The 72089-nt window shown below is 41.3% G+C and overlaps 2 protein-coding genes across 5 annotated transcripts; one reads left to right on the forward strand and one right to left on the reverse strand.

The window, feature by feature from the left end:
• Window positions 1-12001: 12001 nt before the first annotated feature.
• alg2 (ALG2 alpha-1,3/1,6-mannosyltransferase) lies at window positions 12002-16682 on the reverse strand. Of its 4 annotated transcripts, none has more exons than XM_040029628.1 (6): window positions 16537-16613; window positions 16083-16279; window positions 15675-15846; window positions 15450-15587; window positions 14674-14841; window positions 12002-13729 (listed from the first exon to the last, which is right to left on the reverse strand). In XM_040029628.1, the coding sequence occupies exons 2-6, from the start codon at window positions 16091-16093 to the stop codon at window positions 12989-12991; spliced, it is 1230 nt and encodes a 409-aa protein (XP_039885562.1). In that variant the 5' UTR covers window positions 16094-16279; window positions 16537-16613; the 3' UTR covers window positions 12002-12988. The 4 variants fall into 4 exon arrangements, with proteins under 4 accessions (XP_039885562.1, XP_039885563.1, XP_039885565.1 ...); XM_040029629.1 differs by lacking the exon at window positions 16537-16613 and adding an exon at window positions 16362-16530; XM_040029631.1 differs by lacking the exons at window positions 16083-16279; window positions 16537-16613 and adding an exon at window positions 16642-16682.
• Window positions 16683-16932: 250 nt separating this feature from the next.
• On the forward strand, window positions 16933-19927 carry sec61b (SEC61 translocon subunit beta). Its single transcript, XM_040029633.1, has 4 exons — window positions 16933-17069; window positions 17535-17632; window positions 18503-18607; window positions 19398-19927. The coding sequence occupies exons 1-4, from the start codon at window positions 17067-17069 to the stop codon at window positions 19483-19485; spliced, it is 294 nt and encodes a 97-aa protein (XP_039885567.1). The 5' UTR covers window positions 16933-17066; the 3' UTR covers window positions 19486-19927.
• Window positions 19928-72089: the final 52162 nt, after the last annotated feature.

Raw genomic sequence — 72089 nt, forward strand, 5'->3', positions numbered from 1 at the left:
CAAGAGGAGGAGTTCAGTTGACCTAAGATGTCCTCCAGGTCTTTGCTGTTAATCGGGTGAAACTGTTTGATGGTGTTTAAACAGTTTTTCGGTGGACACAGTACATATCCTGGATCTGCTGTTGATGTACCAACTGCTTGTCTAATCTTTTGGATTTTGTCTGTGAAGAATTTGGCAAAGTCATTGCAGGCCATGGTTGAATGAAGTTCAGCTGCTACTGGCACAGGAGGGTTTGTTAGCCTGTCAACTGTAGAAAATAAGACCCGAGCATTATGGCTGTTTTTAGTGATGATGTCAGAGAAGTAGGACCTCCTTGCACTCCTCAGTTGTAAATTATAATTGTGAAGTTTCTCTTTATAGATGTCATAATGAACCTGGAGGTTTGTTTTTCTCCATCTGCGCTCAGCTTTCCTACACTCTCTTTTTTCATTTTTCACTAGTGTGGAGTTTCTCCATGGAGACTTGAAATGAACCCTGTGGGACACCAGTAGTTATCTCAAGAAAATCAGATTTATGGCACTCTGCATATACAGACTGATTTTGATTTATAAGATTTCAGAATTTCTTCATAGCCTTAGGACCAAAACCAGCATTATTAAGTTTTTTAATCAACACTTCATTATCCACAAATAAGGCAACACAATGTACTGTCCAGGACACCTATGAGATCATTTGTCACAGCTCTAGCAGCAGTAATGGTATGTGCCCTATCCTGAAACCAAAAATCAATTATGATAATACCAGACTACTACCACATACTCGTACTGTAAACTGTAAAGCTGCTATGTTGGTCATCTAAACCACTTCAAAGCCACTTTAAATCATGATTGTAAATTGTACATTTTAGAATGTTATTGACCCCTTTACCTCAAAGTGTATATACTCCCCTTACCCCAGTCTTTATATTTATTCTTATTCTTACTCTTACTATATTTATTGTTGTTCTTTTACACTGAAGGGAACTGGAGCTTCGTTGTCTCATCTCTCTATCTACTGTACTGTATATAGCAGAGATGACAGTAAAGTTTACTTTGACTTTGACTTTGAGATAAAAACTGTTTTAACTGCAAAATTACCTCAGATTCAAGGATTTTTGTTAATATTGAAAGCTTGGAGATGGGATGGAAGTTGCTCAATATTGCTGAATCCCCACCTGTGATGTGAAGTCCTAAATGAGGAAATGATTTAAAAAAAAATTGTGTGAGAGAGAAAATAAAGTAACCAGGTACCCTTTCATTGAAGTCTGCCTCATATTTGCCTTTTAACTATATCTCACCTCTGCGGCTATTAGCTTTATAGGAAAAGTAAAATAATAGTGTCATCCTTTTATTCCCACATGCAGCAGCAGTAAACCTGCAACCTGAGTTGTTGTTTTTTTACCTATTTTGGGGTCTGAATTGAATATCATTCTCTCATTCTCCACCCAGCAGGAGCTAGATCACTTATCGACTCGAGTCTGTTTATAACACCAAGCTATTACTTCTGTCTCTACCTTTCCCTCTCACACACACAAACAGTCATAAAGCGGGGCTGTGATCTAGCTGCAGGGATTAATTTAGGAGTTGTCAGAAATCACTTTACTCACAGAGGACAGTAAGCACTATTGGCATGCCTGTTCTGCAGGCTGACTGCACTCCAACCTCCTTCACACCTTCAAAGATGCTAAAAAGATATAAATTGTTACCAGTGGTGTGTTTATTGCACTTACTGGGTAATTGTCTGTAACAGAGTGTAAGAACAAAAGCTTGACTGTCTGGCTTATTTGCATACGTTGTTTGGTTTGTGCTGTTTGTCTGTTGGGTTCTCTGTGTGTACCAGAGGCTGAACAGTTCCATTGTCCTGATGAAATGTTTGCATTAGCGCTAAGGAGGCGCAGATGAGACATCGATCAGTGCTCATTAAACACCTCCAACTGTGGTGACACACACAAACCCGGTGGTGCATATTTATATTCACATACTGAGCCTCTTGCATAGATACAGCTAACAAACAGAAAAAAGTATTTGAGCTCATTCAAGCCTCATACATTGGTCCCTTCTCCTGCGATTGACTCTCAAAGCTTCTATTGACCGTTGACTTAAAATGCTTGTTGTCCGTAGACTTATCCATTAAGCTGTAACACTGCTCTCTCTCCATATAGACATGACGACTGGCTGGGGCCTTAAGCAGTGATTATGGTGTTGGCAGTGGGAGCTGGGGGCTGTACTGTCATTAGTCTGGTTAATCAGAGCCTTGCTCCAGGTTAAGCTCCGCAGCCTCAAGAGACAGGCTGATGAGCTGAGAGCCGTGCCCAGCCTACAGTTCTTGGTTCTGGGCTCCAGCGGCTCCCCTGGCCCCTGCCTGCTCCAGCCAGTAATCTATAACTCTCCCCTGGAGCAATGGATGGAAGCTCAGCCTTCTGGACAACACTGACACACCATGCATGGTAATGAGACACACAGGATGACACACTGTCACACACACACACCTGTTCGCACACACCCACACTTACCACTGATGCAGTGTTAAGGATCATCACTGAGTTTCTATGAGTTTGTTCTGCTTGGCCTCTAAGAGCAAGATTACAGACTCAATAACACTCGGGGAAAAAAACAAGCGGGTCCTCGTGACCTTGACTCAACGATTTGATATGACTTCTAAATGCTTTACTACCGATGTCTATGGGGACCAGTAGTAACCAGCTCAGCAGAATGAGTGTATAATGACCACAGGGACTGCTGATTTTCAAACAGCAACTACCCAGATGCACACACACAAATACTCAAATAAATTCCCATGAGGTGAAATGGGTTTCAGCTAAGCTGAGACCCTCCAGGGAGTGATGTATCTGAACCAGGCTTGCCATTGGCCCGCCTCCTCTATCCCAGCATCCCCTGTGAGCTCATTAGCCCCAATCATAACCACTTCCCTGTGTTACTTTGCACACTCCATCCATCGCCCTCTTGCCACACACAAATTGCGCTTTCCATCAGAAATGGACGGAGAGTGTGAGTTTGTAACAGCAGGAGTACACGTGTGTGTGTGTGTGTGTGTGTGTGTGTGTGTGTGTATGCATGTGTGCGCTAAAAGGACAAGGAAGGTCGGAGAGCCCCAAGAGCCTTCAACATCTCCCAGTGGAGTTTGCACACCCTATGCAGAGCAGAGAGAAGTAGGCGGGAAAAGAGACAACCAGGTAGAAGGAGGTTAAGAAGTGTGTTTTCAGGTGATAAAGTGGATGACCAGGTTTCACATCAGGGACCCCTTTCTGCTCTTTTTTGCTGTGTGACCCAGATGGGTGGTGAGGGAGACAAAGAGGAAGGAAGGGGAGGCAGGGAGAGATAAAGAAAGAGGATATTCATTTAAAAAATGAGCATGCAATACAGACACAGGAGGGACCCAAGAGAACCACAGAATGGGATGAGACAACAAAGAGGCCCATCATCAGTTTAGTGAATAGATGTGTCTGTATATCTATCCCTTTTATGTCTCTCTGCTTTCTTTTTCTTTTTTTTTTACCATCTCATCTGCTCTTAATCAGCTTCTCATTGTGCTATTAGCCGAACCTGTAGTCTTAATCAGAGGCTTGGCACAGACACCATCACTATCCGCTGCCCTTCTCACACGCGCACAAGCACTAAATAAACAGATTTTAATGTGACACCAATCATGTCATCTACTCAATGAGCCCTCCTCCCTTTCCCTTTTGTGGCCCACACCCCAAACATAACACATGGGAAGCTCAGGTGCCCGATCCATCAGTCAGCCAACACACTCCCACTATAAAAATGTGTGTGTGTGTGTGTGTGTGTGTGTGTGTGTGTGTGTGTGTGTGTGTGTGTGTGTGTGTGTGTGTGTGTGTGTGTCTTTTGATGCTGCAGTATCCCAAAGAGAGGGAGGATGATTTTAACTGGGTAACCCGAATCACCTCCTATCCCAAATCCCTTGTGCATGAATACTGTACACAGACACACACACACACGTCTGCATACTTTGTCTCTTATGCATGTCAGTGAGTGTGTATTGATAATGTCCATTAGCATATTTATGATCATTGCCAGCCTCTTATTGTTTGCTCGCTCCATTAATCTTCATCTGCTGCCTGCCGACTGACAGCTCAATCTCACAGGCCATCGCTGGGCAGACATACACACACACTAATGCAGACACACATGCTCAAAATCCACAGTTGTACATAAGGCATACTTGCATCAACAACTGAGTGGTTTGTCTCACACATACATACACACATTATGGCAGCCAGCATGATTGACATTCACCCCTGCGAGTGTAATCACCGGAGGTTATCCTCCCCAGCTGCGCGGGGGTCTGCTCAGTTTCTCGCGCGCAGTGCCGAGGCATCATACCTGCACGCTGACAGTTCCTTTTGGGGCATATGTGAGTGATGGCGCCCTTTGATGAGAAGTCCACCAACCCCACCTCTATCAATACACCCCCCACACACTTTAAAAAAATACCCTTTGTCCTTTCCAGCTCTCCATCACTCGTGATCATCAAAGACCTGCGCGAAACTGAGACTATAAAGAAAAAAAAACACACTCTCCGAGTGAAATTCACAAAAACGCATGCGGGTTAAGAGTTAGTAAACTGTGCTCCGGTAGTGCGTGTATGCGTCTTTAATGCAGTGACAGTCTGTGCTTGCGTGCATGCAAGCAGCCATCGCTGTATTGCGCACTCAAATGTTAATGTGTTTGTTTAGAGCCGGTATGACTGACTGACTCACAGCTGATTACTGGGTGAATGAGTGCTGGAAGTGAGCCAAGTTCAATGGGAGGTCTGTTCTCCTGTTGCCTCTTCCTTTTTCTTCTCTCCGCTCTCCCCCACTCCCCCTTTCTCCTCCTCCTGCATCACCCTGCTGCTCCAGGAAGACCAACCTGGGAGCCAGGATGTGTGTGTGTGTGTATTTGTGTGTGTTAAGGCATATACTTACCTTGGGTATAAATTTAACATCAAAGATGTTAAAGCAGGAAGTTCATGATATAAGTAAAGCTGTTTGTGCAAGAGCTTCTTGATCGATCGCTGCTCAGGGAGCATTTAGCAGGTTAAAGGAATAGTTCAACAATTATTTTTGAGAGTTTGATGAAACACTTGATCTAAATTTCATATTTTTGCATTGACTATGAATCTGGACTCAAAAGACAACTGGATTTAGTGTAATGCTGTGTTAAGGTAGGGATGCTGTTTTGTTTTGTTTTGTTTTGTTTTGTATCCGTCCTGCCAAAGTCATTTTGAGTCTGCGAGGAAGCTCCTACAACCTTTCTGCCAAAGATGCACACAACAGCCAGTTGCTAAATGAAATCTCCACTAAATCCTGATGAGAACTGGTAAACCTCTTGTTTTTCTAATACTTTAGTAAAAGTCAATGGAAACAGAATTCAGTGGACAGACACCGACTTTCCTTTTAAAATTAGGCTTAGACTTTCCTTTTTGATAAAGCTTAGAGAAAGAACTGGATCAGGTGACTTTGAAGCCATCCTGTAGGTCCAGGCTGCTGGGGGAGCGCCCAAAACACCTTCACCTATTTTACCCCACTCCTGGTGGGCTACAAAGACTGTAAACTGGTGATATCAGGTATCCTGGCTCTGTCTGAAGTGAAAAGATATCTGGTTTTATCAAAGTGGATTCTTTATTTAGTCCCTACACAAACACAAATAAGAGCAATAATGACTGTGATGGTTCATAGTATGTGGGCAATCTGTGCCTTTTAAGCGATGAGATGTGGGGCAGTGTCACTTCCAGCAAAACTTTAATATACAGACAGCACACGACCAGTCTTGAAATCTCAGATTACTATTAAATATTATCATTAACTTACACTGTGTGGTTTTCTTCCTTACTGTGTTATTAGCTTTTTTTTTTCTAACTAAACTTTTACTCATAACTTTACATCTGAAACAAGACTCCCAAGATTTTAGTGATAACCCACCCCTGAACTGGGAAATCGTTCATGTTGGACTCGTTTGTCTTTAAGCAATAAGATGTTTCAAACCACAATATACAGGATAGAACAAGTTATAGCGCTTTTTCCCCCCCCTGTAGCCATAAAGCTATTTTTATAGAGCCTATCTATAATATTTCACTAGCAGAGATTATATAAGTTTTATTGTGAGCTCCGACAGAAAGAAGAGTTTTATGGAGCGTCAATAAATCATTTCCTTCATTTGTGATATCAGCTTCTAAGACTGTTTGCCAGTGTGTGAGTGTACGAGTTGCACAGTGTTAACATTTACGGTGTGTAAGCTAATATATTTGAGTACTTTATGGAAGTAGTAAAGTATGAAATACATAATTTGTTAACATGTACCATGTAAAACAGCTCTTAAAGATGAGCTGTGAATACAAATGCTGCTTTTCTTTTGTTAAGGCACATTCTATCATTTATGATCTAGGAAGCTTTTTTTTTCTGCTTGCAGTAAAACTCCTGCGCCTGGAGCAAAATGCAAAAATATTTAGAGTTACAAGAAAGGCTGAGCTATATTAAATGTTTGTGTCTACGTGCATCAGAGAAAGCTGAATGAAATATCCTGTTGTGCTTTTGCTTTGATTATGGATTCTCTTTCTGCAGATGCTTGATTTAAAAAAAAAAAAAAGCCAGACTGAACCCAATAAACCTTTTTTTCATCACGCCACCTCTTTTTTTCCTTTTTTAAAAACTAATATTACATTTTCTAACAAATCTATTGAATGTGTAGCAGTACTCTACAAACATCAATTACAAATTCTTATTACATATTTCAGTGTGGTATTTGTAGTGTTTTCACTGAATGCAGTTTTTCAGTTTTTTCCTGTCTTCACATGCGATTCTGTGACCCTCACATTCTGTGTGAGCTCACCTCTTTCAGCTGCCTTTCTTAACTATTTCTGTTCTATTAATCGGGGCCGCTCAAAACTTTTCCGAGGACACAGTTGTAACACATAAAAGCATCTTCTTATCATTTGTGGTCTGTTATGCTGATGGTGGTATAGTATGTATTCTAAATGTTTTTAAAGTCTCAGAGGTATGCTCATCAGCAACTTTATTAGGTGCACCTGTTCAACTGTTCAAAAATGAAAATATGTAATCACTCGAACACATGGCAGCGACTTGATGCGCTTAAGACGTGCTCGAGAGAGTTCAAACCGAGCATCAGAATAGGGAAGAAAGGTGAAGTTAGTAAGTAATGTGACATGGCTATTGGTGTTAGACCGGCTGGTCTTTGCCATCTCCAGGATAGGATCCCAAGTTGTTGCTGTTTTTTGTTGTTGTTGTTGTTGTTTGGAGAATGCTCTCATAAAAAAAGATGAGTGGCAGTTCTTTGGGCAAAAAAGTCTTGCTGTTGGCAGAGATCAGAGGAGAAGCAGATAGGAAGACAAACAGCATCCCAAATAATCACTTGTTATAATCAAAGTATGCAGAAGAGCATCTCTGAATGCACAACATGCTGAACCTTGAAGCAGATGGGCTACAGCAGCATAAGACTACAGGCAGGCTCACCAGAAAATTGGAAAAACTGATGAGTTTACATTTCTGCTGTGATTTTGTATGGGTCAGAATTTGGCATAAGTAACATGAAAGCATGGATCCATCCTGGCTTATATCAGCGGTTCAGGCTGCTGGTGGTTTGGCAGATATTTTCACTTAGTACCAACTAAGCCTCATTTAAACAACACAAACTAGCTGAGTATTGCGGCTGACCATGTCCATGCCTTTACGACCACATTTCGTACCAGTCATCTTCTGATGGCTGCTACCAGCAGGATGACACACCATGTCACAAAACTCAAATAATCTCAAACTGGTTCTTGAACGATGAGTTCATTGTGCTCAAATGTCCTCCGTAGTCACCAGGTCTCAATCCCATAGAACATCTTTGGGATGTGGTGGAACGGAAGATTCACATCACAGATGTGCAGCTGATGAATCTGCAGCAACTGTGTGATGCAATCATGTCAAGATGGACCAAAATCTCTATGTTTTCAACACCTTTTTGAATCCGTGCCATGAACAAATAATGCAGTTCTGAATAAAAAAGGGGTATTATTGGCAGGGTGTATCTAATAAAATTTTTACTGATGTAAAGTTAACGTTGGGGTTAAAAGAAACCAAACATCCCAGTTTTCAGTCTGGGATTTTGATGGACTTCTCTTTTTTGTAATAAATACCATCACATCTCACTTGGACATAAGTCTCACTCACAGAGGTTTTAATTATAATTCATTTTACCTCACTATTAGCAGAATACAGCAACTTTTCATACATCTAAGAAAGAAAAAAAACCACCCAAGAGTCCCCACAAAAGAAACTCCCACTGAAATGTTAAATAACATTAAAATGTTTGATTGTAATGTCATGGACGTTTTACCATCATTTATACTTTTCTGGCTAAACTTTAAGCACATGGTAAATTAAAATGTTTTGGCAAAACTGTTTTTATTTAATGGTCTTAATATAGAGTTTATTTTGAAAGTCTTTTTCATATCCTTGCTCTCTGATTTCTTTGGAATTTGGTTTGATATTACTTAATTGGATCCTTAACCTACACCACACACATCTGAGCACCATCCAGTAATTGCATTATGTTTATATCTCATGCCCATGACCTGGTTATTGTGCAGGAGGAAGAGTTCAGATTGATGTATTACTGTAACGCTAACTGTGTTTCTTTCATCATCAGCTTCATTTGGCCTGTGATTAACTCCCAATCAAGAGGCTTGATTAAAAGTGGGAGTAAAAATATTCCATACATATTTTAATACCCCACTAACAAGGAAGCCAGCTCCCAAACTGCCAACAAAATAGATATACACCCATAACACGCACGCACTCGCACATACATCTCCCCTTTTCTCGCCTGAAAACACACACCTAAACATTTCACGGCTATCTCCCCCACACCCCCGATGCCGGCTATGTGGAATTAGAAAACCAACCCCGCGGTCTCATTAATTAATTAAACACCGTGTGCCACTGGCACCTGGGTACCGGTTATCACTGCCACTCAGACACACCATGATCTCAATAACCACCCCACCACAGGGCAGAGAGAGAGACGGGGAAGTGAAGGGACTGCTGATTCTTCTTTCCCAACTTTGAGGTAAAGACCTTTAAGGAGCGAGGAAACCAGACAGCAGCAGAGGGGAGACCGCGGACTCCGTGTTTCTGTGTAGGCGAGAACGTGGAACTCTTAATGGAGCCCGATCAGTGTTTACTGCTGCATGCTTTTGTTTGTGTGTCTTTTCGCTCGCTTACGGACTCCGCGGGACCGTTTTATCATCCACCCTAGCAGGGCCCCTAAATCACTGCAGCAACACGCTCCTCATCATTTGCTCTTAATGCTTCTGGATGTGGAAACAAAGCATGAACACACACATAAATACACACACGCTTTTTTGATTCCTAGCCAATGAATGGTTTGCATTCTTCTTCTTCTTTATTTTTTCTTTATAGAAAAACATATTTTGCAAATAAAAACCACAATTGTAATTTAATTGTAAGCAAAGAAATTTTTAGATGTTGTTCATGTTGATCTTAAAACAACAAAATTCTTTAATTTCATAAAGGAAACCTTACAGTGGACACCTTTGAGTAAAATCACGCTACAAACACTCATAAAATGTCTCACAGAAACCCTTTTTTACTGTTACCTAATATCTGTTAGAAGTTCAGAAAGCAAAAGACTGATTACTTCCTGAAAAATGACTCATTAAATAAGTTTTTTTTTTTTTATATTGTCCATCTATCCAACTGATTATCAACTTCCAATCAAGCACCAGCAGATCAAACAGTGGACAACAGATCAAATGTCAGGTGTGTAAAGCAGGGATTTCTCAGGCTAAACCATTCCTGAATATTAAACCGGAGTATGTATTTTACCCTATTTGCAAAAGTCAAACGTATCAGGTTCACATACATAAATTGACGCGAGGAGCATCGCTGCAATATTCCACACCTTGCTATCTATTTTAAATTAAATCATGGCCACCAGCACTAATTGGACCTATAGGGACAAATAATTTGAAGTTCTGAAAAATAAGTGGTATCGCTGTTGGTTTTGTTGCCTTTCAGCTTTTGAAATTGACTCAAAATGTCTGAATCAATATGAGATGAGGGATTTGAAAACTCAGTGCAGGCGAACCGCGCGACTTAATCAAACTAAGAGAAACATTTCTGAATATGGAATATGACTGAGATCCCCGGTGTCCTGCACAAAAGTGGAAAAATATAGAAGATACTAAATTAATATGGAACATGTAAGGCTCCCTATTATCATGAACTACTTAGAGTCAAGTCTATCTGGAAAAAATTAAGAGGTTTGACATATTGCACAACCCGTTTACAGAGCCTTATATATGGAAGGTGCCCTTTTGTCCATCAGTTGGCTTCAACTCACAGCAGCAATGGACGTCATGGGAATGTGCAACTATAATTCTTCCAAACTGACATGGAGACAGGTGAGCATTTATAATATATGCAGAAAATTTACAACAGTTTAGGTTTGTTGTTCATGCTTTCCAGTGCGACTGGATGTATAAAACCTAGTTATTAGCTAAGTTTTTGTTTGTTTTTCAGCCAAATTTCATGGTTTTATTGAATTTCTGTGCACCAGCTCTGCTCTTTGTTTCTGCAGATCGATCAGAGTGTGTCCACAACAGAGGTGGGACACTTGATTGAGTTTGCAAACCCATGGTTGGGTTGTCTCTTTGGAGTGTTTATATGGGAGAAGGCCAAGTTTTTCATTTTGGGTGTGGAGGTAAGAAATGTTTTCCCTGCTACACGCTGCAGTTGAGCTGGCTGTTGTGTCAGCTCAAAATGCAGTATGTTTATTTAAACTCCTCTTCTTTTTTTTCTCCCCTTCAAGATGAAAATGTGACACAGAAAGCATGCCGCAGCTTCCTCCAGATGATGATTCCAAAGTCGAGCAACGACAGCATTGTGAAGAAGACCAGAATTCGCACGTGGCCCATTACTGAGATCAAAGTGCCTCAAGAAACCCAAATCAGGGTCGTCAACAACAACAAACACCGAGACAATAAGCTGTCACTGTCAGAGTTTCCTGCACCAGGAGTTGAAATATGACCTGGTGAATTTCAACAGTGAGCATTTCGCCACTTTTGTTCAATACAGCTACGCTGTGTTCAACTAGGTGGGTGAGAGAGATACAGTAGAGTGGCATTAAATCAGTTGGTTTGGGTTGTTGATAAGCAGCGATTAGTTGACTTATTTTATACTCAAAGATGAAGTAATGAAGTGGCTCCATGATGTAGTGGTTTACACAATCATCTAACAAGTGAGAGATCGCCCATTACTGACCTGTTGCACCCATCGGCATGTGTGGCAACATAGTGCAGTTTTCATTCGTGCAAAAAGATTTGGGGTAAAATAATGCACTGTTTATTTGCAGTTTATGCACCAGAATCTGTGCGATAAACTACATTTTTCTGACATATTTTGGAGAGATTTTTGCAGTGAAGTTCAGATGACAAGTATCAGAAATATTGAAAAGTCTTCATAGCGTCATTGTTTAGCTGTTTTTTGCTGAGTTGGGATTCTCGGTGTCTGGCTGATTTTTCACCATGTTCTTGGTTTCTGAATCACTATCTGGTTTTAAAACACCAAGATGGTGAAAAGTCTCAGCTTGAGGTTTCAGAACAGATGTTCATTAATCAAAGGGTGATGTCACAGTAGCTATATCCATTTCTAAAGTTCAGAAGTATTTTCTAGAAAATTGATATTTTGCCAGTTTTGGATAAGAGAATACATTTCATATGTGGTAATTTTACCTTGTGTTCTAAATTATAGTGGACTGCATTTTATTTTCGAGGAATATTACTGGTCAAATGATCTGGAAAATAACCTTTAGTTGTACACCTGATTTACTGATCAAATGGGCTAGTCTTTTCAGATCTCATTTAAGAAGAAGAATCAAGCCCACCAGGATACAACTCAGATTCTGGAAATGATAATGCAGCAACGGGTGCATTATCATTTCTTTTCCTAATGAGCAAAATGAAACTCCTCTGCTGCTACTTTGTCTGAGAATGCTTTATTTAATAACTTGAGGCACAATCAGATTTATCCATGGCTTTAAGAATGCTTCTGTGCCTCCATGCTCACCCACAAAATCCTTAGTGAACTCTGTTAAAGGCCAAAAACTTACCAACAAAGCAAGCTCCATAAGACTCAGCAAACTATGTGTCCTCTTGTTTATTAAGACTTCAGGAATGTCAATAAGAGCATTTCTATACAGTAGGAAGGCTGTAGAGGGCAGCGCACAGACACAATGACCTCCCGCTATTCTCCTCGTTGATAATGACCCAGACACAGGCACAGGCACACTGCCCATCAGCCAGACCTCTAATAAAGCCAAACACTCTCTATCATCTACTAATAACCTCCATGCAGCAGTAAGAGTCATGGACAGGCCGGCGTCTTCTGAATACACGCCGGGGAACAAAGCTCCGAGCGGAAGTAGTGGAACGCATCCTGCTTATCGATCGGCGACTGTGCGCTGCCTGATGGCACACGGTGATAACGACATTCTTGTTCTTCATCCCCAAAACACACAAAGACAAAGAGTGCTGTAGAAAAGAAAACAACAGACAGACACACACTCAGACACAGTGCAAAACATTTCACTCTAACAATCAATCCTTTGGGTAGACTCATTTGGAGGCTCTTGGTTGCCACGCTGCTTCACATCCTCAACTTCACACACAAGAACACACTTGCAAGGTTGGTATTTTTGTAAAGATAGGATTGGAAAACTCGTTAGTCTTTTCTTAATTGGTATAGAAATTCCGTCCTTTTTTCCCCCTCGCAGCAACCTCTCCAGGGGAATGCTGATTAATAGTCCTCCAAGTCCTCATGATACTTCCCTCACCTCCTTGCACATATACACATACATCCTCGCTCCTACTCTCTGTAGTGCCGAGCCATCCATACTCAGCTTCACTGTTCAGCAGACGATCATTTCTTCACAAGTTTTCTCCTGTCTCTCCTCCAGCTTTCACATCACTGGCTCAGCCTGACAATGTATCCATACAGCTGGTCTGAGAAGGCTTGAAGAGAAAACTTATCTTCTACCCTCCTCCTCCCAGCTTGTCCCATGTCCCTGCGGAGGTGTGGCTCCCTGACGAGCCTCTCCATGGCCTTAGAGAAGGCCTCGGCCGTGGGCTCGCACAGGAAGCCCGTCTCCCCGTCTGCCACGCTCTCCAGGGGGCCCCCAGAGTTCACAGCGATAACGGGGCAGCAACAGTACATGGCCTCCACAGGAACTATCCCAAAATGCTCTCTGCTAGGGGTGTAGAGGACGGCGGTGCTGCCCTGCAGCAGCGCCACCTTCAGCGAATCTGAGGGGGAGCGGAGGAAAGTAACACAGTCCTCCAAGTGGAGCTGCGCTGCTAGCTCTTTCAGTTCAGTGTAGTGCTGAACATTCTCAGTGACGCGATCATCGTAGCCTCCTGCCACCACCAGGTGAATGCCTGGTCTCTGGCCAGGAGGAAGGCTGCTCCTCAGGGTTGCCAAAGCCGCCAGAGCCAGGCCTAAATTCTTCTTCCTTTCGTATCGGTTCAGAGAGAGAAACAGACAGGTAGTTCCCTCGGGGAGCAGTCCTTCCAGGCTCTGTGCTTCAGTGGTTGCCTCGTCAAAGGTACGCGTGTTGAGGGAGGGATAGAGGACATCTGTCTGGACTCCGCTCAGACTGCGGAAAGTCTCCCTGAAGATGCCTGCGGTGAACTGGCTGTTTACCAGAATCTAAAAGAAAGCATAAAGAGATTTGGTCACAAAGATCTGACATAAATCAGAGGTATTTTAATTCCCTATAACATGAACAGCAGCATAAGGCCTCTGATCACCAAAAAGTCTAAAGTACAATCAAAATGTCATCATATTTCTCTCAGGGCCCTGAGCTCTGACACCAGCTTACATGTGGAGATCAAATCCTTTCGCACCGGTGAATAGCTAAAGAGCTAAAGCAGTTGCGAGGAGAGAGAATTTACTTCTCTCAAACTTCTTTAGGCTGAAAAGCTAGGTGAGCTCTCACACTAGGTAATCTGTTCTGTACCCGAGCAAATTGTATCTGCAAAGTCCAGTTTCCTGGCCCATGAAAAGATAAGCTCATTGTAGTTGGGCTACACAATAAGTATTTAGTATAATTGCTAATTACACACAGGCACAGAGCGTCTTCAGGAACAGCTGATTGTGAACGTCGGCGGAGTTAGTTATTGAAAAAAAAACAACAATAAGGCAAGTGAGAGGATAGTGTTTCTGGACTTCCAAAAATCACCCCAAACAATCCACGAAAGCCATAAAATCATTCACTTAGTGCTCTGCAGGAATGCTTTTCAAGGTTGTACATCTACATGACAAAGTGTGAGAGAGAGAATCAAATTCAAAATGAGAGATTAATTTTCCACAGTGATTTAGCAAAACTCTTTTGACATAAAATGGTCAATCCCTTTATTCCATTAGTCTACAAATTAATTTTATTATTTTAATCATTTGTAATCAGATGTGCACCGGATCAGCCTTTGGTAGGCCCACAGACTCTGATTGAAAAGTGTGCTGGGGTTTTTTGAACTTGTTTAATTGGTTCACTGATTGGTTAACATTCCTTACTATTTTTATTATACAAATGAAATAAAACAGTCAGTCCTGTCCTGTAATCTGACCATGTTGCTGTGTGTGATGTTACGCACCATATCAGCCATGCCTGTGGTTCGTTCCTCCAGCCAGTCGATGGGAGTACGGTAAAGCTTCTTCAGGGCCGACTTCCTCTGAGTCAGCAGCTGGTCTGGGAAGTGACAGTAGAACAGAACCTTCTTCCTGCGGCGACCCAGTCGTAACACTGGGATACACACCGACACCTGGGGTCAAAGGGAACAACGATAAGATCAAAATACAGAAAATGTGACATGTGCCCATTTAACAGAAGTGCAAGTCATAAAACGGCTGATTGTTTTTAAAATGGTATTGTAGTGTTTAAAACACTGCACAAGGATCAATCAATATAAAATTCACCAAATCTGGAAAACAAATCCCACTGGACCCACTTGGAACCAGCAGGTTTTTAATTCCAACTGTAGCTTATTTAATGAAGCCATGTGTTTTATCAAGACAGAGCTTAAATATATTCTGCCAGCCCTGAAACTTTCCACCCCATTTTAACAGTAAAATGTGCGGATTCATAAATATGCTAAAGCTAATGTACCAAATGTTTAAAAATAAATAAATAAATCTGCTCCTTCTTCTTGAGATGCTCAACTGGGAAGCGCCCACTCACTGTTTTTCATTGAAAAAACAGCTAAGTCACAGAGAAGTTACAGTAAGTTATGAGACACAGTTTTCTCAGAAGAACTGAAAAAATATATGACAGTCATTCATGCTGCCTTTGCCTCCAAACGGGGTTTTAAAAAGCCTTTTTATATCCTCTCTCTTAAAATGTCTCTGGCACTTATTGTTCAATACAATTCACCTGATCACAGAAGATGACATCATATTCCACACCGCTAAGGAAGACCAGGTAGAGGGCCACATAGATCATCCTCAGGTAGGCACACAGGGCATGCAGGTAGCCAAACACACTGGTGGGTAGCCAGTCACCCACACACACCTATTAGAACAATAATAACAGGAGCAGTGACAAATGTGTTTACCAGTGACATAATTTTCTTTAGTAGCATAGTGCACTCTAACACACCACAGGAAGTTCCTCATCGAGGGTCTCAGAGAAGCAATGTGTTGGGTCATAATGGGCCGTCCAGATCTGAACGCTACATCCCTGAGACTTCAGAGCAACGGCAGCATCGACCACCAGCCGCTCCGCTCCCCCAATACCAAGGTCAGGATGGAGGAAAACTACCCGTGCCATCCTATAGACAAGAAGGAATACAGTTAAAACTGAGATGAATAAGGGCAAATAGCTAATTTTCCCAAATCAGAAGTACAAAGTTTAGATTAGCAGCTTTAAGGTTAAAAAGAAGTCAGTGTTAACCTCGAGCACAGATTAAAGACAGGTTAAAGAAAAAATACATTTTCTGTGGCATTCAAACAATCCAAAACTTGATGCTGATGAAAACAACAAACAGTTTTCTCCAGCAAAAGGTACCCAGGATTCATGCATCTAATCTTTGAAAGATTTCAGGGCTGCATTGTTGCCAACTTGAAGAATCTGTCCTTGTGGTTTTGTACCATCACTTAATTTATAACTTTTATCCCTGAAGGTACTTCAGAACTGTTGACAGCAAGGAAATACACCCACAGCTTCTGGCAACCACCCTGTCTGACTGTCACAGCCTCCGTCACCTATTTGAGGACAAACAGCTAGTTCACAATATAGTAGAGAGAAAAAGTCGAGCTAATAACAGGTTATTCCTGATTCAGATACCTTTTTTGCTTTAGATGACAGTTAGTACGATTATAAGCCCGTTTTAGACGTTTGTTCAGTTATTATTATAATGTGTTATCCGTCAACCGCGGAATTTGTAACGAAACACAACCACATCTTTAGGTAAAGTAATTTAGGCTCGGTTCTCTGCACTAACCTGTCCAAATGTACCAACCTGTGATTATGCCTGTTCAGCTGTCTGTAATACCGATCAACCGTCCGACAAAGTTACCGTTTAGACGCCATCTTGGCTCAAATCAAACGTTACGACTAGACTCACCCCGCTTCATGCTTGAGCCACAATGGCTAGCGTTTCCTCCGACGTGACAGACACGTCTCTTTCAGAACCGAGGGTAATCAATTATTTGCCTTTGATTTAATGTACATATTTATAAACAAATTCAAAACATTAGAAATAAATATTTTTATAATTATTATTTAATAACTCAAAAATGCATAAACACTTGAAATGATTTTCTGTTGAGTGTGTTTTTTTGTACTAAATGCGGTCAGTTACTCAGGCTTCTATTTGGTCGCCTACTTTGGTCTTGTGTTTTGCAGTCGTGTCCTTTTTAGACGAGCGTCAGCTTTGTGGGCTCTCTTCTCAAGTTTTTCACACACTGACTGTGTGCCGCTCCTCCGACGTGGACATCAGCTTGAAGAGCTCCAAAGCGTTTTAGCTCGCATCTGGACAAATAAAACAAAATGGTAAGCTCCTCAGATCTGACTGGAACGGCTACTACTGGTCACGCTAGCCTTGTCCACCGCATTCATTCAGCACTCAGCTGTTAGCTAGTATGCTAACGTTAGCTCATCAATTGTAGACGTGGCTCTTTTAACTACGAATTAAAGGGTCTCAAGACAAAGTTTCAGGCTATTGTAGTACTTAATTAAATAAATGTTAAATATATGTGACTGCTTTAGAAGGAGATTTGGTACTTGATGCTTGATAGTAACTGTATAAGTACCCAGCCAGAGTCTTTGTAATCTGTTATAGACGTAATATACACTTTAAAGCCAAATATAACTTATTTATACACGAAGCATTTATTGAATCTCATGACAGAGTGCTGTAGGTTAGTTTTAGGTGTGAAAATGTAACAGATATGAGGGTTTGTGGTTGAATGCGCTGTAACATTGTCGTATATTTTAAACGTGCTGTTTATTTTCTAGCCTGGACCAGCAGCAAGTGCCACCAATGTTGGAGCCTCTAGCAGATCCCCCAGCAAGACAGTGGCTCCCCGTGCAGCAGGCTCCACAGTCAGACAGAGGTATGCATACACACACTTTATGCCATCAGCATTTTAAGCTAATGACAAAAGGGCACAGAGGGTGTCCTGAGGAATTGATAGATAATGCAGCCTTCATTGTCTCTACACCCAGTTTAACACCAGATTTTCTTCCACCATCCAGGGAGAGAATATCTTTTGTAAGAAAGATAACTGTGCTGCACAAACACCTTACAAAGCTTGCAATTACCCCCCTCTCTCTCATACACACAAACTCACTCACTCAGTAGTGACCCATCTATTAATGTCGTCATCCTGTGAATAGGTGTTGATAATTTGTGTGTGTGTGTGTGTGTGTGTCCACGTGTGTGTCCACGTGTGTGTGCACGTGCGTGCTCCTTCCCATAGATTAGAGCAGATAGATGTTATGCTGTTGGCTTAATCAGTGTGTAATCAGAGACTCACTGCTTCCTCTCAGTCTCATTATTACCCATTACTACCACCATCTTCATTACCTCATTAACCTCTGTTTAATCTCATCCAAAGAATGAAGCAGCAATGACTCAGAGTGCTCTTTCATCAACAGCTGCTGTAGCTGAAATTAAATTCATAATAAGCCGTAGTGTATAATAGATCGCACTGTTGTTGTTGATTTTTTTCCCCTCTTCTGGTGATTTATATATGGCAGCCTAAAAGAAGGTTTTGATTTGGTTTATACAGTTGAATAAAGTTAAAGTCTGATAAACTTTGCCAACAGTATGATTGACAGAAATTGTGTTGTGCTTGTTTTTTAAAATCCGGTTTCTTTTCCATTCTGGAAAAGTGTTGTAATGTGATGACATTTTTAAATTTTTTTAAGAAATAGCTGATTGTTGGTAGAATAAAAGATCGTTTTGCATCTGTGTTGTACAGGAAAGCTACCAGCAGTGGTACACGCAGCGGTGGCAGGACCACGGGATCTGCTGGCACAGGCGGCATGTGGCGCTTCTACACTGAAGACTCACCGGGACTCAAAGTGTAAGTATAGTTTATAAAAGTTTTATAGCCACAAACCAATCCAGCGTTTGACATTTTGACTTTCGTACACTCGCAACTCCAAAACTAATCCTCAGGATTTCCGACACTCGCCATGTTTAATGGTGGGAAATTGGCCAGACGTGACTCGGCAGTAAAGCAGTTGATGTATTCAGCCTAATAAGAGTGTGAGTGTATATACACACGTAATTATGTGAGGAAAGTACACATTTAGAAAACTCTCAAACTTATATTCTGCTCCATCCTTAACGCCCAACCCCCTCCAACAGCAGAGGAGGCGTCCTGCCTCCTGGCCATAGCCAGTCATTGGTTGATCAATGGTGCCGTGGTGGTTATTGAGTGCGTCTCTCCAGCGGTCGAAGGAGGGCACGCTCGCCGTATACAGTGCTGTATATCGAGTGCATGTTTGTTCCTGTGTTAGACACCGGCCTCAAAGCTTCATTAAAGGATCCACTCTGAAAGGTCAACTCAATTACAGCCTTCTGACAGAGGGGGGAGGAAAGGGAGGGCCGCGGAGGAGAGGGTTGGCATGGCAATGCTTCTACTTAGCCATGCGCTCCTCCACCCCCCCCCCCCCCCCACTCAGAGCCTCCTTCAGAGATGAGAGCCCCTTCCTTGTTTCTAAAACTCATCAATAAAATCAGCCTCTCCGCTAAGACTCGCACTCTGGTTAGGGTTACAGCAAAGTGTGTGTGTGTGTGTGTGTGTGTGTGTGTGTGTGTGTGTGTGTGTGTGTGTGGTTATTAATCATCGTCTCATTGTTGTGTGACAGCGGTCCGGTGCCCGTGCTGGTGATGAGCCTGCTTTTCATCGCGTCAGTCTTCATGCTTCACATCTGGGGGAAGTACACCCGCTCTTAAGCAACCCTGGCCTGATGACCTTTGACCCTGCGCCTCAGTTTCTTAACTCTTTGGACCTGGACCAAACAACAAATGAACCACCATACCCTCCCCACGTCCTTTTCTCTGCTGTCACTACAAACACACAAATTGGATTTTTCTGTACACGATCTTCATCTGCGTCTGACTCTGGTGACCACCTTGTTGCTCCTTCCCATCACTGTGTGCATGTGTCACACATGATGGGGTGAATGGAGAGAAGCGGTGTCGCTGTCCCTTTCAAGCAGCAGGAGTAGCCTGTGTTCACTCCAATGCTGCATGAATTAAGTGCAGTGCCCAAGGACATAGTTGTTTTCAGGCCCCCCACCAACATTTCTCCCCGTAGCCTGAATTCCAATTTAATTTTTTTTTTTGTTAACAGCATTTGTACAAAATGTGATTGTATTATTGTACAATAAAAAAAGTAAAAATTAATGTGTGTGTTTTTTAAATTTAACCTTACTTTGTTTGACTAAAAAAAAAAATCTTTTGTTTTTCAAGTCATTTGAAGTTGAACGAGGCTTTTTGTACACTGAATGAGGGGACAAATATTCTCTGCCGCGTTGTTAGTGACAAGTGAAGTTTTCTCACTTTTAACCTTCTGTATCCATTACCAGACTACTGAAAGCCGTGCGTTTTCACAAAAGGCATTTACTAGTGTTTGTTTCGACTAAAATTAAAGCCTTGATGGTGCTTTTAGATGGATAAAAACAAGGATATTAAAACAGAAATTGAAATGTTAAGTGTTAAGTTTCACTGTGATTGGCAGTCCACTAAACACTTAAACAAATTCCAGCTACTTGTAATTTATCCGACTGAGGCTTTGGCTGTAATTCAATAATCCTATTTCATGTTCTTTTTGCTAAAAATTACATTTAAGCTCATCCTTTACTCAGTTTTAATTGCGTATGCTTGCTGTACATTTAGCAACTGCTTCAAAATTAAGTTTGAGTCGATGAAAGTTGGCTTTTTAAGTTTGGGTCTTACACCCGACTGCCAAAAGGTTGTTTTTGGTTTTATTTGTACTGGCGGCATTAAATGTGTCATTCTGCAGACTATAAAATCTATAAATACAGGCAGTTACTGTGTAAACAGTGGCAGAAAGGCCACAAGGCAAACCTTTGAAATCATTTCAGAAATTAAATATGTTAGCATTCCTTCTTTCTGCCCGAATGTCTCTTTACATTTCGGGGCAATTGTCTTTGTGAATAAAGCTCATATAGAAACCAGAGAAAATTTAATTACAAAAAGCACAGCTTGCAATAACTTTTAATGTTGACCAAACCACTAATACGAATATGTACATCTACATGATCACTAGATCCAAAATCTATCCTAATTGCCACTCCTGTGAATTTTGCCCAGGTGTGTTATTTTCTTCTCCTGAAGGGGGCGCTGCAGACTACTTTCTGAGCGCCACTGGCTCAGTAGGTACGAACTCATAAAGCTGTTCTCTCTCAGGGACAAGCATGAACACATGTTACGCCTAAGTAGTGATTTATTTAGCCCGGGTGAAACATTTTTAATGATATATATTTCTGTATGTTCTTCTACAGCTACAGCTATACTTTATCATGTTGAGTAGATTTATATTGAAAGAAGTAGATGAGATAAATAGCTGGAGACATCAGTTTAAACCAGGTGGATCATTAAAAAGTGTATTTTCTCTGGTTTCACTGATGCTGAGAGACCATTACTGACAGCTGCAGGCTGGATGTTTTTGTACTGTAGAAGAAGTTTTGGTCCTACGTGCATCAGGAGGTTTATCTGCGTTGAATATGTAACCACCAGCTGGCATGGCCTTGTGTGTGTGTGTGTGTGTGTGTGAGTCTGTGTGTGTGTGTGTGTGTTAAACCTAGCATTCGTGTCCTTTTCATTAATTCATTCTGTTGCTATGGCTTTACTTTCCATAAGGCTTCCAGTTCTCGTGGCAAACTCAGGCACTATTGCCACATCACTCTCCCTGTCCTACACACACACAAACACACACACGCACACTGAAAAATACACTCACAGACTCCACGGCCCAATTCACGGTGGCACAACACGGCAGTGAGCCAGAATAATTCAACATAATAATTAAATATGGAGGAGCCATGGTAAAGCTGTCCCTCAGGGTTCAGGAGTCAAACGGGCCCGAGCAGCAGTGTGTGTGAGCGCTGTGACCTGTAGTTTCAAACTCCTCCTGACACCATCCAAACACGTCAGCTCAGCATTTCACTCAGGGAGGAGAAGGAGGTAGCTTTTATCTGCTCATTGCTACTGCTAGAAAGGTCACTGCATGGTTCACATAGATCTGTAACCTTTGTATGTAAGGGACTAGTTTGTATACTGACAAATGAAACTGAATCTGTATTATAAGTCAAAGAAACGCCATTAAAAAAAAGGCACATGAGCATCCAAGTGCATCATAGGTCTCAAATTACCCCCAAAGAGTCCTGAAGGGACATTTATTAAACTGTAGCCTATTTCCGATTTATGTATTCCCACTGCATATCAGATTATCTGATACAAGATGTATGGTTCACATTCATTTCCACTACATCAAAGTTGTAATTACGTGCATCTGCATGCTTGTTAAGTTACAGTCAAAGCCTTTATTTCCTGAACATGCACATGTGAAACGTGGTCTGTCTTGTGGAAAGAGGAGAAGGAAAGAAACGAAAAGAAGCTTTCTTCAGAGTGCTTCCTCCCTGTCTCTTTTTCACCAAAAACCCATTTCCTGTGAGAAAAAAAAAAAAAAACCCACACACATGCGTTCACAGGGGATGGTCCCTTACACTGAGAGAGGTGAGAGAGGTGAGCACATGTAGATACGCACACTTGAGGAAACCTGTAAATAGGTCACATGTGTTTTCTGTTCTACATGACACATGCAGCTCGGGGCTTTGGCATGGAGGTGAAAGAAACAGTCTCTGAGCCCGTGTCGCTCTCCCGCTCGTCCATCGCACACATGCTCGTGCTCAGAGGTGTCCCACTGCGCAGGCAAACACAGATTTGGGGATTTCAGGTGCAGCTAAAGGCTTGTGATTGAAATTTGTCCTTCCTCTATAAGACTAAAAAAATATTCTTTACACGAGAGTAAAACTTTCGGCACATTTACATTTTTCCAGATTTTATTGAAAATCATGCAGGGTAATTGTATAGTCAGGGCAAATAAAATTAAAACATCACAGAATTGCTTTGTTTAGCAAAAATGTAAGAAACCGCCCTTTTCAGGCACAACAGCTCACAAGTTCTTCTACTTGACGTTTACTTTGCTTCCAGCCTTCAGTCCAGTCTACACTGAGGTAGCTGCATGGAGTGGAGTTCTTGCTTCTGTTTTTTGGGGGGTCTTCGTCTTGCAGTATAATGAACGCCTGGTTAATTAGGTTGTGTCACTGAAAAATACTGGAGAAGATCTGTCGAGAGTGAAGTGAAGGCCGCCGGAATGACGTGGACCCAGCTGAAGAGAACGGCCCAGAACACAGTCCATTGGCGTGATGTTGTTGCGGCCCTATGCTCCACCAGGAGTCTACAGGAAAATTGAATTGACTGAAAAATACAATGTTAGGCCTTTGGGTTTGCCGTTTGCTTTACACAAGTTTAGATACCATCAAGCTTCTGTGTTTAACAGTTGGTGTCACAACAGAAGAAGGACCATTTTTAACCTCTTCAATAGTATTTATTAGTCTAGAAGACTTTCTTCCAGTCTCCATTAACACACTATTTGGTGCCCAGGCAACCATATTTTGTTTGTTTTTTAACACTTTTTTTTATTGACACAAAAATTGCAAAACTTGCAGCACAAAGTCTTTTGTTCACAGCTGAAAAAGAGTGAAACCAAGATTTGCTTGCTTTGAAAACTGCTGAGTTTGAAGCTGTCGTCCTGACAGCCACCTATCACGTGATCGACTGTCTCTTGAAACTTGTCTTCTAATTCTGTTGTGGTTTCGGATTGACTGGAAAGCCTTCAGTCGAAGTTTCCTCCAATTCCTTTTCGATTGTAGTCACCTGGCTTTCTTTTTATTTGATTCTAAAGGAAAATGCTTAACTTTCAGTGGTTCTAACGATCTGACCATATGCATTTCTCTGCAAAAATCAAGACTCATTTGAGCTTGCATCGTTTTTTAAATCTTCTGTCGTCCCATTTTGGTGAGCTCGTGTGAATTCTGTTTGTAGTTGATGCTTCAAGATTCAACGTGTTGTGCGTTAAGAGATGATCTTCTACACAGCTTGGTTGTAATTAGTGGTTATTTGAGTTACTGTTACCTTCCCGTCAACTCCAACCAGTCTGACCTCTGACATCAACAAGGCGCTGAGAACTGACGCTTATTGGAATTTTCTCTTTTTCGGACCATTCTCTGCAACAGGGTCAGAGATGGCTGTGTGAGAAAGTAGATCCAGAAGATAAGCAGTTTCTGAAATACAGTTTGAACTTAAGCAGGTCATCTCGGCTATGTCTACATGCCTAAATGCTTAGTTTTGCCACCATGTGATTGGCTGATTAGATTTTTGCATTCACAAGGGGTTGAACAGTTGTATCTAAAAAGTGGCTGGTGAGTGTACTCATGCTACAGACAGAATCACTTAAAATGCTAGGATATAAGGATATAAGTTACAGCCTATTCTAACAGTGCTTTGACAGACAGTCTGAAGAAATCAATAACGTTCGGGACACATGTATTAGCTTCCAGATTGTAATTTTTGTCCACTGTTTATTAATATAACTCAGAAATCTGCATTGTTCTTTAGCTTTTGGTGATCTAAACTCTGTTTATAACCTCTTGAACCACTTCGGGTCATTCACTTCACTTTAACTGTTGAAATTTCAATAAAACTGGGGGTGTTCGGAAACTTTTGACCAGCCGTGCATGTCAGGTATGAGCATGTGTGTGCATGTGCGTACTTTTTGAGCAGATCACATGGTTGATAAAGCGTGCAATGGCTGGACGGGCGGATAGAATCGATCCAGACTTTTTGACCAAGTGAATCCTGAAGGATGTCCCAAAAAACTGAGGACTGGAAGAGGTTATACTGGGACACCTGTGACAGGTAATGGCAAATGTCTGAAAACTGCTCACAAGCCAGTGGGCAAGCTCACTTTTAGGTGTATTGTTTTAAGTAAAGGTGATATCCCATTTTGCCCTGTATTACCGTTATTATTTCTATTTGTACGTTTTACTGACTTTCCATACTGTTTCTGAATTTTAAAAAACAGAATAAAGGAATAATAAAAATAATATAAGATAGTACAGGAATGAGAAAAACCTGTCATTTTATATAATCTGCATTTTTATGAATGAGATTGCATCATAATATTAACTATTCATACATACTATAACTTGTGACCTTTAGAGTTTGTGCCAGTTTAATATCTTATTGACTTCATCATTAATTTCACTTATGCTCTTTACCATTATGTGCGCTACTTTTATGATACTTTTTTTTGTTATTATCCACTTTAAAGCACACTTTGTAGACCTAAATCTTTACACCAGTGCCTGGAAATTCTTCCAGAATAAAGCATTTTTACTCATAGCAAATGCGTGCAGCTGCTGTGATCATAAGACCGGTGACTAGTGTAGCAGTCAATTGGACAAACAGTTTGTTAATGGCCAGTGATCAGTAGCACAGTCTGATCTGCTGAAAGGTGAAAACTTGTTCGCTGTAAAATAATCTGACTCCATATTCTACCATCCACGGCTCAGGGCTGATGTCACGCGTGCTGTATATGGGTCGGGTAGGTGGGTGGGGGGATTGAAGCTGAGAAACTGAGAATTTGTGAATGTGTATATGTGAGCCAGCTGGACCCTCCCTGATCCTTCTGGACTTAGATCTACCTTTAGAGAAATAGGAGCGTCAGGGTGAAAGCCAACACTTAGTCAGCATCAGTCAGTACCTCATCTCTCACTCTCTCTAACCCTCGTGACACACACTCACCTCGTGCTCAATGCATGAAATGTGAAAGACATAATAACTCATATCAGATTTGATTAAAACTTACTTAACCAGTGCTGTATGTGTAGGAATAAAAGCAATATGTATATATAACTATTTAAAGTCAGAAGTGATTTTTATTTGGTTCTAATTATTGTGATAATTTTTGATGATTTGCATAGAGGAGTAAGACATCTCACTGCATTCTGCAACATTAAATAAACGATATTCGATACTGTTCGATATTAGTCACGAATCTGCTTCTAAAGCACTTCTTTCCCCCTCAATTTAGAAATAGCTATGTTTTAAGATTAAAAGAAACGGTCTACTCAACTTGCTCTTCAGCACAGATAATATGAGACAAAAGTATATGTACGTTAAAAAAAACTTTACTTCTGTTCATTAAAAGCAAAATCGCAAAAACAAGATTTACCCACAACGATCTATTCAGAGAAAATGTCCTGTTGCATGCTGGCCATTAAAAGTGGCATGATAAGGAATTGTGATGTATCAAATATATATGATCCAGGACAGAGAGGGCAACATCTGTGTAAAAGAAAGAAAATGTTAGCAAAAGGAGAAATATGAAATACGAGACAAGAACTTGTCTAAAAATAGAAACACAAGTCAAATAGAAAAAGGAAATTGAGATCTTCAACGATAAAACTCCAACCGTTGAGTTAAAAGCACAAGGGAAAGAAGACAAATATACCTGGAGTTAAAAGAAATAGAAGTAGAGCAGAAAGAAGCTGTGAAACAAAAAGAGATGAAGGAGCACAGGGTGCTGAAGAGAGATATGAATAACTACAGGAAGATGGAAACAAGTGGAGACAGTCGATGGTGGGAGAAAACCAAAAGAAATTTAACAGGTCTGTTGCGATTTAACAGGATGGAACAATGTGGAGGCTCAACTACACATATCAAGATCAGAGCTGAATAAAACTTTAAAGGAGCAGCAGGAAACCAAGCGCTGCTTTCTGATGAGAAGGCAGCAAGTGCAGGGCGAGGGATCAGCTGCCATACAGACAAAAAAATGAAGCACAGGCAGACAGTGATTAATAAAACACCACTGCTCAGCACGCTGTACCGACATTTTATTATAGTCCTAGTGTTTTGCTTGTTTATGATTGCTGTAGCAGGCATTTGCGGGGGGGGGGGGGGGGGGGGGGGTGAGACGACAGGGTATCCCGACACAGAGGAATTTTGGTCTCAGTGACCTTTTCACACACATCCCCATCAGCAGGATACGTCAGGCCAGATGATGCCCCGCGTGATTGCCACAAGCACGGAGAGCCAACTGGGCTGTGATGTCATAAACATGTGTAACCCTCCCCGACCCGAAAGCCCCCACCTCATCTCACCTCATTCACTTAACACCCAGCAGTGGAGCAGATCAGACTGGACTCTAAGGGACACGGTGGATGAGGCTGGGCTAATTTAGGGAGGAGGGTGGGGTGACTGGGGGTGAAACCGTTGTGCTGAGTGTCTCAGATGTCAGCCGTGTGCTTTATAATATTAAAGACACTTGGGCCGTGTGTGAAAGGGTGTGTGTAGCCATGTGTTTTGTAACTGTGTTGTTTATGTGCAGTGTATTTTTAGGTGACTGTATTTTCCACTCCTTGTGCAGCGCTCCAGAGCAGGGGAGAGGTGAGGAGGAGGGAGGGGAGGGGAAGCAAGGGGGACTGTACAGTAAATGAGGGGATCACCTGGTTCTTATATAACAATGTTCTTCAATAAAATATTTTAGGCCACACATAATTTAATTTATAGTTCATTTGTACTTCTGTGTCTTGATAATATGTATTTATTAGTATTTACTGAATGTCTAACATGTTTGTGGATAAATTTGGGAATAAAGCTTCTATCTCTCTCTCTCTCTATATATATATATATATATATATAGAGAGAGAGAGATACATATAGATACATGTATAGATATAGATATATATCATCCTAAGCATACCTTGTAGATAATTTTGCCACCTTCCCTTCTTTTATTGAGTCAAATATTACTGTGTGTTTTCATTTAAGCCCACAGTTGTGGCAAAAACTATTTACATACTTTTGTATATAGGAATATATATGTGGATCCAAGTCTGTGGCAATTTGTTAATTATTCATGACAGCATTCAGGATATCAGTTTCTTTCTTTCGCTGTCTGTCCCAAAACCATCAAGCTTGCAGACTGCAACCGTGTTGGTTTTGTGGTCTGTGATTTCATAAGCTTTCCACATGACGAGCACGAGAGCTGCTGCACTGATGAATGAAGAAAGCAGTCGCATACAATGAGAGCAGGCTTCAGTCACATCCGCTGGACAAACACTGAACATGACACTCGCACATAAGTAATGAATAACTTCACTCGCTGCCGACTCCAGCTATAAATTAGAGATGATTAAACATCATCTATCTCGGCCGCTGTGCTTACCATTCATCTAAATGCTTTCCTAAAGGGCTGTTTTAAAACACTGTCCGGTAGGTTTCTCTTAAATTAAACCTGCTATTAGAGAGGAAGCCGGCTGTAAACACAACACTGACATATCAGGCTACCGTATAAGGCTGTTACAAAACGGTCACCAGTTTACACATTCAGCAGATATGGAGCAGTGTTTGTGTTTACCACACAGTGGCCTCCAGGCCTGAAAAATGACGTGAAAGGGCTAAAAACTGCACTTCTGCTAATGACCACTTAAAGGCTTGTTTCCCAAATTAAATTACACACCATCAGGCAAAAATAATCACACCAATGGTCTGGTGCTAATAATTATCTTGGTCTCTATAATTATGTACAGGTATAATTCTAACTTCCCCCTTCATAAAAACTGCACATGGTTACATATTTTATTCATCCCCTTCTTAGATTAATGTTTGAAGTTAGGATTAAGATGGGTGCGCTGAATAAGCACAGTGAATTTTAGCCGCTAGTTTTTTGATAACTGCAGTCACTCAACTAAATATACTGACTGTGTCTGTATGGCTTGTGCTTACTGAAGCATTTCTAATTCTGCTGATTTTTTTTGCAAATAACATGGCTCCTTTAAATTAGTTAATATAGGTTAGTGCACCTTTAAGGGTAAATTCAAAGTCATTAATTCTTTACCAACCATAAACACAAATTTTCTGGCATGCAAACATCATTGTGTAGCCCCTTTATGTTTGAATCTCAGAATGAGTAATTTGCATTTTGTAGCTGTCACATTCATTCAGCTATGTACATCAGACAGGTTACTGCATGCTATCTGTGTATGCATGCAGCAGGTGAGGTGAACATTGGGCCATCCCAAGTTTTCAGAGAGCGGAAGTCCTTATGGAACAGAGACGTAGTGTGCATCACGTTCTCATACACGGCATACCCCCAGAGTCAAATATAAACCAACATATGACCAACACTGATGCTTTGTTTGTGGATGGATCTCATGATTTTATGGCCACCGTGCTCGGATGATTTTATATAACAGACTTTTACGAGTATTTCTTGCATTTCACTTTTGGCCTGTAGTCAGATTTGTCCACGTGGATGCGAGGAATGCTTGCTGAACTCATTTACAAACTGCAATGTTATTCATAATTCTCCAGCACAGACAACACTCAGCTAACCTCTCAGTAAGTATCTCGCTGTGAGCCAGCAAGCAGCAGCTGCATTTTTGACACACTACCCTGACTTATATGAATGAGTTAAATGAGCTTGTCCCCTCTTATTGAGTGAAACTGTCATTATTATCCAACCTACACATCTCTTTCCCCATCAAGCTGCTGTACACTTGAGTAGAGAGTTCATGTTTAACATTCAACTGTAAATCAGGAGTAGTATTTCAGAGAGGGGGTCTTACAGGCATGAGCATGTGTAGACACATCAGAGCCCGGCAAGCAAAAGGCAAGCCAAGTCCACCATATCTAATGTCTTGTAGTTTACATGTTAGGTAAGGAGTGGGTTTGTCAGGGTGGTTTGGGAGGAAAGAAAAGGGGAAACTTCCAGTGTATGACGGTACTTGCATACTTCATACTTGCATAGTGTATAAATTTTGGCAAGGTCATGTTGTAAATCATGTCGATCACATCAGACATATGTGCTTGATACATTTTTGAATTATTACTCAAGTTCTGTTCATTCATAAATGCACAAGTCGGTTTTTATATAGTTTAATTACTTTGTAACAGCTTAACAGACTGATAAAGAGGCCCAGCTCTGACAGTACCCTAGACTCCATAGAGGAGGTGAGTGAGAGGAGGATGTTAGCTATGCTGATGTACTTTATAGGCAACACCTCTCACCCCCTGCACGAGACTGTGGAGGCCCTGACCAGCAATAGACTTTGTAGGACACACAGGTCGAAGTGTGTAGACAGAGGAAACATGCAATAGTTACCGGCAAGAAAAAATAACAATAAAACTTGGTCACACTTTCTATTACAGCTCGGTAATAAAGTGGTAATAGTAGGGTAATAAGGCCAAAGCAAGAACATAATAATGTGGTAATTTCTAAGTTATTACCACTCAATGACCAAAGCAATAGTCAGTTATTATCATGGTGGCAACATGGTTAAATTGAGTAAATTACTGTATTTAGCAACAGTAAATAGTAGAAATTGATTTATTTGTATTTATTTATAAACATTTGTTTTTACTTTTACATTTTTGTAATATAGCCTTAATTTCCCAAGGGTGAGATTAATAAAGTCTATGTCTATGTCTACAGTTGAGTTCAGCGTTTCACACTTTCATTAGCATAGAAAAGCTAAAGTTCTGCTAAACCAGTTGAACATTTGAAATAAAATCTTTGTTTAATGAAATATTTTCCAGCATCACAGGGTTTTAAGTGAAACTATGAGAGAATTTTAAAAGTGAAAATGTTTCTTTGGGGAACAATTCACACGCTGTGCTTCATATATTTATACTCACACTTGCTTTCAAATGCTTTCATACATGTCAGAAACTGAGCGTGGAACCCAGTACACCGAGTACACCAGGATATTTGATAAATGCTCAAATGAAATGCCTCTAAGTTGTACATATTTGCAGCAGTTACTCTTCACAACTTCCTCATCCTCGTCCTTACACCTCACTGCTCTGGGCTCCCGCTCGGCCCCGCTGCTCGCCAGTTGCTCGCATGAATAAATGGATGAAAAGCAGGGCAGGTAAAACAAACCCACAGTTACAATCTGCTGGGGCAGAAAAAAATGCAGACTTGCAGATTCTTCTCACAGACTTTTGTCACGGTGAATGACTGATGACAGTAAGCACGATACACATGGCAGTTGAGGCATATGTGTGTGTTAGCCACGAGCTCAGGACTTGAGCCGTTTCTCTATATATTATTAAGAGGCTGAGAAATACACGAAAACACTGAAGCTCGTCTTGTTTAGCAGACAACTCGTTATTCTTTGATGAGAGTGTTTCATATTGATGACTGTGTTGTGAGTCAGTGATTTGAAGCCAAAGAGGAATAACTTTTATTCCACTTCTTGTTTCGGGAACTTAACAATGACCTTTCGCATGTGCTCACATATATGGTTTAACAGTTAGACTGGATTAGTCACAGATTTAAGAGGTTAAAGACAGAAGTCCTGGCTCCAAGTTATAGTTGGATGTCACATCTAATATCATCACATGGACAGTGAAGCTCTATTATTCATGAGATCAATGCTGAGATTCAACCAGGCCTGATATATGGCAACCTGCCCCCCTCCACCCCTCCGGCTCTTCCCTCAATCCCTCCATTGTACCTCGTCAATATGTTTCAGAAGATTATTTTTTCTCTTTTCTGCTGATTTCTGCTCATTATGAACATGATAACTGAGGGTGTTCACCTCCAGAGAAGAGTGGAAACCAGTGCCTGGCTTGAGTGTGCAAGGAATGTGGAGGAGAATGAGGCGGCAGGGCACAGGGTAACAGTGCTGGGTGAATGGAAGACATCAGAAGCATTACCAGGGAAGAATAAACTTGCTGAATGCTACTCACTTTGTAGATAAAGATCAAGTTCCTTTGTTTGAAAAGACAGGTTTGTTTTATAGATGCATAACTCCAAACTTTTTCTTTTTTTCTTTGAATTTCATTACAAATTAAGGGATTTCACAACTTTGGGAAAATATAAAGATATGTTATCTGTCTATCTTACAATGTTCTACATTTATATTACATTAAATAAATCAACAACTCTGTAAAAGTCAGAGTTACTCAGATATTAAAAGAACAATATTATAATTCCTTTCCACGAATACTCCCACGCTCAGCGTTCCACCTACACACAAATATTTGTATCTTTCCATGTGGAAAACACATGTGCCGGGAGCCAGACTGACAGGAAATATGCCTGCATGCTACAATATGCCTCCAAAGCGTCAATGAATATGCCGACCTTTCAGTACAATAACCTCACACCATGTGAAAATATCATCTGGGAAGGCCTGCTGTATCAAATACTATAGAAAATGGCATTAATGCCACACTTGAGTTTTGGCGCTGATAATGGAAACAGCGATGGGATCACACTAGAGGCAACACTCACTGACATGTTGGCCTTTAAGGCCGTGACTACGCAGTAGTCATCAGTTGTACTCAGTGCTCAGTCTGCACCCATCTACATTTCTGACTCTTTGGTGTCGTACACAGTTCTTACTTCACTGATAAGAGCTGTCTAAAGATATGGAAACAGCTGTCAAAGTATTTGAAACCACCTTTGTAGTACAGTAAGTGTCACATTTTGTCGTGATAAGACAACATGAAGCAGGGTTCCTCAGCTGGTAATTAACATGTGCTTCATTTAATCAAGCATTTCACCTGAACTATCAGTGAGTCTCAGTTGTCACTATGCAATGTATGCATTTTACCTGATAATCAAAACAAGTATTGAGGTTAAATATTTAAGGATCAAATTTGTTCTTCTGGATTTCTTAGTTTTTTGCATATTAGTCACACTAACATGTTTCGGATCATCAAACAATTTTAAAATGAGATAAGGATAAGGTGAGCAAATGGAAAAATGCCGTTTTGAAAACTTTCATTTAGTGAAGGAAAAAGGGAAATCCAGGCATAATTACTGCAGACCTGATCTCAAAAAGCAACGCATTTTGCCACCATCTAAAGTAACTCAAAAACAGATGAGAAGCAAAGTCCTTGACATCTATCGATCTGGAAAGCGCTACAGACATTTCTACGGCTTTTGGACTCCAGTGAACCATAGTGAGAGTCATAATCCACAAATGGAGAAAACGTGGAACAGTGGTGAAGCTTCCCAGGAGTGGCCGACCTACCAAAATTACTCCAAGAGTGCATGGATGACTCAACCAGAAGGTCACAAACGAACACAGAACAACATCTAAAGAACTGCAGGCCTGACTTGTCTCAGTTAAGGTCAAAGTTTATGATTCAACAATAAGAAAGAAACTGAGCAAAAATGGCATCCACAGGAGAGAGTTCCAAAGCAAAAACCACTGCTGACCAAAAAGATCACACAGGCTCACATTTGCTAAAAAATATTCTGTGGATGGATGAGACAGAGGTTGAACTTTTTGGAAAGTCTGAGTCCCGTCACATCTAGTGCACATCTTTCACAGAATTTTATAAAAAGGGCATCAAACCAGTGGTGCAGTCGAGTTATCCACGAGGACAATGATCCAAAAACTCAAGCAAATCCACCTCTGAAGGATTCAAAAAGCAAAATGAAATGGCGTAGTCAATGTTTGGACTTAATCCAGATTGAAATGTCGTGACTTTAAACAGACAGTTCTTACGCTCAAAAACCCCAAAGTTGCATTAGTTGCATTATCTTTAATTATCTGAAACATTTAAGTGCGATAAATGTGCAAAAAACTTTGAAATCTAATATGAAAGAAATTAAAAAGAAGGAGAGAGTTGTACACACATTTTTGCAGACTATTCCTGTGTAAACTGCCTTAATAATCAAGTGTTAACTGGGTTTTATATCAGTATCTTATACCCATGTTGCCCTTACCCTGAGAACTACAACCCAGAGTTGTAGGCCCTGGGAACTACAACATCAGCATGCCTGTGTGTCAGCGGCCTTGGCTGTGACGCCTCTGAAAGAGTGCGTATGTGGTGGTCTGAGCTTCCTGTGCTTGGACGCACGGGCAGTGATGTCAGCGCACAGGCTGCAGCCGTGGTCAGTGAAGTCGGGCGGAGGTTTGGGACTGTGTGGAGCTGCAGCAGCTGGAACAGACTCCCGAGGGAGAGCTGAGAAAGTGGCCACAAACCTCCCCCCAAAGGACTCAGCCAGAGCCGGAGAGAGGGGATGACCCTGAGTGCAGCATGTTATTAGTGGATGTATTGTGATGCTACTCTCTCTTTGTGCGCCGCGTTGTTCTACGTAGTCGCTAAAATCATCTTGTCTCTGTTTGACCGTGTGTGTGCAGCATTGCGCACAGGAAGCAGTGGTGACGCTGTCACACCGCCCACCATAGATATTACAATGGAAGGCACGAGAAACTCAGCAACCCTACACACCTTCTGCCCTCCAACACACACATGGAAAACTACCATAGAGCTGTGCTGTGGTTGCACTGGCCAGCTGGTGGGTATATTCACTAACGTGGCTCAATAAAGACTGAGTCAGGACGCGTTCATCTTTGTATGTGTGTGTGTCTGTGCGTTTGTGTTTGAGGACAGTGAAGGGATGATGGCAAAGCAAAGTGGTGCACACACTCGGATGCGTCTCTCTTGACACATGTGAGGATAAACATTAATTTACTTGACTGACGTTAACACCCTGTTGAGTAAACAGACACCCTAACACACACAACTGCGACAACGTACGACAACCCCTGCACCTCAGGTCCATCTGAAGCCATCTGGTGAGCGAGAGGCCCAACAAACAGCACCAGCTCAGGGTTCAGAGCAGTCTTGCTACATCTCTCCCAAACATACAAAACATACCAGTATTGTAGTTTAAAGGCCCCTAAATTGTCAACAATGCTCGTTGTCATGCTCCACGGGGAAAGAAACGGAAAGACACAGGTCAGATAAAAAATGTTAGCACACTGTCACCCTCAAGGCCAAAGACTGAAATCCACTGTTGCCAAACTTGTGGCTACATAAAACTGTTTGCTTGCCAAAATGTACATCCTGGTCAGAAATGAGGGCGGTACATTCTCTCCGTCCTGTGCCAGATAAAGTCCAAATGGGGAAGCAGTGACTCGGTACAAAGTCCTTCAACTCCTTTGACACAATATTAGAACACAGTAAAGATGAGGAGAAGAAAAGCCATAAATTCTAAATCATAAGTCCACAGTAGTTGGTCGTAATAAACTGCATACAAAAACTCTAGTAACTGTAAAGAGATCTGCTGCATGACACCTGGCTCCAGGTTCTTGTGCTTAGTTCCAAAGTCATGACATATTAAAACAGTGTTTTAGATTAAACATAACATTATTTTAGATAAAGTACAGGAAAGAGTAAAACATTTACCATCAAGGATGAAGAAGATTAAGTAATACTGCATGACCAACTCAATAATATCTTGAGCTGAAAAGTGAAGCCATTGCAGATGTGCCAAAAAATTGCAGTTTGTCTGGTGGCCACTTGAGACTTGCCCCAAAAGCACATGGATCCCCTTTAACTTCCATCATGAAATGCTCAATTTTACAGCATTAAAAAGCAGATTTACAGCCTGGTACAAAAAATGTTTGGGCTTCTATTGATAGTTTCCCCTTTTCATGATAACTATGTAGGGGGCTGACACCTCTCACTGTCAGCAGATACAGTCATGTGAAAAGTTCCATAGGACTTTATACAGTCCTGTGATAAACTAAGTATACCCTTCAAGTTCATGCACAGTTAGGAGACAACTGAATAAGTATGCCCTATCAGGAAGTGTTGCCAGGATACAATTTTGTTTTCTGTCATATATTCACTGTTACAGAGTTGAATCTTCATATTTAATTTTGCCAAAGCAATCCCTGTGAGCCAAAAAAAACAGTATTTAGACTTTCTTGTCAAGGAGAGGGGAAATCCTTTGTATTTTATCTTGGTACACAACACAGAAGAACCACCCACCACCGGCTGTTTAAATGTTTAGTTTGTGAGGGGCAGCTGATCAGAAGAAAACTGGCTCAAAGTAGCTGTGAAATGGTTTGTTTTGGACAGTGGATGAACTGATAGGCTGCACTAAGGCCCAGGTAAGGATAAGGATTACTTATGATTATTTAAGTAAATTACACAAATGAAAAAAAATGGAGGGTAAAATGAGCATAACAGGTTCCTTTAATCAAAACAGGATTGATGTGGTGTATACTTTCTGTTCCTGTTTACCAATTGAAATGTTGTTGTGGTTATTGCTGCACTAATCAGTCATGATTTCATCTCCACACTTTATATACTAGTTTCAACTGCACACAACGAACTGAACCAGCGTCTCAATAAAAACAGTGAGTTGCAGTGAGCCGCAGGCAGGGGGATTACAAAAGCCTATTGAGGCAAAAAAAAATACTCTGAGGGGAAAAAATGTTAAAAACTCTCACATGAATGGCCCAGTGGGATTTTGTAATAGTGTGAAGCAAGCATAAGCATTTAGTATCTTCCCCACCTCCTAGGCAAAAGCTGATCAAAACACTAAGTTTTGGACGTCATGATTACATGAGAGAATGTGTGTCAGCACACTGTGTGCAGCTCTTGCGTGTGTTCCAAAAACTCTAAGAATTTTGTTTTTACTCCTCATAAATTCCTGAACAAATGTGATTGGATGCGTAAATCGGTTAGTGAGGGCTTGTGATGTGTACACTGACAGACAGTGAAACAGTGCAGAGTGGGCAGTGGTAATATTATGCATCAGAAACCCGACTGGCAAACCCCAGTCGCATTATTTGTCCTTCTTCTCATCTACGGCAAACTCATCACACAAACTACGATCATTGTGCTTTCTAGATTTGTACTTCTCTTAAATTTAAATGTCTAATTTATAATCAAACAATTAAGTTAACTGATCATCAATACATGTGACCACCTCTGCAAATGGAGAGGTTTTGGCAGTTTGCAGGTTTGGAGCATTCAGGTATGTTAACACAATGCCACTTCATGAAAGGTTCATGACAGATAAAAGGGGAGGTCCCGTGGTTGTCCGTTGCAACCACGGGACCTGGTCGTCTTGCAGTCACTGAGTCGACCATGAACTCCTCTGTATCACAAAGTATTGTTGAGTCACATGTGACGCCATGTGTCATGCAACAGAACAATGATCCCAAGCACAGCAGCAAATGAGAAAGAAAAGAATCAAGATGTTGCAGTGGCCCGGTCAGTCTAACGGCTATCATCCAATCAACTTTATTCAAATGCTCCAGCTCAGCCAATTAAATGTTATTAAATGTTATGCAAATATCCCGAGAGTTCATCATCCAGATGCAAGAGATGTTGATCATTGAGGTGAATAATCAACCTGGTGTGTACAAACAAAGTCACCACTGCCAATCAAAACTAGCTAGCTTACTTCGTAATGATTGGTTACTGTTGCTACGGCAACTGCGCAAGTAAAGATATCTCCCAAACGTTAGGAAAGCTCACCATCAGACTCTGAAGCATCACATCTGTTGCTTCCTTGTGAATCCTGCTAGGAGTATCAGAGCGCCTCAAACAAAGGATTTCCAACTACATTTATACTCTTAAAACCAGCAGTTACTCTGGTCTTAATGGGGACTTTGACGCCTCATGTTCTTGGACCTAAATATTTTTGTAATGTGCTGTGGCTTCACTGTATTTGTCTATTTTATTACTTTCTTGTGTCCACACTACACTGCATTAGACAAGTGTTTTTAAGAGTCTGTCATTGGGCTTTCTAATTCCTGACTGATGCCCTTAAAGGCAGAAATGCTGTACTCACCTCTGCAGAAAATGGGGCATGTACTTGTAGTGTTGTGGGCCTGTGAGTAGTGAAGCTGTAATTGCTCTGTTGGTATTTTTGTACCTCTACTAGATGACTTTTTTTTTATGTTTCTTTACATTTCTTATTTCCACTGTTGTTTTCCATGAGTACCGGTGGGTTCGGTTTGAGGGATACCAGCAGAGCCCCAGTTGTTTCCTTTTTTCTAAACTTGAAATTTTGTTGAAAAGTATCAGCGGTACAGCTGAAAACCTGATGTGATCAAAACTAAGCAATAAAAAAGTTTGCCTGGAAAACAGCTGGATCACTGCAGTTGCCACTCTGCCACTGAGAATGACAAAGATCCTCAGTGAAGAACAGGTTTCACATCTCTCTGTAAATTTGAAGTGCAACTTATCAGAAATACATATTTCAGTCCAACTTTAACACCATCTTAGCATCACTGGATGATGACAAAAAGGTTTTGTGCATTGATTTCATTTTTAAATGAGGTGTTTTACAATGATATGCAGACACAGATGCACATTTTGCTACCTTTTACAAAGGCTTTTTCTTCCATCCGTGGCCAGGAAGCTCAAAAATACTCGGGGGGGGGGGGGGCTTCCTTTAATGAGTGTAGATTTTCAGGTCTGACACTTCTTTTGTCCAATTTCTTTAGATTTCTTTTAAAGACATACAGCATGCCATGTCGACATATGGCAAGCTTTCAACTAGTGCTCTCTGGGAATAACCTCGAAATACAATGTTATGCCTGTCAAATTGTTATTATAAAACTGGTCCTTTGATAGGTTTTTGTTATGTATAGATACAACACTGAATGATTCATACGTACCTGCTGGAAAAAGAAAGAAAGAAAAAGAAACAGGTAGAAGGACTGGCTTAAAATGAAAAAGCAACCAATGTAAAAAGGAAAACTCTGGACTTTCAGAAATCCTGGAGAACTGTTGCTCAAGACCACTTTTGACAAGAAATTACAAGAAGGTCCAGCTACTCTGAAGCAAAATCTGAAGAAATGACCTTTGTGCAATACTCCGTGATAACATGTTCATGGGGACCAACCATACTTTTTCTTTAGTGACATTTTTCTTTTGATAAGCTGCTTTCATAACATACAATATTGCAAGTGTTTTTAGCTAGGTGTGTAAGTTTGTGTGTAATCCCTGATCACATTTAAATCCCTCCACTTATCTCACCAGTTTTTCCTGTCCTCTGTCCTGTTTAAATCCCTCTTCTCTTCTTTCATCTTAACAGCAGACAGATCTCTGAAAGAGGAGGTCTCCCCTTCTCTTTCAGAAAAAGAGCGAATGCAGTCAGAGCACAGAGGAGGGAATGTCCTGAAAGTGCCAGTGTGAAGGGTGGAGGGTGGTTGGAGCGTGATGAGGCTGAGTTTACACAGGAACATGCTAGAGGATAAGGCGTGTTCCCTTTGGCAGCACAGTGCAATCCACCGGTGCCATCTGATGCCTGCACTTGTGACGGTGCAACAGTGTGCAGCAGACACTGAGAAAAGATCCGGCAGCTATAAATAGGCTGTGTGCTAAAGAGGCTCGTTGTAAATATAGTGCCCTGGTGTGGTTTCACTTTACACCCCTCCGCCGCCCCACACCCTCTTGGTCTCAGCCCCAGCTTCTACTGGACTTCTCTTAACAGTTTCATTATGCCAGAGTGCGTCATCAGCGCTGGAAAAAAAGTCTTGAAAACACAGGAAGAAAGGGAGGAAGAAAGAAAAGAAAGACAGGAGCTGGCAGTGATGTTGTTGTGGGACAGATTACGCTCTGTGTGCATGTGTGTGTGTGTGTGATGTAATGTAACTGAGGCCAGGCTTCCCCAAGTCCTCTGGTGTCTGCAGGTTTGGGAAGCTTCTCAAAAGTACAATAGAACAAGTGTTAAGAGGAATTTGATCCTCTTCTTTAGTCTCTTCTTTTTTCCTCTCTCCTCTCCTCCCTTCTATTCTTCTTGCCCCAGTGATTCTCTTCATCCTTTTGATTCCCCCTTTCTTTTTCTGCTACCTCCCCCCATCTTTCTTCCCATTCTTCTTCTCTCCTCTTTTCTCATGCCTACACCTTTCTTTTTTCCATTCCCTCCCTCTCTCCTCCAGCCTCCTCCGTTGTCAACCACACACTCTCCCTCATCTCCTTTTCCTGTCTTTTACTTTAATCTATAATTTCATCTCTGCTGTCCTCATTTTCAGTTTGTTCTCTTCTACAAACCTGTTGAGAGAGCGCTTTGCTGGGTGTGGTGTGGTTTGTGTGTAGGCAAACTCTACTCACTGTATCCACTGTTTGTGTTTGCGTGTGTGCATGTGTGCGTGTAGGTGACTTGCTCCTATCGCATATAAAATCCTTCCTATGACATCACACAGTGACGTCTCTTGACATTCAAATGTCCGCTAAGCCAGCCTGTAAGCAAACAGTGTTGGTGTGTGTCTGCAGTTAAGCCCTTGCACATCTGGCAAGGATTTTCATGAGTTTTTTCCTCTTTGTTCCTTTTTCAGCCTGAACAAGTGACTTCTTTACAAGAGAAAAGTCAGAAACACTCTGTCTCTCAAGCGCATACACACAAATGCACACATACACACTATGTGACGCAACAGCCACTGGTCATTTTCCCAAGGTCCTGTTCTCAGAGCGGACTGACTGGAGGCCTTTGTCTGAGCTCACTTTAAAAATAAAACTGGAGCAGGATTACCACGCATACACACATACACAGAGAGACTCACACACACCAACCCTCACTCACTCTTTGTGCTTGAACTAAGCCTGACCCGAGGTGGAAAAGGAGCCACTGCCAGCTCATGATGCTGTTTAAGTGAAGTTTGTGTGTGTGCTGCCATACTGTATTCATATGCACATTATTCCACTCAGCCTCCTCCTGACAGTGTAATTACGGGCTTGTCCATGTGCACATGAGCACAAACACACACATGTGGCCTCAAACATGATCACACCACCTGTCATTTTGCTGCTGTGCTCAGAAATATGATCTCTAACAAATTATAGGAGCCAGATTAAAACGGCTGAGGAGGCTTGCCGGTTTCTGGTCTGATGTTATTTATTGATCTGAAGTAACATCATGAATTTCCTGTCACTTTACATGCTTGCATGCCAGCACTGTCAGCTGAATCACAACATCATCCTGGGATGACCTGATACGTGAGTGCTGAGGGTGCATACCCTGTGGCCACAGATACCTTCAAGCAGCGAGTGCCCAGTTCTATAACTGTTTAACACACAACCTGACTGCATGAGACCGCTTGCTCCCATTCCCCACTTTCTGGTCTCTCTCAGCTAAACAAATCTATTAAATGCTAACATGCAAAACAAGTAATGATTACAGTCAGGGAAAAAGAAACTCAGTTCAAATGTTTTATGGTTTAGGATATACTTAAACAAAGTCAGCCTTCCCAAGACATTAAATATCTATCACACTCTGTTATTCCAGTGTAGAATCCATCAGAAAACCAAGTGCAAGCTTAATGCTTCCGTGGGGATTAAGAGGATAAGAGCAGCCACTTGCTGCTAATCGAATGCACTCGATTAACTGAACATCAGTCAGTGTGAGCACCTCTGTAAAAGCAAATTATTCAGGTATCTGTTAACACAATGCAAGGAGAAAAGACATAAGCAATGATATAAGAGAAGCAACTGCAAGGAAAATTATTCATAAGTGGAAAACATTCAAGACAGCTGCCAATCTTCCTAGAACTGGCTGTCCCAGCAAATTCACTCCAAGGTCAGACTGTGCAACACTCAGAGAAACTGCAGAAAACCCAAGAGTTACATCTCTACATACAGGCCTCAGTTAGCATGTTAAATGTAAAAGTTAGTGAGAGTAGAAAGACCGAACAAGTATAGAAGGAGAAAGCTTTTTCTCTCTAAAAGAAACATCAGAGCACGGCTTGGCTGTCCTTAGCTTACTTAAAAAACTTGAGGCTATCATGAAGAAAGGTAAGATACTCACTAACAAGGCCAAGAATTTTCTGTTTCTCTGCCTTCAGTTGTCAAAAGTAATATATTTTTAAATTCCACAACAAAAGATGCTTTTTTAATTTGTGATTTTAGAGATAAATACCACAGGTGTGTCCTGTGTCGTTATCCGCAAATTATCTTTAAAGTACCAGCACTTACACTTCTATCTTTGATGCACTCACTGGGATTTAAACCCTTCACTGTAGCTTGTTCTGCAAATTGAGAAAGACTGTACTAATAACTCAAGACGCACTTCATTAATTCACTTTGTCTGCTAACTCAGAAATCCCTTTACTTCTCCATTAACTTCACTTCTGCAAACACCGCAGCCACAGCTGAATCCTTGCCTTCTGAAGATCTTCAAGAGTGCACCCGAAGCTTTGCCACAACAAAAGATAAGAGATAGGAACAGTCCATAGATCATTTGAATTTTGTCTGCAATTTTTCGTTTTGGTATCTTTTATTTACTCATATCATACTCATATCATATATCTTTTATGTAAGTGATCATTCTTTCTTTAGATTATTGTTCATATTCATCTCTTTCTTTAACTCTTAAATTCTGATTTTCCGCTAACTGAAATAACAGAAAAAATATTAGTGAACAAAACGCTTCACAAGCATTTTCACTTCTTTTTAGTTCCTCTGGACCGTGCCCCTTACCCTATTTACTTCTTCCCTGGATTCACATTTTATGTGCTCCTTGGCAGGTAGGCTGTTCAGCCAAATCACAAGGCAAACCCTCCTCAGGACACTTTTCTAGGAGGCAGAGAACATCGAGGACATTCGAGGGAGACACCTGCTGAATCAGGCGCTTCTACGCCACAGAGTGTGATGGAAAATGATCCACTAATATCAGCAGCACAGCTATTAGTGTCCTGTACAAACTTACTACCTCCTATTAATACTGTAACCCGGCACACACATGCTGCTCTATAAATGCACCCTCACGCAGTGGCTGTCACACATACCTGATCTGGTTTCAGAAGCACAAACCTTCCCAGCAACATATTATACAAGCAAGCACACTGACCCACACATGCAGGCACACACACACACAAACACACTAGCTGGCCATGCCTCTCAGTAGTGTCCCGTTCAGCAGACACTTGAAAGGACACCCTAGAGAGGAGTCCTTTTCACAGTAATAGTGCCGGGCAGCACTTAGCGCGAACCCGGTGGCTCTCTCCCACTGTAGTGAAGGGGATGAGGGTTCTCAATTCCACAGCAGCCCACTCTTCTCTTCCCACTGAGTGGGAGAAGAAGAGTCTTTCATGGGCACAGTACTCCACCGGCTGTACACTCCAAAGCACTCACTCACCTGTCGTCCACTATGGAGTGCGAGATCTCAAATTTGAGTGAACAAGCAAGTGGGAATTGCTGATGAGTGTGAAATATTTCTGATTATATTCAGATGGTTCACACTCAAAATGCTGGAAACTCAGCTGCCACAGCAGAATGAAAACATTAAAAAAGGCTCTCCACACACAGATGAGTGATAAAGTAAAGTAAATATACAAAATAGGGTTTAAGCGCATGGATAACATCAGTGTTTCTTGGAATAAACGCTACAAGTTTGCAAAACACTTCTTAAGGCATGAACAATCCCTTCAAGAAGATATTTTTTTGTCTGGTGTTTTGGGACTTGAGCGCTATCTCAAGTCCCATCCATACACAAATCAGTTCGCTCATCGTCCATCCTTTTGTAGCCGATATTAATGCGCACCCTGATGTTTATTTTTCGACAAAAACTGCTGCAATACTGTGCAACGAACTTTCAAATTGTTTCTTCAAAGATGGGGACCACATCTACAACCATTCGTGGTAACAGGCAGGTCAAGGCATCATTTGCGACCTACCCAAGGGAGCAAGAAAACAGAGTTAAGATTTGTGCAAATGTTTAATGTGTTAAAAATATTTTTTGGATTCACCCATTCTTAATGCAGCCGTTCACGCCAACCACATAATTTCGCCGGATAAATTTGCGGCATTTATTTTTCTTAAATCAGACTCGATTTTTCGAATCCAAATACACAGATCTGACGAATCAGATCGCTACATTTGTCAAGAAGTGCACTCATACCTCAAAATTGCTCTGGTTCTGAATACACAATGTTATAGAAATAGTAAAATAATTCTATTTTTTTTACCTCAGACACACAGTTAAATGTTGCTGCAGGTCAATTGGCTCATTGAAATGATTCATCTGCCTCCTCAGACGTGGTCCCAACTCTGCTAACACAAGCTCAAACTGCCACACTGACATCCTGAAGTAAGTATCAAGCCGGTTGTCTAAGCAGCTTGGAAAGAAAAGCGTCTGGACTTCTTTAAGTTGCTTGAAGACGTTTCACCTCTCATCTGAGAAGCTTCTTCATCCCTCTTGGGGAGACACTGCCACAGAGCTTAAATCTGGGACTCTCCACCATTTGACCCTAGAACTGAAGAAGCTTCTCGGATGAGAGGTGAAACATCTTCAAGCAACTTAAAGAATTATATAATACTTATATTCAGGTTTCAGAGAACCTCATAGATTTGAAAGAGGAATTCAAAAATTCCTGCACAAATAGTGACGTAGTTGCTGCAGGAAAGCAATTCAGCTGAAACCTTACTGTTATGTGGGAATACAACCAACATACAGCTCAGCCACTTGTGCCGCATCCCAAAGAAACACAGATAGGTAAGTACTGCCCAGCAAGTGAAATTTTATATACTAGGAATTTTAAGCTTGCATGCAATGTGATGTTGACGCTGCAACAGGCTGGTGACCTGTCCAGGGTGCACCCCACTCACCGTGTGACAGCTGCGATAGGCTCCTCCGCTGGGGGTTGTCCCAGCTGTACTGTTTAAAGTTTTGGGGGTCAGAAATCAGATCTTTGTGGCTCAATTCACAGAGAACAGTGAATACTGAAAGAGCAGCACAGGTCAGCCGATCCCCGCCTGGACACAAAGAAAAATCCACCAAAGCTCACAAAACAAATATTTTTGACTTGTTGCCCTTAGTCATTTGTTTCTCCACACTGCACTGCTATACCCAATTTTAGGGGTCCCCAACTTGCCAAACACTACTTTAACCCCTGCAGGCATTTACATTAAAAGTTCTCCAGAACGCAACACCCCACCAATGGTCAACACTCCAGACTGGAGTTAGTGGAGGCGAAACCCTTAGGCTAACAGCTACCAGCTCCCTGTGAATTAAAGTGCCCATATCCCTAAGTTTCAGGCTTTATAACATTTTAAAAGATTCATTAGAATTGTAAAAGCCCCAGAAGGAACAAGAGTTTGAAATTAGCAGTAGCCAAAAACTCAAATAGATTAAAAACAAAAACATTTGTTTCCTGTAGATTTGTTATGAAGGGAAAATCAGCTAAAGACACCAAACCTGTTTTTGTAGCAGCCTGTAATCATGGTTTCATACTGACCTTAAGGAGGTTTTTATAGGGATTGAGCTGCTTTTGGGGACAGCCTCAAATGCTCATTTTGCTTTTTTTAATCTCCCATTTGTCAAGTTTTTGCACAGAAATGCCTTTAGGACGAACAGCGACCACAGTAATCGAGGCAGAATATTGCTGCTTATAATAATACAGTGAGATGGTTAACAATCAAATATGGCTGTCCACATACTTTTGTAAATACGCCGTGCCTTCAACCCCTATCAGAGTAAATCCTGTTGTCTCTTCACCAGCTTACTCAGTGTTGTCTAAACACAGTAGAGTGTCGACCCTCACTTTACCCTCACAGTGGAAAAATTACCCTGACAGCCTGTGGATCTGAAATGAACAGGCAGTGTGAGGGTGAGAGGAGCTGTGGTGAACGCCCACCTGTCATCTGTAAAGCACTTATTTGAGGTAGATGAGATACAGTCTTTTATTAGCTTATTTTTCCCCCTCTCCGTCTTTCTCTCTCTCTCAATCCTGCCAAACACACTGTGGATATTCTGTGGTATTCCCGTGAGAGTTTGCCAGCTAAGCATCACCAGTGGAATTCATCACTCATGATTTGGCACAGCCAGGATCACAGAATTCCCTGTTGCTCAGTCACAACGTAATTTCAGCTCATCCGAGTGGATATTTGGGATATCTGAGAACGTCGGGCTGTGTGTACACGAGTGTGTTCCTTGGCCAAAGATCTAGACAGGATGAGCCTAATACTAAGCTTTTAGGAATTAGGAAGACCGTTTCTGAGATGCCTAGGATTCCTTCCGGAAACTTTGCTGTCTGAAATAGAAGGTGAATTTGGGTCCAATGTGTGTGTGTATGCATTTGTAGCCAAGTGAGCGAAATTTACAGCAACAAACTCCCCCTTTCTCTCTTCCTTTTGAGGCCAGAGCCGGCTGTATCCACTCACGAGACTAGAATTATGGGACAGTTATTTGGAAAAGCCTATTATGGTATGAGGACACATCCACTCCTACACACACAAACACACTCAGAGACAGAGACGGTTACAACATCGCAGGTGATAGGAATCAGGCTGTTCCAGTGTTATCAGACCAGAATGTGATGATGCTGTGGATTCCTAAGATACCTAAGTGGTCAGGTTTATTCCCCACTATAGACGGATGTTGCAGACAATTACCTAAGAGCAGCCCAGAGTGCAATAAAACCAAATCTATGCTTCACTAGTTTCCTCTGCATGAAGTCATACAAGGGAAAAAAGAAACAGGTTCACAGATGAAAGGAATTCAGAGGAAAAATGAAGAGAGGCAGAGGATAAACCAGAATCTATCAGGGTAGTGACACACAAACCAGCTCACAGGCTTTCTTTGTCCCCATTACTACCACAGCTATTAGTTCAGAACCCATTTACGGGGTTGACATCACGAGTGTTTATTTAGTTATTTCAGGGCAAACTACCAAACGATGCCTTAAAGCATGACTCCAGCTGATTGGAACTTCTTATTGTCATCTTATTTTTGTAGCTGTGGTTATCCTAATGAACAAAACAAATAGTATTTTACATTCAGTGTTTTCTGAACATGATATCGTTTTAAAAAATTAAAGTTTGCTGGAACTTTAATTTTTGAGATAATACAACATTTTACCACAATTTTGCATGAACTAAATGTTTATGCAAAATTATAAATGTAACCACATCACCGAAAAAATCTTGAGTTGGCCGGTGGTGGAGAGCTGAGTTAGCAGCTAAGGTAAGCTATCTAATTAGTCTAATGTAATTAAACAAATTAACATAGGAGCAATGTTAGTTAACTAAAAACCAACCAGGATAATTATTTGTCAGATAATTATATTTAACCTCCTAGGACCTGCGTCCACATATGTGGGCATCACATTTTGGGACGTCTAGACCAAAATACTTAACTTTTCTCTACAAGGGCCTGATATACACTTATGAGGACATTATACTGCCGCTGTACTATCAAAATTTGAAACAAATGTCCTCATATGTGGATCTCATTTTTCTCAAAAACAAAAATTAGGTAAAAAAAAAAATCTGGTAATTCTTTGTTTTTACATTCTTTAGGTCCCAATCAACCCAAATAGCAAAGAAAAAGTAAAAATGCATGCCATGAAAGATCCCATTAAATGATTCAAAATAGCTGAAGGGAAGCCTTGACAGCTAACATCATCCACATTCACAGCAGCTAAGCTCCTGATAATGTTTAACATGAAGCCTTAATGGTATAAAAATGGGTGATATTAGAAATTAGATACATTTTCACAATCATTTTGTTCTGACCTGTAAATGTGTTTGTTTATACTCACCTGCTACTTCATTGTGTGCACCTTGCTAGCACTGACTCCATTTTAGTAAATGGCCTGTATTTGTATAGCGCTTTACTTAGTCCCTATGGACCCCAAAGCGCTTTACACTACATACAGTCATCCACCCATTCACACACACATTCACACACTGGTGATGGAAGCTACATTGTAGCCACAGCTGCCCTGGGGCGCACTGACAGAGGCGAGGCTGCCGGACACTGGGTCCGACAGCCTCGCCTCTGTCAGTGCCACCGGGCCCTCCAGAACTATTCTTCACAAAATTATCAGAGGGATTCTTGACGCAGATTCAACAAGGTGCTGGAAACACTCCTCAGAGATTTTGCCCCATAATGGAATGATAGCGTCACATATTTGCTGCAGATTTCTCAGCTACACATCCATGAAGTGAATCTCCCGATCAACGAGATCCCGAAGGTGTTCTGTTGGATTGAGATCTGGTGAATGGGGAAGCCATTTGAGGACAGTGTCATGTTTACGAAACCTACCGAAGATGGTAAGGGAAAGTGTGCCACGAAACCACCACCAGCAGCAGCCTTAACCACTGATAGGATGGATCTATGCTTTTTTATTTTTTCCATCATGTTGTGACCCTACCATCTAATGTCACAGCATAAATTGAAAATCACCAGGCCAAGCAATGTTTTTCCAATCTTCTGTCTTCCAGTTTTGGTGAGCTGTATCCTAGTTTCTTGTTTTTAGCTCCTGGTGTGGTCTTCTGCTGCAGTATCCCGTCTATTTTGTGTTCAGAGATGCTCTTCTTCATATTATGGCTGTAACAAGTGGTCATTTGAGTTACTGTTGACAGCTGGAATCATTCTCCTCTGACCTCTGACCTCTGACGTCACCCACAGAACTGCTGCTCACTGGATATTTTCACCTTTTCAGACCTTCAGACCACAGAGGCACAGCTTGTGGGACAATAATGAGGTTTAGATGCGCCGTTATGTTCACCAGGACACACTCCATCACTTGTGCGCACATACCAAACACACCACAGTTATTTTACATGTTTGTTTGTTTTCACATGTCCATTTGTCAAATTCCGACAAAGGGGCAAAATTAAAATATGCCTCATATTCACAGACCGTCACGTCCTTGACTCTGTCATTTTTAACGTCAAAGTATTTTTTTTTTCCTGTTCTTTTTTTTCTTTTTAATATTAAAAAACCCCCACAAACATACATTTTCAGATCCAGAATGAACTGGAAAGAATTTCCCAGTCAGCAGTTCCCACAGCTCACCTACAGCAGCCAATGAAGAACAATAGGCACATTTAGATATGAATAGCTGGCAGCCTACTGAAAGCATTTGAACAGGATGAAGAGATGGCCACAATTTTATTCGATTTACAGTCACAATGAGAACCTTCAGTCATTTCTGCGCTTTCTCCACTGCCGACTATCTAATATCTGTGATAATACCACCTCAAATTGTCTCTCGACTGCATTACAAAATTCATGGCTTCCTCCTTGAGATTTGAACAAGTGTACAGTGAAGTAAACAAACTAACCGACAGAACTGCACCAATATTGAGGTCATTTCCTTTTTCCTTAATAAATGGGCAGTGGCTTGTGATGAATGCTTGGATCTCAAAATGACCTAGTGATCATCTACTGTGTGTATTTGTGTGTGTGATATCTGTCACTTGGAGGCTCCAAGCACTATTATAACGAGCATACGGTTGGCGTCACATGCATAGCTCATATTAACCCTTCAGCTCTTTTCTGGATCTTCTGTGTGGACGTATAAGACTGTGTGTTTCTGCCTGTTTTTTGTTTTTTTGTAATGTGTATTTACAGCCATGTCCGTGTATGCATGTGAGGGTGCTCATCCATGTTAAAGCAACAGTAAGTGTTTTACTCATGTTTTAATGTCTGATTATGTGCAGTGACTCAAGGAAAGAATGAGGCAAAGTCTCTGGCTCAGAGCTACGACTTGAGCGCCATCTCGTTTATCCTCATCTAGCCTCATCATCCGTCTTTATCAAGCCCGCACCCTCCGGTCGCTGTCCTAAACTTTCTGCAGTCAGTGCCCTGAGACAACTCAACCAAGCACCCAGAAAACTCCCTCAAACTCCCACAGCCGCTCAATAAGGACCATTCATAGCCCACGCTATAGGAAGGAACAGAACAGAACATTGTGCTGACACACATTTACGCCAATGTAAGGGTGAGCCAGAGGTGAGCAAGAAACCCCCAAGAAGTCCAAATCTAATTTCACACAGAACACACTAACGGGGCGAGGGAAAGAAAAATGACACAGTGAGAAGCTTCAAATGTAGCTTTCACCTCTGAAGAACTGCAGCCAAACATCCTGACAATCCCACACTCCTCCTCCTCCTCCTCGCTCGATCCCCTTTCTCCTGCGAGAACAAGATCCATGAGTGGCTCCAGCAGATATCTAACCTGGCAAGCATATGTACGCCTGTGTGTCACTGTGTGTGTGTGTGTGTGTGTGCGCACGCGCATGTTCCTCGGGCCGTCCCACGGGGGATACATGCGTCTCGTCTGTGAGTCACAGGCAGGGTCTGTGTCTGTGTGCGAGTCCGTCAGAAGACATCAGCATCAACATCCTTAGTTCACCTCAGGCAGACACACACACACACACACACACACACACACATGCATTGTACATCGTCAAACCTCCCCAGGGCTATGTGCTATCCCCCCCCACCCCACATCCCCTCCAGCTGAAACCTCAGTCTCTCCGTTTGCTGTCGATGTCAAACTGGCCGTTCGCTCACACTGGACAAAGACGTAGCATATGCCTGCCTGCCTGGAAAACACTGGATGAGATACTCAACACAAACAGACATACATTTTTCACCACAGGATGACTGCCTTTTTCTTTTTTTAGCTTTATCCCTAAATAAGTGCAATTATTACATTTCTTAGTTATTTATTTTGTTTATCTTCCCCCAAAAGTTGTTTTGTTGCTGCAAGAAAATGAAAGAAACTCTTAAACATAACCCAAAATGTGCCTTAAAAATGTCTTACTTTCAAATTGTTGTATAGGTTTGTCTTAGATTAGATTTGTTTCTTTTTAAGGATGTGTAACGCAATAGCACTCGTATACATTTTTTTTTTCATTTGCTCAACTTTAAATGTAACGATTCCCCATTTTCAAAAGAGAGACAACATAGATATAAAAGAAAAAGAAGGAACGAGATAAGCGGGTCAACACTGAGACCAAAACCAAAGAAATAGACAGAAAGAGGCGCAGAGAGACAAACAGGCAGACAGGTAGGATTTGGAAAGCGCTGAAACAGACACAGACAGACAAACGAAAAACAGAAAAAGGGACCGAGAGACAGACGCAGACTGAGAGGCTGACAGTGGAGTGGACGGCCGGGCTTCACTCTGCACGAGTGCTCCAGGGAGGCTCTCGGCGCTGAGAGTCATTATCGTTCTATGACACAGATGAATAGTGCATTAGCATAAGGGAGGGCCTGACATGACACATGACAGACACAACTCCCTTTCGCTCCGTCACCTTTTCATTTCCTCCCACCGAAAGGAAGAGTTTTCTTTTTTTGGCTCGTTTACATATAATATAAATATGAGTGCATGATTTTAACTACCACAGCAAAGGTTCACTGTGTTAAAATGCCATTCTACCTAATAATACCGCATGAGACAGTTGCTGATAAAATGTGTGTGTGTGTGTTTGCCCTGACAAATAAAAGAGAATATAACAACTCTGCAGTGCCTCACTACACAGCGAGTGTTTGGTAAGAGCCTCTGAATAGACTCGTGGCCTTGTTTGGAGTGTGCCTCATTCTGGTGTGTTGTTTAATGAAGAGCCTCTCAGAAAATATACATACACACACACACACACACACACACACACACACACACACACACACACACACACACACACACACACACACTACAAATGGTATCAATGGTTTTGCAGCACATGGAAAAATGAGTGCATGTTTGGTAGGTGAGAGCAGCATCCCAAGGTCTTCCATCCGTTCATTGTTCTCCGTTCTTGTTAATAATTTCCAGTGTTTATATGTCCGTGACTATTCCTGGCATGTAATCAGGAGTTTTGTGGAGACAGGCCTGTGCGTAGGGGAAAGTCTCTTACTCTGGCTAAGCTTTTCAGCTCCCTCTCTGTAACTCTGCTGACTGAGTGGAAGTTGCTTCTTGGCTTCTTCCTCATCTTTGTTGACTCACCGGGTAGGCAGCGTGTATGTCCACAAAAATAGCAGGGGGATCCTTTATGCGTATGAGGTGTCCTCCTAATGTGATGGCACAGTGCCATTTAAGCACCTTACCGTTGGTAAACACAGGGATTGCCTGGCCTATCCATCCGGTAATAAGTGGATCAACGTGTGTCCAAGAGCCCAGGCTGCCACTAACTACTGTCCTAATTGGATTAGTGAGTGTGACTCTGTGTGTGTGTGTGTGAGAGAGAGAGAGAGAGAGAGAGGGTTTCCCCAGCTTACCGTGTCCCAGGTGTGTATAGTAAAGCTGATGGAGTTAGACGCGCGTGTGACGTCATTCTCTAAGACAGCCATCCGGTCACCACTGTGACCCAGTGGCAGGTTTTGTTCCTTATCACCTGGAAACGTCAGGCAGGAGATTCCATCAGCAACACGTGACGTCATTGAGCGCTGAGGTGGAAACACAGGGGAGGAAAAGACGGGCATTACCTGACAATATCCAACTGAGCAGGGCTCGTAATAAGTCTTTACTCTATACTGCTTAATCAGTGCGATCAGGACAGCCACAAGAAACAACTGTTAATGCACCCGATAACAGCATCTAATTTGGGAATGTAAAATTTTTCAGACAAAGTGTAAGAATTTTAAATTTGAACAATTTTAGAACCAGTGACCTAAGCGCTCTGTTCAAAGTCATGTTTGGTCGACTGGTGCCTCCCAGTTGCCACAGTTTTCACAGGTCTCTATGCAGTTCTGTGAACATGAGCACATCAGATGATTCAGCAGCTTGTAGAACCGCTTTTAGCTGTTAAATACTTGAACTAATCATTTTCTAAATGATTTTATTCAGCTCTCATATTGTTGGGAACAAATTTTTCCCCACTCTTCTTTACAGTGTTGCTTTCTGGACAGCTTTCTAACATCCCACCGCAGCGTTTCAATCAGGTTGAGGCCATTGCACCTTGATTATTTTTGTTTTCCAGCCATTCTGTTGTAGATTTGCAGCTGTGCTTGCAATCATTGTCCTGTTGCATGGCCCAGTTTGGCTTCAGCTCGCAGACAACTTCAACTTTGACTCTAAAATACTTTGGTATACAGAGGAGCTCATGTTTAATGGCTGCAAAGTGACTAGGTCCTGTGGCTGCATGACAAGTTAAAATCATCACACCTTCACTGCTGTGTTTGAAAGCTGGTATGAGGTGATTGTGCTGGTGTTTCCGTTATTGCCAAACGTCTCAACTTTGGTCTCATCTGTGCCAGAAGTCTCAGAAGTTTCATGAACTTTAACATTTAACAAGCTAACTGAGGCCTACAAATCTACTTACCCTCCTAATTCCTATGGAAGCAATAAGGGCGTGCATTGCATGTGTAGTTTTTCACCTGACTGCAGACTTCTATGGAAAATTTCACTTTCAGATATCTGTGTATATGACCAAAAATGTCTATATTGGGGTTTTTTGGGGTTTTTTTAATTATGTATTTATTTGATTTGATTTTTGGTTGTTACAGATGGGACAGACATGACTGGGGTATAGGACAGGGAGAAAGATCGAAAGAAAGAGAGGGAGAGAAAAAAAATAAAGGGGAGAAGAGATGGTGAGTAGGGGGGGAAGAAAAAAAAGATAAACAAACAAAACACCTTGATCACCTGTATGGAGATAAGAAAAACAGAAGAGAAAACAAAATAAAAAGAGCAACATAACAAATACAACACCATCTCAATAAACTAGCTAACAGTAGATAACGGTAGATACTAAATATTACATGTTATTGTGCAGCAAACAAGATCGACAGCGCACAATGTGTATTCCAAAGGTTTCTCCATGTAACGATCTGCTAGGGAGTGTGGGGAGCCATAGCCCTGTCCCTCAGGGCATGAAGCAGGTATGGAGGAGATCCAGGCCCCAGACATCCAGAAGCCCCAGAGTACGAGGACCCACGGAGGACCACCACAGAGGCAACGGTGCCACCCTCCTGGGAAGAGCTGAGGAGAGCCCCAAACGAGAGGTCACCCAGCAGCCACGGAGCAGAGGCCAGAGGGGGTTGCAGTGACGTGCCCGCGGGCTTAGCCGGCAGCCAGCTGTGCCAGAGAGGACCGAACCTCAGGCCCAGAGGCCAGAGGGCACCCCACCCATCAGAAGGGGCCCAGCCGGGCCACAGGCGTCAGGCACAGCTTCCTTCACTTTCTCATTTATGCCGTATATGAACCATTTATTTGGATCTGTGATGTTTAAACAACAACACAAAATAGTCTGTCTATCCTACTAGCAATTATTACAATGTAATGTTTAGAAAAGAAGCTATCAGTAACTGCAAGCCTACCTACCACTGAGTGGGAAACACTCCAAAACCTCATCCTGGTATAAAATACAAAGCAGTTCATCTGCATCTGCAAGATCTCAAAATTGTGCATACTTAAGTCAAAACACAATATGATTTGACTATTGTCAGTTTTTACAGTTTTACAGTTTACACAGATTGAACTCAAAAAGTCCCCTTTCTGTCACATGACCAGTGAAACAAAGTCTAAACCTAGTTTGTTATTTTGCATGTGTGGGCGAGTGAGCGGGGGTAGGGATGCTGAATGTGCCAATCCATAAGCCCCATCGACAGAAAAACTACCGTTCCTCAACCGGAAAGAGCACTGGAGGAGAAACACTCCAACTGGATGTCCTTAGAGCAGTTCAAACACAATATTCAGACTCTTACAAACACAAAAATCAGGCTGGCAAAGTTGTCGATAGTGTATTTTGGCAAATAAAACGAAAATGAATGGACTGAGTGGGACACAGACTGGAGAACTAGCTTGGGAACAGCTTGTTATTTTTATTCATATTAAGCTATTTATACCCAACAAAGCATTTAAACACTTATTTCATGTATTTAGCAGGTATGAGAGTACATATTGTGCTTAAAAAAGTCAACACATCAGCAGCCAGTTATGAAGGTTAGCAGGCAAGAGATACAAGAGTGAGTCTTGCTACAAAAATGTTCCTATTAATTATCTGCATGGTTGCTACACTACACTACACTACTTGCCTTTGTGTGTTTGTAACAAAAATAGTGATTTACACCAGGTTGGGTCAAATTTAAGTCCATGACTTCATATGATCGCATCGTGTGGATATATTATATTATAAGAGATAGATACCAGATTCAGACGTGGCATTTATTTAAACAGAAATTGCACAATTGCCTAGCTTTTCTAGGCATTTTAAAAATGTTACGGTGGAAATATGGAAGGAAATATTTTTATTGCTGTACAGCAGTTGTTTCCTATTGCAAATGAACAGCAAAGCTAAATGAATGCAATCCTTATACTGAAATCCAAGCAATATAAGCAAACCAAGCAATAATTGCCATACATGCAATCAAGATGTGACTGAAGTGCAGATTTCCAGCTTTGATTGAAGGGGCTGTAAGGCTGAAGAGATATTGTGTTAAACTGAAGGAATTACGGACAGTTCCCCCATTTTTAGATGCTTAAAAGAAAAGAGATAATTGACTGTCAAGAACCCTTTTCCTCATATTTTGTGACAAATTGAGCAGGACAAAATATCTGGAGCTGATTCGGTTCAACCACATCTTGATTGTTTGCTTTAAAATCAATCATGACAGTGTAAAGGGGCAAAATGACAAACTTTTTATCACAATCCAAATGCTTATGAAGCTTATTATAACTATTAAAACAAACCAACTTTGTGATCCTGCCTCCTGGGCACTTTAGGTGACTGGTATTTCTGTTATGTTAAGACTTATTATGCCAGTGAGTGTATGCCTGCTGTCAGTCAGTCAACACTATTATACCAGGTGGTTAGCTAGCTGGTGAAATGGTTAAATCTTCAGTTGATGGTGTCAAGTGACAGAGAGGGGTAAACTGTAATAAACGCTAAATTGAGCTTCTTTTTATTGAGAACAGCAGTAGATGACTACAATGTGTGGTCTGCTTCTGGTGAACACCAAGACGGGAGCCAAGCTAAAGCACTTGTAAACAATGCAAAACCACCATATAAGTGCAATTTCTAATTGGCTAGAAGAACAATGCGTGATGAACTACTTGAGATTTAAAAATCTGAATATTTTTATGTACATAAAAGAAATACAGGAGACTCGAAATACTGTTTCTCTCTCACTTTGATATAAAAGAAGACGTGAGAAAATGAAAATAAGATCAAAGGACACTCAAGGCATAAAAAATCAAACCTATGTACAACAGTGGCAGTACTGCAAATACAGTAACAGAGATGTACGTGGACAGAGCAGCTTGTGAGACGTAAATGGACATTAGTGCAAATGGCCAACAGCAGCAAGTGTGACAGTAGTGCAGATGGTTGCAGTAAAGTGCCAAAGACAGTAAGCATCACTAAAAGAATCAAATGCATTGATATCATGTGTAAGTGAGTGTCAGTGTGTTATAGTTCAGGGATAGAGGGCAGAGTAGGGAGGTAGTGAAGTTTATCCTCCTGACATCCTGCTTTAACATGTTTATGATAAAAATGAGGCAGGGCTGGAAGAACCGTATCCCCACACGTTTTGATGGATGGACACCCTGAATGCTCCACCCCTAAGTGCATGGCACTGCTCCAGCTGCGCCATCATCAACATCTTAATATTCTTCATGGATACACTGGACCAAAATCCTCAGTCCACCTTCTCTGCACATGTCCAAGACATATTAGCCTTGTCATTTCTAATTTTCCCTATTCTGGTCACTCCCAGTGAAAGCCGTAACATTTTTAACTCTGCCACCTTCAGCTCGGCCTCCTGACTTTTTGCCACCATCAACAAACCATACATCGCAGCAGGTCTCAGTACCATGTTGTAAACCCTCCCTTTCACTCATGCTGCTATCCTGTCACAAATCATCATCAACATTTTAATAACTTACAGTGTTTGTTGTTGTATATTGGGGCAACTCTGCAACTGGTATGACAATAATTAATAGGAGCTCTTTTTGGGGGGGGTTTCTGTGTTTAAAAGAAGCAGAAATCTCAGACACAAGCATAAAATAATCCACATGTATATGCTTGTGTAGTTTCAGTGAACCTACCATTTGAAATGTCATCCCACAGCATAATTAGTTATATTGTCTAACAAGAGTGTTGACACAGCAATACAGTAATCTGTCTCTAATCTGTCAGGTCACACACAGAAAGAGTGTTTGCTCACAACAGAACATACTGTGATTAAATGACTCACAGAACAGCGTGCAGAAGAGGGCAGCGGTTAGAATACTGAGAGATTTACACACGTCTGTGCTCATGAGAGTGTTTATGATTTTTAGAGATTTATGTGGCTTGTTACCACTGATCCTTTGCGGAATGCTAATTAAACAATCATCTTTCATCAGCACAGCCCACAAAAAGGCACAGTGCAGCGACGTATTCAAACCTGTGGGAAAGCCTTTCTTGGCATTGCATTTCAGCAAAGTCACTCTAAAAGCGGAGCAATTCGAGGTCAGTGTGACACTTGCAGCCTCTCACACCGCTGCAAGCCCGGCTTATTCACACATCAAAAACCTTCTCCCACCTAGACCACACACACAAGCACAGCACTCACACATACATGTGTGAATTTAGAGTACATGGGTAACGAGAGACAGGACAGCACTTGGTTTTATTAGTTAACAATATGACTGCAAATACTCATAGGTCAGTGTTAACGGGTTTAACAAACAGAGGTTCCCCATGTAGTGGGGATGTCTGTACTCTACACTGAACTCTGAGAAAGTAACAACAGATGAGGTTTGTCTTCCCAACTGTAAATTTAAAATGTCAATTTTCATTGCTTTGCTTTAAAATTGTAAAAAAAAAAAATAACAAATAAAAATCCAGTCCAGTGTTTCTATACTTCACAGGCTGACCCTTCTTGAGTTATTTGAACTGTTTGAATTTATTTTGGATTTTCCCTAATCCACACAGGGTCAAAATTACACATATAGGCCCAAATATATACATACACTTCCTTAAATCTCAGGACTTGTGCACCCATTTCTTGTTTTGAGACATATGCTGTATAGTCATTTCACCCCGGAAAACAACCAGTTCAAAGAAATCAGTGAAAGCCCAAATTTACCACGACATTCATGCCCATGATGAGAGTGTGCAAACTTCTGACCACAACTCCACCTTCCATTTCACTGCATGTCAGTGCCCACATACATGAGTGTGTGCGTTCTGCCCTTTCAGAAAGTCGCAAAACCTGGAAAGAAATATAAAAATTCTTGACAAAGATGAGGGTTGGTGTGTGAAGCAAGGAAACAGCAGATTGTGACAATGAACTGAGCTCTTGGTTGGTTTTTATTGTTTACAGACATTGGCTGCTTTTTCACTCATTTTCGTTGCAGTCCTTGTACCTGACCGTTAGTGGGGGAGTTTTAATGTTTTTAAGCAATTTAACGTTGACCTATGAATCATTCAAGCATGAAAAAGGCACCTGACTCAGACAACGTCAGGCAACTTAAGAAAGAATCAGTTTTTAAATAGTATCTTATGAAATTCTGGAAAGTTCTTGAAGAATCCTGGAGAACTATTGAAGAAAGTGAGCTCAGGTTGTATTGAAGAATAAAGTTGATCATACCAAATACTGACTTTCAAGCTCATTAGGAGTTGAAAAAACATTTTTTGCCTTTTTACACTGTATTAAGATGTATGTTTCCACGTTTAAGTAAATCATTGCACCCATTATCCCAGGAAAATATAAAGAAGCAAGAAATAAAGGGTGACTTAAATGACTACATTTAGGTCAATCTACATTTTCATTAAAAAAAAAATAAAATAAAAAAACGGATTTTTCACAGAGACGTCTAATTGACAAGTAAGGATAGTAAAGGGGAAAAGCAATGAATCAACAGCATCTTAATCTTTGTATATGTTATTTATTTTTGCAAAAAATGTTCTTGACAGAAGGGCTACAGTCACACTTTTAAATATAAATTTGTTCTTTTTAGCGTGGGCTGCACTGACATCATTTGGAAAAAAATTACTCTCTCTCTGTCTCTCTGTTGGAAACAGGATGTTTTTATCAATTATCACTGAAAAGAAGCCTACAAAGACCCCTCAACACTCTGGCCCACGTGCATATACGCATGCACAAACTGTACTCCTACAAAAAAAGCACACATTCACTGCTACCTCAAATCCGTTGCCATTGAGAGGGGAACCTTAGCCAATCAGAGAAAAGAAGGCAACAGAACAGGAAGTGTGGTCACAGTTTGTGTTCATCATCGGCACAAAAATAGCTCTCAGAGAGTAAACAACGCATCCCATTCATAAAAAAAAGCCGGCAAACGCCTACTCCCCTGCAGCGCAACAAGAGGGGAACGAAGAGATAAAGACAGGGAGAGAAACAGACAAGTGGCAGAAAGAGACAGATACAGTACAGAGACAGACACAAAGAGATGGAAATATACGGCACAGACAAAAAGAAAATGACAAAAGAGTAGCGTGAGATGGGAGGCCGCGGCTCGAGTAAGAAAGAAAGCCTGACTGTGACATCACATCCTCGTCACTGCTGGTTCCACTTCCTTGGTTTGGAAAACACCAGAAACCTACGTCACGTTGTGAGACACTGCTTTCCAGCTCTCACTTTTTCACTTGCAATGTGACACACGCACAAATACACACATGCACCAATACAATATGCGCTATAAGTTACAAACATCCACCGTAAACCCTCGTAACATGAGCGCCCAGCGCATCCATGAGCCTCAACTGAAGTCGCCAGCTGTTTCCCAGCCCACACGTTGTGCCATTAGACCATCCGCTTTCCACTTACACACATAAAACACACCCGCAACATGCTTACCACGTAATACCAGATAAGGAAATTGTTTGGTTACTTGTGTGTGTATGTGTGTGTGACGTGTCAGACAGAGGAAGTGAAGATCTATTTTTAGAAGAGCGGAAGTGTCCACTTCTCTTTCCAGGATTAGCACATAGACATATAGAGGCATGCACAAAGACACACACACAGAGAGAGACACACACGTACGCACAAAGACAAATGAGAAAAACCAGTGAAAGTGCACACTTCCTTGCCACAAACACCCACACTGTGCACGCTGGTGAGTCTGATGAAATGTGTGAGTTTTAATTTAAAATTACGCAATCGCCTCTTGCAGGTAAAGTTCTTCCAACGTGGAGACATGCAACCGAAAAAACAAAGCTACGCTCTACTCTACAACAGAGGTGTGAAGACAGAACATAGTAGAAAGTCCACAGCTCACACGCAACAGCCAAATGTAAAATGACTTATATTTCAACTACACCATATACACGACTGCACCCACAGACTGGTTTAACTGCCATCACTTGCTGATCAAACAGCACCTTTCAAGTTTCTGTGATATCCCACAGGATACTCAGGTGATAATAAAGCTGTGTCATTGTAGTACTGATGTCATATGACTGTCATGGCACTAAGAAAAGAGGTGGGTGTTTTCACTTCCATTTACATCACATGGTAAGAGGATGAAACTAGCAAGTGAGACATGAGTGGGTGATATTGTCGTTACCTTGATCACTGGACCACAAACCTATCTGCTGTATGACCAGAGACAAAAAAGGGGAAAAAATGGTCCTAGATTGACTGTACGACTCCAGAAACAACCCGTGCTCGCGGGGAAATTAGGCTCGTTCTCATGCAGCATCACTAATGAAAAATACTGTAGGCGTCACCCAGTCTGTTTTCATTTTTCACAGAAAATTGTGAAATATTAACAGAGCCCTTCTGCCAGTTAAAGGACCACACTGTGCCTTAGTAGCTTGTGAGGAATACCAGTGGTTTTGTAGATCAATTTCCTGGAGACATTTCATTTATTTTTAAGTAGGAGGGAAAACTACCCTCTCACACTTTCTGTAAAACTAGATGCTATAAATGATCTTTTGTCTTTTCAAAGGAAAGTGTGTGGCAACAAAAGAATAGAATTTATGAAAGGAACATGGGTCAAAATAAATGCAATCAGAGGAGTCAAGAAACAATACGGAAATATCTACATCACGTAACTGTGATACTGTAGTTATTTGTACTAAAATGGCTGTTGTTTGGCATCCGAGACTGGAGTTCCCCGACAAGTCCTTGAACGCATAAACAAACAAGGAGTTTTCCCAAATTCTTCCATTTCGTAGCTGCATCGCTACATGATGAAGCAACGCTGACTCAAGGATTAAGGTGACTGAATGTTTTCTTCGGTAGGCCGGCTGTCTCACTGAATGCAATGTTACTACAGTGTGATTTATGTAGCGTAATTGAATACATGGAAACTGCCTGAATGTCTGCAGACAGGCTGGAAATCAATCCAAAAGGGGGTTTCCATCGATTTATCTTGCCAAAGTCACACAACATGGGGAGAATCATTTGGCCTGTGAAAACAGCTTTGAAATATCTTCATTGGCTCTCGGGGAGTTTTGACAAGTCTGATAAATTATCACATGAGTATCTCAGCTTGAGCTTTACAAACCAAGAGTTGCAAAGGCTGCGACTGCTAAGTACGGGTACAAGTACCATGTAGGAGTTACCTCTGCAGTAGCCAGAAGGTAACAACAACAATTAGCTCATGTAATGAAACAAAGAGTACAATTGTTTTAAACTGAGAGGACCTAAACTTGTCTGAGCAGTAAAGGTAACAGATAAATTAACAGAGAGGCAACAGGAAAAAACATAAAAAGCAATTATTGCTAAAATACATAAATAACGAATAAAAATGAATAGCTGTTTGCTAAAAGTAAATTAGACAGTTGGAAGGAGGTTGACCCATTTTTATTATGGAAAAACATGTATTCCACAAGCAATTGGAGAGTGGTTGCTGGAAACTGCTGGCAGCCACGAAGAGGTACTGTGTGCTGCACAGAAAGCCTCCTTGTGATTGCATTGGTCAGATTTAGCAGTTTGCATGTAGAATACAGACTTGAGTCCAAACAGTCGCTAAGAGGTAGTGAAATGTGAAAAAGTGCAGCCCAAACCAAAAACGGAGAACACCTTCAACGTAAAGGTTGTGCCTTACCGTTGCAATCAACACGTTTTAAATAGTCAGTCTCCAGGCCTGTGTCACCGAGGCGTAAACGAACCGGATGACCAAATAAACAGTCAACTAAAATTCTCAATAAAATGTTTAGGTGTGGTATATTTCAGCATAGTTGAAATAGGTTGAGCTGAATGTATTTGATGGTTTCAGATTATCTGAATGGACAGGTGGACCCAAAGTGGTCAGGGATAAAATTAAGACCACCTGCCTAATATTGTGTTGGTCCCTCTTTTGCTACCTTCAGTAAAAGCTTCAGTTGCTCATCTGTCTTTGCTCCCCACATGTATCAGTGAGCCTTGGCTGCTCATGACAGTGTCCTGGTTCACCTTTGATACATACTGATCGCTGCAGACCGGGAACACCCCACAAGAGCTGCCGTTTTCGGAGATCCTCTGACCCCGTTGTCATAATCTGGCCCTCGTCAAACTCACTCTTACACTTGCCACCAAGCACATAGCAGAAGAATGACACAAATTGTGTAACGTAAAAGCACACTGGAAACGTCTAATTCTTGCAAAGAATTTGTCCTCTAAAACCACACTGTGGAAAAAAAGGAAGTCGGCATCAAGCAATGATGAGCTGCTCCTGATGTTTCTAAACAAGAAAAGGAAGATACAGATTCTGGGTCCATGATGAAGAGATAATCAGTGTTATTCACTTCACCTGTCAGTGGTCATAATGTTATGCCTGATCAGCGTATGTACTGAGAGGGCAACTCATATTAAAATAGCCAAAGTTTTAAGCAATGTGGTCAGCGTAACAAAGCGTAGCGGGTTTTTGTGAGCTTTGACAGTTTTATTTCTTCTCTTGACTGTCTCTAATGTTTCATGGAAGTGAAACAACCTCACTGTAGTTTCCCTTTAATGGTGCAAAACATAAATAACCTCAGAATATAGACACCACGGTGTAGCCGAGGTAAAGAGGAAGCAAAGTCGGAGAGTTTTCTAATGTCTTGGGCACAAGACACAAAAGGAGCGAGAGAGAGGCAGACGATGTTTTCCGCACTGAAATGCTTTTTTTCAGATATCTAAAGTTCTTCTAACACACTCATATGCACACACGAACACTTAGCATGAGTACAAGGGCCAATCCCCTAGCCCCCCCAGAGGTGTACCTCTGGGCTGGTTAATGGACGCACTCACTCATCCTGATACTTTCCTCCCCCCTTAAGCTCATCTTCTACTGCTCCTACTTCTCCCACTCCCCTTTTTTTCCCCACTCCAGTAACATTTTCCACCCCACTGGAAATGAGAATGGGTGGGTGGCTGGGCGAATGGCAAGGCTCCTCACCAAAGCCGTTACAGTCTACACAGAAAAATGGGTCAGGGGGTGGGTGGGTCCTATATTTCAACCTTCCAGGAGTCCATGTGCTATGGATAGGTGAATGAGGTGAGCTTAAGATAACAACCCCAAGGGTGGCATCATCTCCAGGCACAAGCTCCTAGTACTGCTCTGATGTTCTGATCCATTATATTCATGTCCAAAAATACTTTTTTTTTTCTTTGTGCAGCTTTCCTCTTCAAAAAGAACCGACTATGTGACGGAAAAATAAGCACGCTTCAAGCCCTCTCATCTCTTGCATCAGTTGGAGCAGGATAAACAGTGCACCAATTTTATCTCACAAACAAGTAACTCTATTCTGACACTGTTTTAAATCTGTGATATACGTCGTTGTGCATGTGGGCGTCTTTGTTGTGTACGTGTGTCAGCGCGCGTGCGTGTGTGTGTGCAAACGTGCGCATGAGCGTATGTGTGAATGGTGTTGATGCGTAGGAGACAGTTACGTGTTTTGGCTTATAACATGGCTGTTGATGGCTTGAGTTGTCATGACGATTTTTAGTAGGACTTCACCATGGTGACCATGACTGGACACACACACACATACAAGTGCAAACACAAATACAATTTTAATCCAGAGCAGCGGAATATTTCCTAAATAAGTCAATGACACACTTTTGTCTTCTCTTCTTTTTTTTTAGCTTTACACAAATGCAGCTCTTAAGGCTTACTGTTAAATTAGCTCCTGCTGCCACACTAAACAATTTTAAGATACACATTTAGAAATGAATAATGGATACCTGACCCTGCACCACAGTTGGACAGGTCCAAAATAATCAAGTCCTCTTGTTTTACCTCAGATCTCAGGGTAATGTGTCAATACATTTGGTCCCTGAGTGGATCCAAGATGACTCGCTTTGATTACATGGTGCATTATAATTGTTCTTTCCAGGTTTACAGGCGGTGATGACGTGACAAATCCTACTTCCAGGCCTCAAGTATTCTGCGTTTCATATGGCTTTTGTGTTGTTAACATGTTTAATGTTATGTATTTTCTTCTATTTAATCTCAAAAAGCTCCTAAAACAGTCAGTGATCACTGTTGACCTCCCTCGGCTTTTATTACCACTAATCATTTATTTAAGCTCAGTTTTTAAAACCTTAGGATGTAACTACAGCCCAGCCCATGCAGCAGTATATGAATGACTAACCTCGTATTGTGGATGGATTATCTCAGTTGTCCTCCTGGCTGAAGTTTGGTCCTTTTACAGCATCCTGGCATGCGATTACATTTGTTCCTGACCACCGAGAACACTCACGTTAACTTTTATCGAGTGGAAAAAAAGTTAGCTTGTTTATATTATGCTAACATAGCTGTGTCGCTAGCGGTCACGTAGCACATCATTATATACCAGCTAGCCAAACTTCAGTTTACTACAGTTAAACTACAGTTTTTCAACTCTCAGTAATGCCATAGTGATCGTCTGATATATAGACCTGCAGCAGAGTTTAGGCCCAGACACGGTTAGTGACGTCAGACTTAACGACCAGATTGAGAAACTGTGAAAAGGTGGTAAAAATTAAATGGATTTTTTTTTTTTTTTATAAACTGCTTTAATGTTTTTACTATTCACCAGAGTGCCACTCACTGGAGTATGATTTTGTATGGGTGCACCACATGTTAGCTAGGCTCCAATTATCGTCATATGTACTTAAACTGTCCCTTTTATATTGTTATTCTTAAGGGTCTTTTAATGTCTCATTGCTGTCACTCCCTTTTTTTTAAATGCATGCTGGGCTTTAGTAGACTGGTCCATTATACTATTACCCAGCATAATGTAATGCTCCTATCCATAATAATGAATTGGAATGTCACCAGAATTAATACCTATGGTACATTTCAGTATCAAAATTATTTAAAATGGAACAGTTCTTATGTTATTTATTTATATTTATTTATTTTCTATTTGACCAAATGGAGTCAGAAAATTTGATACTCGAGTACTAATCAGTACTAAAAATTAGATACTCATTTGTAACAGTATTGATACAAACAGTTCCATCTTCGCCTCTACCTGACAAACAACTTCACACAGCCCATCTCCACACTAGCAGCTGAACACATTAACAGTAGCGCAACAAACTTAGCAACGTAGCATCTTGACACCTGGGTCTTTATGAAGAATTTCTTAAGGTCAGTAAAGCTCCTGTTTCAACAACACTGAAGCATTCAACAGTTATCATAAATATTAACCTAACAGATGCACACAATAACTTCACTTGTTTAACTATTAGCAATTACCCACATTAGCAGTTTGTCAAGTTATCATTAGTGTAGCAGCTGGCTGCTATGGCTAATAATAAAACTATAATACTACAGCATTATAGACAGCAAACATTTATCAGTCCTGCCTGTCTGTAACATTAATAGAAAGTGTTAATTTAACAGTTTAACACAATTCGTTGTTTAAAAAGTGATTTCTCTTAAGGTTTCTGATTGAAGCACATTAGTTTACCAGTAGGGGTGGGTTTTGATAATCGATTTATCGATTAAACTCGATTCTCGCTTGGATAACGTGATATCATTCATTAAAATCCTGAATCGATTTTTTAATATAAATTTATTTCATTTAACAGCTAAAACAGTAAATGAGAGCAGGTACACAGATTCTGCACAAAGACGTAAACACAAAGCACGGACCCGCCGTCGGATCAGAATCAGTTTCTCACGCGACGGCACAGCTGAAAGCCGACAGCTCACTGATTCTGATGTTTCGCCCTTTTTGCGGTAGATTCTGAAGCTGTAGGTTTTATCTCTCTCCAAACAATATTGACTCAACCAGCAGCAACAGAAGATCCAAACTACGCTTCACATTTCGCTTCACATAAACATCGTCATGAGTTCCCTCTTAGGTTTGCTGTTTTGCTTCCACCACGATAAAATCACACTTCATGCACAGCTCTCTCTCTCTCAGTATACTTCAAGAACAGTTTCCCGTCTAAAAATCTGTTTTCTGCATTATTCGCTTGCTTGTTACGCACAAGTCTACCGTTGTTTACAGCGCTGTCGGCCGCTGTTTTTTTCCTTTTACTTACTTCCGAAAAGAAAACCTAATTTCTGCTGTTCAATAGGCTACTGAACAAAATCGAATAAAACCTCTGTAACTTTGCTCTGCTTCACTTCAGCAGCATCAGGTAATGTTCATATGTTGATTAATGGTTTTCTTTCGTTTTTGATCAACTGCAGAATATTTTTATAAAATCCCAGGCCAGGAAAATCACCTTCACGTTTTTCTGTGTTTTATCCTCAGCTACTTTGACACAAAGACATCTGCTGTGATGCTCACACCTTTGATAAAGTCTCGCAAGTGTCAGCTTTCCTTTTATAGATATAAAAATATGGAAATGTACTGATGCATGATCTGAATTATAATATTTCTGACTGTCTGAGGCAAAATTTCCCCAAATCGAATCAAATCGAATCGAATCGATTCAGGACCTTGTGAATCGGAATCGAATCGATTCTAGAAATCAGTGACGATACCCAGCCCTATTTACCAGCAATTAGTCCAAAATAGTGACAGCCTATCCTACCAACTCAACTGTTAGCAGCAACAGAATGGCTAATAAATGGTTCTGTAATTGAATACAGTTGCTTGAATACAGGATCTTTATTTTTATTAAGGTGTAAAGTTCAGAAGTAAATTCAAATTTTATTTGACTTACAGTGATGTGTTTATGTGTTTCCAAAGCTAACTATATGCTGATACATTTAAATTTGGTGTTTACATATTTTGGTATTTACATGTTTACATGTTAGAATATTTACATGGGTACCTTTCAAAGTAATAAAGTAATCAAAGTAATAATAGCAGTAATAAACAGTTGAATTTACTGCAGAGGTTTTCCCTCATTTTTCTAAGCGGAGGACTTTCTGGACTTATCTGACTAGTAGATAGATAGTCACGGGGGTTCGAACAAGGAAGTGTTGGGTTGAAGTGTTTCAAGACTGAATGTGCTGCTGAGAAAGATATCTATCTCCATCTTGCTGTTCTCTGATCTGAGAGAAAATTAGTACCATATAATAAACCCTGATACAGTTATGTGTCTCTTGTCTGTTGCCAATCAAGGCCATGTGTCTAAAAATGAACTATTATAGAAAAGTTCATCTAAATGACCTCTGTCAGCATTAAGTGATGTAATAGCCAAGGGATTTAAGTATCTGTTTGTTCTACACTGGGGTACAAGGTAACGGAGACCTGGGAGCAATTTTCTGAACTCAGAAAACAAAACATGGTCAGGGTGGTTAATAATGTTTTTTGCCGCCTTTATCACCTGTTTTCCCAGAACAAACACAAATCTCTCTGCCTGACCCCCAAGACTTTGGAGCCGGTGTGATATATAAAACACGACACCAGGAAGGCTGTCTTTTGACATCAAAGCTATAATGAACGATGAAGATGATGAAATGTAGTTCTGCAGTATCATTTTTAATCCCATGTGGTGGAGTCTTAACTCTAAAAGAAAGGGTTGCTTGTCATAGCATTTGATTTTGTTTTAGCCATCTGACCAAGCAACCAAATCTCTGCAACTGCTGCTGTGATGACCTGACAAAATAAAAGGCAGCAAAATTATCAACATTAGCTTAAAGGTGTTGAAAACTTAACAAAACTTAACTTTCACTTTTTATGCTCTGATTATCTAGTGAAGCTACAGATGGCACAGAATAAAAGTTAAAAACATCCTCCTTTTATTTTCTTCCACAAAACCTAAAAAAAACATGGTTTCAACGGAGCATGAATATGCACATGAATGGTTGTTAAACTCTTTGTGTTAGCCCTGTGATGGTGTGGTGACCTCTCTCGGTTGTACCCTGCCTTTCTTCCAATGCCAGCCGAGGTGGGTTCCAGTAAGGGGTGACCTTAAAGCACTGGTGGCCAGTTGATGGATGAAAGCCTACATGAGTTTGGGGTCACTAACTTCTTTGTCACTCACCACCATGACACACTCTGTGGTAACAAATATACGCAAGACTTCTGCTGTCGGGTAAGACGGCACACATCAGTTAACGTTAGCGTCCATGACCATAACTCTGCGGCACAGAGCGCAACAGGCTCCTGCATATTATCTCCCACATATGAAAGACGCAAGCAGACGTCAACCAATCACACACAACAAAGCTCTGACATCAGGGCTGACATGACAGCTAAGCAGGAACAGCTGTGTAGTCCTTACAGGGCACACCACAGCAGAGTGACGCAACAGTGCGCAGTGTGTAAGCGTGCGTGTGCGCGCTTCTGCGAGTGGGACTGCATGCATGTGTGTGTTCCTAGGAGAGTCTAGGTCAGAGTTGCGTCTGTATAGGACAGGCAGCACTGGTGTGGTCGGCGTGGGAGAGATGAATCACATGGTATAACTGAAGCTACATTCCAGTGAAGGGGAAAAAAGAGGAAGAGAGAAGAAAATTCAGAGAAAGTGAGAGGAAAGAACTCAAAAGTCAGATAGAGAAGGGGAAAGGCTGACCTGAGAGAGGTAGTTATTTTAGTGATGTGGTAACACATCCTCTGTTGGACGTAGGAGCAAAGATCACACAAACTGCGCAGAGATAGTGGACATGTGTTTCCATGCTTCTCTGTACTACGTGTTCCTGCTGCGTACGGATAGTTGTGTCTGAATGGGTCTGCTCCACTGGGGAAAAGAGGGAATCCTGCCCAGACATTCCATGGCACAGATTCCCAAAGAGTTTCCACTACAAATAAGACTCTCTCACACACACACACACACACATGCACACACACACACACGCACACACACACACTTCCTCACAGGATGAATTCTTGTCAGATGTTTGATGGGAAACAAAGAATTTAACTATAACACAATGACTGAAGGGAGGCACAGACACTCTGATAGCTATTGGTGTATTAGTGTCATAAAGAGAAGCAGATAACCAGTAAACTAGGCAGACTGTTACAGAGAACTAACACATGTTACCGCAGGCTGCACCCAGCATGCAAATCCCTAACAGGACAGAGCTCCAGATGGGGCTTCCCATAATGCAAAGTAAGGGCAGTCCCTCCAATACAAAAGAAAAGTAAATATATTTCTGTACACTACACTGAAAAAAATACATAATTTATACATACACACCTATGCTGTAAGCGTCATGCTTCACAAAACAGAAGAATAAAAGTAGTCCAACACTTAAATATCTGTGGGGCAAGTACATATGATTTGTCACAAGATCCAAAGCACGCATTGTACTTTGCATTGTAGAAAGTCACTGAGGTGTGAACACAAATTTCAAATATAAAAGAAAAAAAACATGAAGGAAAGAACCCAACTGTCCCTTGAAACTGTGCATAAAGACTGACGCTAGTGGTCTGTGAAATTATACTTAGATACAACAGTGTTTCCACTCAGTATGCTCATATGCCCAGCAGGGATCATCTTTGCAGAAGTCACCTTGAGAGGATTGCATGTCAGCAAAAAAAAAGAAAAAAGAAACAGGTTCCATGTTCGGTTCACTCAAAGCCACAAATTTCAACCCATTGGAGATACCAGACAGAAAGTCGGTGCATCATCCACCTTCTATTTAAAAGGGTTTTTTTCCTTCCCACTGTCACCAAGTGCTTACTCATAGGGGGTCATCTGATTGTTGGGGTTTTTTGCTCTATTACTGTAGAGCAGGGGATGTCAAAATCATTTTACATTGTCAGTCACTTTGCCCTTAAGTGGGCCGGACAGTGAAGCTATATGATAAATGTGTAAAATGACAGAATCAGTGCTGCTCGTCAAAAGTATAAAGTTTTTGTTCATTCATAGAAAATGCTGTTTTTTTCTTTTTATTATGGACTGTAAAAAGCAGACATTTCTATACTAGATCATCAAAAAATAGGACTTTTCTGTGATTTAATTGTTTATCTATTACTTAATTACTTTGGTGTAGTATCAAAGGCAATGGGGGGGTCTGTTTATGAATAGAAAAAACTGTTAAACTTATGAAAATACAGTTAAAAGTTCAAAATCTAGGCACTCCTTCACATTTTCCACAGCTATATAGTGGGCCGGAGTAGAATCTTTGCCAGGGCCAAAATTGCCCTGGCAAAGATTTGGCCTTATGTTTGACACCTCTGCTGTAGGGTCTTTACCTAACAATATACAGCACCTTGAGATGACTGTTGTGATTTTGTGCTGTATGAATTAAATTGAATTGAACTAACTTTTTGACGGAGAACCGTGAAGATCAAATACAGTGTCAGTCTGTCAGGTAGATGAGGATATTTTACAGGATAAACTTGACCTGCTGGGATGACAGAGAAAAAGGAAAATAATGCAACATGACACAAAAGAAAGTTTTCATGTGAACTCTGGAGAGTTTAGTCAATGTCCAAAATTGTCTTTTCTTACATATTCAGATGCGTTTTTGTTGCTGGAGTGCTCCAGTTTTTTTCGCTTGAGTGTCGCCTGTGTTAGTCTCACAGTGGTGCAATCTGACATCACATGGACTTTGTACTACGGAGATGGGAGGACTGTGTACAGCATTTGCATTCTTACATGCATCTCCGCTGGGTGATGTCAAGAAAAGGTCACTGGTTCAGTGCATGTGTGGAAACAGATTAAACAGTTTAACAGTGGCCTGGGAGGAAATGAATCTATCAGAAACCATTTTTCTCAGGCTGGACCAAAGAAATGGGCATATTAACTGCAAAAAACACAAAAAAAAACACACAACAAAGCAAAAAGGAAAATAAATAAAATGAACTTTGACAGTCAACTGACATAAGCCAGTTGCATCGAGTTAAATCTTAAAGCTAACAAAGACGGTTTGGTTTACATAAGACCGAAGCAGGCACAACTTTTCCTCTCTCGTTTTCCCCGTCTTTCTGTCAGTGCCACCGTTCAACAGTTCTTCCTCTCCACCCAACCATCAGAGCTCCCACACCCCAACTACTCACCCATTCATCCAACCGCTTCTCCGCTGCAGTCTCCACTGTGTGGAGTGGGGCAGTGGAGCATTTCCACAGCTGTGGCCAGCAGAGCTTCCAAGGCATCTCACACACATACAGATTTCCAGATGCACACACTGAACCATAAAGCGCCAAGAATTAGGTAAGTCCTAAGCGTACCTTATATAAAGACCAGATATATTCATGAGGAAAAAGAAAATTTTGAGTATGGAAAAGCCATCCTTCACAATCACACACACACACAGACACACACACAGAAACAGACACAATAAAGGCTACTGGTCATGATCATTGTTGAGGTAATGGTGCTGCTTACGCCACTGTGGTTACCTCATGTGCTCTGTTTCTATTCCTGTCTGCTTTGAATATGATGATTCTTCCTGTGTTTTCTGAGTGTGTGTGTGAGAGAAAGCTCCTACCTACGTTTCTTGTCTGTCCATTAATGATAAGTGGCCAATTATAGCAGCTGTCTTTCAGGAGCACATCAAAAAATAACACGCACAGAGTGACAGATATAGACCTCTGCTTTGCATGCGGCAGTCATTTCAAATGTTGAGCTGATGTAAAACTCTGTCATTTGCATGGGAGTGCCGCTAACTTCAGGCGCTTCGGAACTATTTATATTAACAAGAAGACAAATATGCAACTAGGGAATGCACAAATTAAAGCGATATGCAGTGCTCTGCAAATTTTTTACATGCATTTGCACATGCAATAGATGTTCAAGGTGCTGCGAAGAAAAGTCAGCATCATCACTTGAAAACAGCATGTCTAATTTATCACTTTTGGTTACTTAGTAGCACCAATTAATGTGATGCACGTTGAATTATGTGATTTAAAAACAGTGCCATGACTCGGACTCTTCGTGTCACTGTGGAAAGCTCGTTATGGCCCTGACTGTGCATGTGGGTTCATGGCCGCGCAGCAGAAAGAATTTAGGAGCTGTCAAATGCCTCTCTGGTGGTATTGCAGGCTGGATAATAATCTAAACATCGAAGCTCAGCTCTCCCTCCCCCACCCACTCTAGTTGGTGTGGAAAGCAGCCACGGAGCACTGTAATGTAGCCGTGTTTCCACTGTGGAAGCTTGTTCCTGGATAGAGGCTGCAGTGGAAGTTCCTCCTCATGGACTGAAGGAACACAAGGAGGGAAACAGAGAGCAAGGGAAGGAGTGAGCGATGAGTTTAAAGAAAGGGCAACAGAGAGAAAGGAGACTTTAGAAGAGAGCAAGACAAGGACAAAGAGTAGGCGGAGAGGAGAGTGGAACAGAGACCGTTGATGGGGCGAGGGTTACTGACAATGGCTAAGTTGGTTAGTCTACTCTAGGTCATGACCTGCCATTGACCCGAGTCTGGTCTGGCAACTGTCTGAAAGATTAAAAGAGCAGCCTCTCTGCTTCAGCACACAGAAGAAAGCAGAAGCAGAGAAGCTAAAGGTACTCTGGAGTGTCTGACCACTGGAACACTTACTTGGTTAGCAGGTTCCCATACACATCGATTTCAGATAGCAAAAGAAGTTATCAGACACATTAGCAAAAAGTAGGAGTCGTAGCGTTCTGTAGCGGGAAAAAAGGATTTGTAAAAACGCCAACACGCTCAAAAACATTTCCTTATCTTGGCATCACCCTTTCTTTAAACGCACCAGTTACGCCTTCTGTTTCTTCATTTCCACCTTGTGTTACCACAAGTCTC

Source organism: Simochromis diagramma, unplaced genomic scaffold (assembly GCF_900408965.1).
Source record: "Simochromis diagramma unplaced genomic scaffold, fSimDia1.1 OVJJ01000361.1, whole genome shotgun sequence".
Lineage (NCBI taxonomy): Eukaryota > Metazoa > Chordata > Actinopteri > Cichliformes > Cichlidae > Simochromis > Simochromis diagramma.

Coding starts and splice junctions, on each gene's coding strand:
- sec61b (XM_040029633.1), top strand. Junction 17,633..18,502: donor GGCTCCACAGTCAGACAGAG/GTATGCATACAC, acceptor TGTGTTGTACAG/GAAAGCTACCAGCAGTGGTA. Junction 18,608..19,397: donor GACTCACCGGGACTCAAAGT/GTAAGTATAGTT, acceptor GTTGTGTGACAG/CGGTCCGGTGCCCGTGCTGG.
- alg2 (XM_040029628.1), bottom strand. Junction 15,588..15,674: donor TCGATGAGGAACTTCCTGTG/GTGTGTTAGAGT, acceptor TTGTTCTAATAG/GTGTGTGTGGGTGACTGGCT. Junction 13,730..14,673: donor CCACAGGCATGGCTGATATG/GTGCGTAACATC, acceptor GCTTTCTTTTAG/ATTCTGGTAAACAGCCAGTT.